Below are 71879 nucleotides of genomic sequence, written 5' to 3' on the forward strand. Positions count from 1 at the left end.
CTCAAAGTACACTGTCACTTAGACTGACTAAATTCTTCTTCTATACCATCCAACAGGCTGTCTAACCTACAATCCTGTTGGGAATACTTTGCGGCTAATTTCACCTGGTCATACACCAAGCTGACGGGGATCTCTTTTCCGTCAGGCCCTACAGGTCCGACCTCGGCCATATGGTTCGGGTCAGCCTTGGTATATCGAGTCTTCACCATGGCCCAGGCTTCCCTTGCACCTTGTCGACAGGCAGATATCTTCCATAATCAGAAGCGCCGCCGCGCTCCCTTGAGTATCTCTACAAGCTCCCCCATGCCTCCTGGCAGGGAGGCGGATGGCCACAAGGCCTGGGCAAGGTCCTACATCACCTGTCGAACTTGTTCGTGCAGTTGTGAGAGCTCTGGCAGAAGATCTCCCGCAGACCCAGGCATCTCCTCTCCGGGACGGCCCGTCAGCATACCTACAGATATAGCTCTGTTAGCTGGTTTCTTTGCCGAACTCTATAGAAGTTCACTCAAGCACTTACTGAAAATGCCGCGTCGAAGCCTTTTATTCTCCTTTACGGAGTCAGCCAGCTGGGACCGAACATCTTTCAGTTCAACATCTAGCCGGGTATTGGCATCTTGGAGATCGTTTTTCTCCCGCCTAACTTGTGTAAGCACGCGCTCGCCAGCCTTCAGCTGTCATTGAGCATGTTGCTCCTCCGGATTCACTCCGGGATCATCTGCAGAATCTATCGATTAGATTAGCATGCAAGCCAAATATTAACTAGTATATCTCGTTCTTTTCGATAGGAACAAGTGTTACCAGATGGGGCCTTCTTGGACTCCTCCATTTTGGCAACTGCGGCCCGTAGCTGGGCTTTGCACTCCTCTAGATCTTGAGACAACTAGGTATTCTTCTCAGTAAGAACCTATGCAAATAATGATCCTTAAATCAGTTGTGCCAACTGTTTCAAGTCTCAGGGGCTACTGGTATATATAATTATCAGATTTTCTTACCCGTATATCCTTTACATACTGGTCTGTGGCTCTGGCAAGACCATTTTGGGCAGCTCAGATGTACGCGTCCCCAGAGTTGAAGGCATCAAACGCCTCTTCAGAAAAACCAGGGGCGCGGAGTACGGCCCGACGACGCCTGTGCTTCATGGCACTCTCCACTTCGGAATTTGTAGCGGACAGCCCATCCGCATCCTCGGTAGGAGGAATATCCGGCGTTGTCCCCACGTTAGCATCTGCCTCCAAGTCCGGCTCCGGAGCCCGGCTGGTGGAGGCATGGCCGGCAGGCTCTCCGGATACGGTCCGGCGAGCGTTTTTCCTGGTTTTAACCACAGACGTTATTATATTTTAAAGACAATAACCACGGAGTAGGGTTCTTTTTCATACCTCTGCGACGGCATCTCAATCCTGACCGCCTTCCTTTTAAGCCTACCCAGTTTCGGTGCCCCTTGTTGGTGAGTTACTGCGGGTTCGGCATGGCGTCCCGAGGGCCTTCCCTACAAGACACCATACGTGTGCGGCGGGTGAAGTGCGAAAAAGGGGATCCTTCTCGGAAGTTGGGACTTCGGTTTTACTTACATGCGATGCAGGGAGCAGTCCAGGATAATCGGCGGTGATGGCCACCAAGGCACCGTCGCAGCTTAACTGATAAAACGTCATGTCGATGAGCTCCACGAATATGTCTGGATCTTCTTCGAGTCCGGGATCGAGGGCCCGATCAGGGTCCTCTGGCTGTGGAGATGGGTTGTGAATCTCCCTCACAGCATTTCGTAGTTCCTGCTATGAAATAGCAAGGTAAATATTTATGACAAAGAAAGCGGGAAGGTTTGGAGTAAAAAGCAGCAGCTCACCCAGTTTGGGGGGTTGTACATGGAGAATCCATCCCGCGGCTTAATACGGATGAACTCCTCTTCCTCTCCCTTATATAAATTGGACAGTATTTTCGCCAGAGCGGCGGCGGTGTCCGGACCTTTACGGCCGCAGCGGGTGGCATCGTCTTCTCCATTGAAGTGCCACATGGGTTGTCCCCGATATTGAAGTGGTTGCACCCCCCGCATTATACATATTGACATAACCTCGATTATTGTCAGTCCTGATTCGGCCAGTGTCTTTATCCGGCTCATCAGGTAAAGGACTTTTGTTATCTTCCTCCTGGGGGCTCCGAGGGCGCCGGCTACGATGTTTCTTCAAAGGGGTATTGTTCAACTCAGTAAGGCTGATCCGAATAGGGTCTGGGAGGGGAACGTCCACCATATAAAACCACTCCGAAGGCCAGTCTTCGGATGTCTTCTTTAGAGTACCGGACAGGTATCCGGTCCCGGCGATGCGCCATATTTCGGCTCCGCCCACTTGAAATATTGACCCCTTCTGTGTATGGGGCACGAGGCAGAATAGCCTCTGCCATAGCTCGAAATGAGCTTCGCAGCCCAGAAACAGCTCACAAAGGGCAACGTAGCCTGCGATGTGTAATATGGAGGCGGGAGTAAAGTCATGCAGCTGGAGGCCATAGAACTCCAGGAGCCCATGGAGGAATGGATGGATTGGAAATCCTAGTCCCCTCAATAAATAAGGGACGAGGCATACCCGCTCCCCCGTGGATGGGTCTGGAAAGCTTTCCGCTTGCTCCCCGCCATTATAAGTGGCTAGTCCGGCTCGGACGGGGACCATGTACGCAGGAGGGAGAAACCCCTGGGTCTGCAACTCTACTAGTTGGCTATGGGGAATAGAACACTTCTCCCAACTACCTGGCTTAGGGCTACGAGGGCGAGAGGAGGAGCTGCGGTGGCCGGCCATAATGGGATGGATTTTTCCGGGCACGCTCCGATGGATACTTGCTGTGGGAAGGTGGTGTGATCTAGATCTGAAGATCCCTGACTGTTTAAATAGACGATTCATCTACCTGGTTAGGGTGGTAAATGTAAAAACACCCCAACCTCTCGCATTCGCTCGACACGTGGAAGATAGCCATTATTAAGGCACAGAAGCCGAGGAGTGAAACATTCATGGGAGGCCGGACACAACTCGTTACGACATGTACTCAAGATTTGGAGGAGAACCCGCTTTGCAATGCCGAAGACAACCTGCGTGCCGGACTCATCGTCATTGAAGCCTGGTTCGGGGGCTACTGAGGGAGTCCTAGATTAGGGGGTCCTCGGACAGCCGGACTATATACTTTGGCCGGACTGTTGGACTATGAAGATACAAGATTGAAGACTTCGTCCCGTGTCCGGATGGGACTCTCCTTTGCGTGGAAGGCAAACTTGGCGATTCGGATATGTAGATCTCCTCCCTTGTAACCGACTCTGTGTAACCCTAGCCCCTCTGGTGTCTATATAAACCGGAGGGTTTTAGTCCGTAGGACAAGAACAATCATACCATAGGCTAGCTTCTAGGGTTTAGCCTCTCCGATCTCGTGGTAGATCAACTCTTGTAATACTCATATCATCAAGATCAATCAAGCAAGAAGTAGGGTATTACCTCCATCGAGAGGGCCCGAACCTGGGTAAACATTGTGTCCCCCGCCTCCTGTTACCATCCGCCTTAGACGCATAGTTCGGGACCCCCTACCCGAGATCCGCCGGTTTTGACACCGACAACCACCCCTTGTCGGACTAGGGCATCTCCGTCGGCAGGGTCAAGCGAGGGTGGACACACTTGGCGTCCATCATGACCCACTTGCTCCGGAAGCTGTCGGCCTTCTTCCCAATCTTCGAGATTGAGTTGTCCTTGTCGGCCGCGATGAAATTGGCACACCTGGAGGTATGGCCATCATTGATGCGGAGGAAGAAGAAGTGGCGCGACAGAGCCACAGACGGCATCACACCAAGGTACGCCTCACAGTAGTAGGCAAAGATCGACAAGAGAAGGATAGAGTTGGGATGAAGATGCAGCGCCAGCAGTCCGTAGTGGTCAAGGACCTCGAAGAAGAAGTCAGAGAAGGGGGGAACCATCCCCGCGACGATGCTGTTCGAAAGAAGGGGAAGAAGGTGCTTCCCTCGGGCTCCGGCACGTCGGAGCCTGCCCGGAGCCCGGTCTTCCCCTTCTCGTTGCTTTCCCCCGCCGTCAGCAAGCGCATCGCGGCGAGGTTCTTCCCCGAGACGTTGGGAGTGTCGAGGGCTGGCTCATACCATGCCGGCGGCGAGGCAGACTTGAACTTGCGCGGCGCCATTAGTCGCTGACACGGGAGAAGATGGAAGCAAATCTGGAGATTTCGGAGGCAGGGCGCAAGAAAGGGGATCTGGAGCAAGGCGAAAGGAAGCAGTGAAGGCAAGCGCTATCTGCTCCAGCCTTTTGACAGTCGGGCAGTTGCCGAGGCTGCGTGGGGAAGCGGAGACGCACACGTCTAATCAACCGCCACGCGTCGACCAAGGCCGCAGGCTATTGGGGCCCGTGGCGCTCCACGCTTGACCTTTCTCTTCGCCTCAAAGCCAAGCCCGAGCGCGCCTTGGGCCCGGGGGCTACTATCGGCATTTTGGGAACGGGGGTCTCCAGACTTGCCTGCCTGCGGCCCACGACGTGGCTCTGCGAGCGGGCTCGTACGGCCCATCTTCACCAACAAGCACTCAAGACCCTCGCGAGGGGCCAAGCCTCGCGAGGCGGATGACACAAGACCTCCTCAGGAGCGGCCTCACCAGGCTGGCTCGCGAGGGGCGGAGAGACCAAGGCAAGACAAACCTCGCGAGGTTCGAATGACGTGAGCCATGACGATCGAGACCAGGCGGGCACCAGCGCGCACAGTGTCCTTGTTTCCTCTTTGGTGCTAAGGAAGCAAGCGCAGGCGCAGAGTACCGAGGCGTCAAGCAAAGGTTTCCTTATCAGTGCAATGAGACCAAGACCAGCAGGACGGCAAGACGGAGGTCACGATGGAGCCCAAGGCGGCGTCACCACCAGAGCCTTTTTGCAGGCGAAGACTACTTTTGTCAGGATAAGTTGTACTAGTTGTCCCCTTTAAAATTGGTCGTTGTTGGCTCCCTTCCCGCTCAATATTTGGGGAGGGGACCGGGGCATCTATAAATAGGATTAGCCACCGCAGTAGGAGACAACTCGTCTCGAACGGATCCAGTTCATCCTCACACCCACCAAGCACAAGAACACCTCTCCTCAGGAGGCTGTTCTTCCCTTTGTATTGTTCATCCTCAGCCCAAGAGGCAATCCACCACCACCACACTGGAGTAGGGTATTACACCACAACGGTGGCCCGAACCAGTATAAATCTTGTGTCTTTTGTGTTGCGAGTTCTACGATTTAGCCCTTGAGATCTTAGCGAAGCTAGGACGTGGATCGGTAGGGGGAGATCTTCGCGCGCACCCCAGTGTTTGAACCTTAGGGGTTTTGCCGGAACCCGAGATCCGACAGTATTGTAGTTGATTTATCAGCCATTTGTAAAGATATTTCAATAGGTGTCAAATTATTTAAATCAAGTCTACGATATAAAGAGAGAGGCATAACACTAACACCTGCTCCAAGATCACATAAAGCAGTTTTAACATAGTTTCTTTTAATGGAGCATGGTATAGTTGGTACTCCTGGATCTCCAAGTTTCTTTGGTATTACACCCTTAAAAGTGTAATTAGCAAGCATGGTGGAAATTTCAGCTTCTGATATCTTTCTTTTATTAGTAACTATATATTTCATATATTTAGCATAAGGATTCATTTTAAGCATATCAGTCAAACGCATACGCAAAAAGATAGGTCTAATCATTTCAGAAAAGCGCTCAAAATCCTCATCATCCTTTTTCTTGGATGGTTTAGGAGGAAAAGGCATGGGTTTCTGAACCCATGGTTCTCTTTCTTTACCGTGTTTCCTAGCAACGAAGTCTCTCTTATCATAACGTTGATTCTTTGATTGTGGGTTATCAAGATCAATAGCAGGTTCAATTTCTACATCATTATCATTGCTAGGTTGAGCATCAACATGAACATCATCATTAACATTATCACTAGGTTCATGTTCATTACTAGATTGTGTTTCAGCATCAGAAATAGAAATATCATTGGGATTCTTAGGTGTGTCAACAACAGGTTCACTAGAAGCATGCAAAGTCCTATCATTTTTCTTTTTCTTCCTCTTAGAAGAACTAGGTGCATCAACATTAGTTCTCTGAGAATCTTGCTCAATTGTCTTAGGGTGGCCCTCGGGATACAAAGGTTCCCGAGTCATTTTACCACCTCTAGTCATAACTCTAACAGCATTATCATTCTTCTTATTATTTAATTTGAGCAAATCATTCTGAGCTTTAAGCACTTGTTCTACTTGAGTGGTAACCATAGAAGCATGTTTACTAATAAGTTTAAGTTCACCTTTAACACTAGCCATATAATCACTCAAGTGTTCAAGCATATCAACATTGTGTTTCAATTGTCTACCAACATAAGCATTGAAATTTTCTTGTTTAACCATAAAGTCATCAAACTCATCCAAGCATTGGCTAGCAAACTTAGTAAATGGGATTTCACATTTATCAAATCTATAGAGAGAATTTACCATTACTACCTGTGTCGGGTTATTAAGACCATGTATTTCTTCAATAGGTGGTAAATTCTTAACATCTTCAGCTTTGATACCTTTTTTCATAGATTTATTTGCCTCTTGCATATCTTCAGGACTGAGAAATAGAATACCCCTTTTCTTTGGAGTTGGCTTAGGAGTTGGTTCAGGAAGTGTCCAATTATTTTCATTAGTCAACATATTATTCGATAATAATTCAGCTTGAGCAATAGTTCTTTCCCTGAAAACACAACCAACACAACTATCCATGTAATCTCTGGAAGCATCGGTTAGTCCATTATAAAATATATCAAGTATTTCATTTTTCTTGAGAGGATGATCAGGCAAAGCATTAAGTAATCGGAGAAGCCTCCCCCAAGCTTGTGGGAGACTCTCTTCTTCAATTTGCACAAAATTATATATTTGCCTTAAAGCAGCTTGTTTCTTATGAGCGGGGAAATATTTAGCAGAGAAGTAATAAATCATATCCTGGGGGCTACGCACACAACCAGGATCAAGAGAATTAAACCATGTTTTAGCATCACCCTTTAATGAGAATGGAAACAACTTAAGGATATAATAATAGTGAGTTTTCTCATCATTAGTGAATAGGGTGGCTATATCATTTAATTTAGTAAGATGTGCCACAACAGTTTCAGATTCATAGCCATAAAAAGGATCAGATTCAACCAAAGTAATTAACGCAGGATCAACAGAGAAATCATAATCCTTACTTGTAATAAAGATAGGTGAACTAGCAAAAGCAGGGTCATATTTCATTCTAGCATTCAAAGACTTTTCTTTAAGCTTAGCTAATAATTTCTTAAGATCAGATCTATCATTGGAAGCAAGAAAGTCTCTAGCAGTTTCTTCATCCATAACGTAACCCTCAGGCACAACAGGTAATTCATATCTAGGGGGAGAATCTTCATTATCACTTTCATCAATATTATCAGTTTCAATAATTTCATTCTCTCTAGCCCTAGCAAGTTGTTCATCAAGAAATTCACCTAGTGGCACAGTATTATCAAGCATAGAAGTAGTTTCATCATAAGTATCATGCAAAGAAGAAGTGGCATCATCAATAACATGCGACATATCAAAATGAATGGCATGTATAGGTGTCGCAAGTTTACTCAAAACAGAAGGTGAATCAAGTGCAGAGCTAGATGGCAGTTCCTTACCTCCCCTCGTAGTTGAGGGAAAAATCTTGGTTCTTTGATCTTTCAAGTTCTTCATAGTGATAAGCAGATATAAATCCCAAGTGACTCAAAGAATAGAGCTATGCTCCCCGGCAACGGCGCCAGAAAATAGTCTTGATAACCCACAAGTATAGGGGATCGCAACAGTTTTCGAGGGTAGAGTATTCAACCCAAATTTATTGATTCGACACAAGGGGAGCCAAAGAATATTCTCAAGTATTAGCAGCTGAGTTGTCAATTCAACCACACCTGGAAACTTAATATCTGCAGCAAGGTATTTAGTAGCAAAGTAATATGATAATAATGGTAACGGTAGCAAAAGTAATATTTTTGGGTTTTATAGTGATTGTAACAGTAGCAATGGAAAAGTAAATAAGCGAAGAACAATATATGAAAAGCTCGTAGGCAATGGATCAATGATGGATAATTATGTCGGATGCGATTAATCATGCAACAGTTATAACATAGGGTGACACAAAACTAGCTCCAGTTCATCAATGTAATGTAGGCATGTATTCCGAATATAGTCATACGTGCTTATGGAAAAGAACTTGCATGATATCTTTTGTCCTACCCTCCCGTGGCAGTGGGGTCCTATTGGAAACTAAGGGATATTAAGGCCTCCTTTTAATAGAGTACCGGACCAAAGCATTAACACATAGTGAATAGATGAACTCCTCAAACTACGGTCATCACCAGTAATGGTCCCGATTATTGTCACTTCGGGGCTAACGGATCATAACACATAATAGGTGAGTATAGACTTGCAAGATAGGATCAAGAACTCACATATATTCATGAAAACATAATAGGTTCAGATCTGAAATCATGGCACTCGGGCCCTAGTGACAAGCATTAAGCATAGCAAAGTCGTAGCAACATCAATCTCAGAACATAGTGGATACTAGGGATTAAACCCTAACAAAACTAACTCGATTACATGATAAATCTCATCCAACCCATCACCGTCCAGCAAGCCTATGATGGAATTACTCACGCACGGCGATGAGCATCATGAAATTGGTGATGGAGGAAGGTTGATGATGACGATGGCGACGGTTTCCCCTCTCCGGAGCCCCGAACGGACTCCAGATCAGCCTTCCCGAGAGAGTTTAGGGCTTGGCGGCGGCTCCGTATTGTAAAACGCGATGAATCCTTCTCTATGATTTTTTTTCTCCCTGAAAGTGAATATATGGAGTTGGAGTTGAGGTCGGTGGAGCGTCAGGGGGACCACGAGGCAGGGGGCGCGCCCAGGGGGGTCGACGCGCCCCCACCCTCGTTTACAGGGTGTGGGCCCCCTAACGTGGATTCTTCTTCTAGTATTTTTTATATATTCCAAAAATAATCTCCATTGATTTTTAGGTCATTCCGAGAACTTTTATTTCTGCACAAAAATAACACCATGGCAATTCTGCTGAAACAGCGTCAGTCCGGGTTAGTTCCATTCAAATCATGCAAGTTAGAGTCCAAAACAAGGGCAAAAGTGTTTGGAAAAGTAGATACGGCGGATACGTATCATGGATCCATGTATGAGAACAAAGTGTGGACTTTAGTGGACTTGCCCGATGATCGGCAAGCCATTGAGAATAAATGGATCTTCAAGAGGAAGACGGACGCTAATGGTAGTGTTACTATCTACAAAGCTCGACTTGGCGCAAAAGGTTTTTGACAAGTTCAAGGTGTTGACTATGATGAGATTTTCTCACTCGTAGCGGTGCTTAAGTCTATCTGAACCATGTTAGAAATTGCCACATTTTGTGAAATCTGGCAAACGGATGTCAAAAACTGCATTCCTTAATGGATTTAGAAGAGTTGTATATGATGTAACCAGAAGGTTTTGTCGATCCTAAAGGTGCTAACAAAGTGTGCAAACTCCAGCGATCCATCTATGGAGTGGTGCAAGCATCTCGGGGTTGGAATATATGCTTTGATGAGGTGATCAAAGCATATGTTTTTTATACAGACTTATGGTGAAGCCTGTATTTACAAGAAAGTGAGTGGGAGCCCTGTAGCATTTCTGATATTATATGTGGATGCCATATTGTTGATCTGAAATGATATAGAATTTCTGGATAGCATAAAAAGGATACTTGAATAAGAATTTTTCAATAAAGACTTCGGTGAAGCTACTTATATATTGGGCATCAAGATCTATAGATATAGATCAAGACGCTTGATAGGACTTCCACAAAGCACATACCTTGATAAAGTTTTGAAGTAGTTCAAAATGGATCAGCCAAAGAAAGGGTACTTGCCTGTGTTACAAGGTGTGAAGTTGAGTAAGACTCAAAACCCGACCACGGCGGAATATATAGAGAGAATGAAAGTCATTCCCTATGCCTCAGTCATAGGTTCTATAAAGTATGCCATGTTGTGTACCAGACCTGTTGTGTGCTGATGTCGCTTGAAGCTACGTCGGTATTTCCCGAGAGAGGAAGGGATGATGCAGCACAGCGGCGGTAGGTATTTTTTCCCTTAGATATGAAACCAAGGTTATCGAACCAGTAGGAGAACCAAGCAACACAACGTAAACAGCACCTGCACACAAATAACAACTTCTCGCAACCCGACGTGTTAAAGGGGTTGTCAATCCCTTCTGGGGTACGACACCTCAAGATAGGCAAATGGATGTGAGGTAAATTTGTAGTAGATTGATAGATCGAACGCCAAACAAATAAATAAGAATAAATTGTAGCAAGATATTTTGGGGGTTTTGGATTAATATATCTGAAAATAAAAGCAAAGGAAAATATATCACAAAGGCAAATAATATGAGTAAGAGACCCGGGGGCCGTAGGTTTCACTAGTGGCTTCTCTCGAGAAAAATAACAAACGGTGGGTAAACGAATTACTGTTTGGCAATTGATAAACTTCAAATACTCATGACGATATCCAGGCAATGATCATTATATAGGCATCATGTCCAAGATTAGTAGACCGACTCCTGCCTACATTTATTACTATTACTCCACACATCGACCGTTGTCCAGCATGCATCTAGTGTATTAAGTTCATGGAGAAACGGAGTAATGCAATAAGAATGATGACATGATGTAGACAAGATCTATCTATGTAGAGATAGACCCCATCGTTTTATCCTTAGTAGCAATGACACATACGTGTCGGTTCCCCTTCTATCAGTGGGATCAAGCACCGTAAGATCGAACCCACTACAAAGCACCTCTTCCCATTGCAAGATAAATAGATCCAGTTGGCCAAACAAAACCCAAATATCAAAGAAGAAATACGAGGCTATAAGCAATCATGCATACAAGAGATCAAAGAAACTCAAATACTTTCATGGATATAAAAAGATATGACTGATCATAAACTCAAAGTTCATCAGATCCCAATAAACACACCGCAAAAGAGTTACATCATATGGATCTCCAAGAGACCATTGTATTGAGAATCAAGAGAGAGAGAGAGAGATGAAGCCATCTAGCTACTAACTACGGACCCGAAGGTCTACAAAGAACTACTCACGCATCATCGGAGAGGCACCAATGGAGGTGGTGAACCCCATCCGAGATGGTGTCTAGATTGGATCTGGTGGTTCTGTACTCTGCAGCAGCTGGATGAATATTTCGTCGACTCCCCTAGGGTTTCTAGAATATTGGGGTATTTATAGAGAAAAGAGGCGGTCCGAGGGGCACCCGAGGTGGGCACAACCCACCAGGGCGCGCTTGGGCCTCCTAGCGCGCCCTAGTGGGTTGTGCCCCCCTCAGGGCACCCCCAGGCGCAGCCAGGGCCCGTTGTGTTCCTTCTAGCCCATAAAAATTCTCCGTAAAGTTTCAGGGCATTTGGACTCCGTCTGATATTGATTTTCTGTGATGTAAAAAACATGGAAAAAACAGCAACTGGCACTTATCACTATGTCAATAGGTTAGTACCAAAACATGATATAAAATGACTATAAAATGATTATAAAACATCCAAGATTTATAATATAACATCATGGAACAATCAAAAATTATAGATATGTTGGAGACGTATCAGCATCCCCAAGCTTAACTCCTACTCATCCTCGAGTAGGTAAGTGATAAAGATAGAATTTTTGATGTGGAATGTTGCCTAACATGTCATATCATATTCTTTTCTTTATAGCATGGACATTTGGACTTTTATATTGTTCAAAGCAATAGTCTAGCTTTGACATGATAATTTAAATACTCAAGCATATCAACAAGCAACCATGTCTTTCAAAATATCAACGCTAAAATAAGTTATCCCTAGCCCATCATGCTCAACCATTGATCCATTCATGAAGCACATTCGAATATTAGCTATAGACAATACTTAAGTACGATCATATTGCCTCCTAGTTGGTGATTTTATAAGAGAAGATGGGGACTCAAATTCAAAATAAAAATTTCATAAAGTAAAAGAAAGGCCCTTCGCAGAGGGTAGTAGGGATTTGTAGAGGTGCGAGATCTCAAAGCAAAAAAACTTAGAGATAAAAACATTTTGGGAGGTGTATCCATCCCACCAACGAAAACGACTTGGAGTTTGCATAGATATATCATAGGCATTTTCCAAACAGAAAATAAAGTTTATTCCTTTTTCCACCATACTTTCACTTTCCATGGCTAACCGTATCCACGGGTGCCCTCCATACCAACACTTTCCAAGGAATTTATTATTTGACAACATTAAGTAAATTCATTTTTTTTCATTTCGGGATTGGGCATCCCTAATACCTTTGCCTTACTCTCGTGCAATGACAAGTGAATAAACACTCATCGTGAGAATAACACATCTAGCATGGAAAATATTAGCCACCCCTCACCGCTCCGCGGGCGAAACAAACACACAAAAGAGAAGTTTATTTTAAAAAATTAGAGATGGCACATACAAATTTGCTTAGAACGGCAAAATAATACCGCATATAGGTAGATATAGTGGACTCATGTGGCAAAACTGGTTTAAAGGTTTTTGGATGCAGAAGTAGAGATCATACTTAGTGCAAAATGAAGGCTAGCAAAAGATTGAGAAGCGAGCAACCAAGAAACGGATAATTTCATAAGCAAGCATTAAGCATAAATAACACTGAATAATGCACCACAAGTAGGATGTAATTTCATAGCATGACTATTGACTTTCGTACTTGCATAGGGAATCACAAACCTTAACGCCAATATTCTTACTAAAGCATAATTACTCGTCAGGATGACTCACATATCACATCATCATATCTCAAAACTATTACTAAGAATCAAGTTTATTTTGTCCAATGATCTTCATGAAAGTTTTTATTATATCCTTCTTGGATATCTATCACTTTGGGACTAATTTTCATGTGTTGCTTTTCATAAGCTCAAACAAATATAAGTGAAGATCATGAGCATAATATTTCTTTCTCTCAAATTAATTTAAGTGAAGCAAGAGAGAATTTCTTGAAAATTTTACTAACTCAAATAAATCTAAGTGAAGAAAGAGAGCATTTCTTCAAAAATACTAAAGCACACCGTGCTCAAAAAAGATATAAGTGAAGCACTAGAGCAAGTCCATAGCTCATAAAAAATTTAAGTGAAGCATAGAGAGCAATTCTAACAAGTCACGACATAAATTTGGCTCTCTCAAATAGGTGTGTGCAGCAAGGATTGATGACTCAAGACACAAAATAAAACAAGCAAAGACTCATATCATACAAGACACTCCAAGCAAAACACATATCATGTGACGAATAAAAATATAGTTTCGAGTAAAATACCGATGGTCGTTAGAAGAAAGAGGGGATGCCACTCGGGGGCATCCCCAAGATTAGTTGGTTGCTCATTTTTGTATAATATCTTGGGATGCTGGGGCATCCCCAAGCTCAGTCTCTTCCATCCTTTATTCCTTCATCCATCGTAAGATAACCCAAAACTTGAAAACTTCAATCACACAAAACTCAACAAAACCTTCGTGAGATCCGTTAGTATAAGGATAATAAATCACTACTATAAGTACTATATCAAACCAATTCATATTTTGTTTTTGTATTATATCTACTGTATTCCAACTTTTCTATGGCAAAAACTCATCAAAGAAAACCATAGAGCCATCAAAATAAGCACACAACACAAAGAAAACAGAATATGTCAAAACAGAACAGTCTGTAGCAATCTGACTATTTTGAATACTTCTGTAACTCCAAAAATTCTAAAAAATTAGGATGACCTGAGAAATTTGTATATTGATCTACTGAAAGTGGAATGGGTATTTTATCGCTCTCTGGAAAAAAGTAAAAGTTTCTATTTTCCATCAAGATCAAACAACTATCACCCAAACACTAATTAGAACATAAAAACACAATCATAACAGTAGCATAATTGTGCTAACACTCAAAAACAGGAAGCAAAAAGCAAAAATAAATTTTATTCATTGGGTTGCCTCCCAACAAGTGTTATAGTTTTACGCCCTTAGCTAGACATAAAGCAAGGATCTAAGTTTTGTCTTCCGAAGTTTTGGCAACTTTTGTAAGGGCTTTCTCAAACCCAGGAGGCTCTTTACGCTTCCCTAAATTTTCTGGAAAAGAAACCATCTTTAGATCCAAAATATCCAATCGCTTGTTGCAAAGAGTAATCAAGGTATTCATGTGATTGATACTACCATTGAGATGTTTGAGGGGTTCGCTATATTTTTGTAATTCAACCATGTGTTTATGCAAATCACCAAGTTTGTCCAGCATTTGAACTCCCTCTGGGGTGACAGTAAACCCCTTCTTTTGAGGTGGAATCCCCAAAATTCCTTCTAAAATTTCATAAGCAGCATTTGCATCAAGCTCACTAAAATTCCCTTTAGCGGCAAAATCTAGGAGTTGTCTATGATGCAAAGCTAATCCTATGTAAAATTATGAAGCAAAACCTTAGCGTCCCCCTTTAAATTGGAAATATGATACGATTCCATAAGCCTATACCAAACATCTTTTAAATTTTCTCCTTGTCTTTGCTTGAAGTAAAGCACTTCAAAATCTAGTGACAAAGGAGGAGTAGGCACACTAGCCATTATGACTAGGAAGCAAAACATGGATAGATCTGGCAATAAAACGGCGAGTGGAAAAAGAGAGGCGAATAGAACGATAATTTTTTGTGAAGTGGGGGAGAGGAAAACAAGAGGTAAATGGCAAATAATGTAAATTGCAAGGAGATGAGATTTGCGATAAGGAACCTGGTATATGTTGAAGATCCTCCCCGGCAACGGCGCTAGAAATTCCTTTTGATGTCGCTTGAAGCTACGTCGGTATTTCCCCAAAGAGGAAGGGATGATGCAGCACAGCGGCGGTAGGTATTTCCCTCAGATATGAAACCAAGGTTATCGAACCAGTAGGAGAACCAAGCAACATAACGTAAACAGCACCTGCACACAAATAACAACTTCTCGCAACCCGACGTGTTAAAATGGTTGTCAATCCCTTCCGGGGTACAACGCCTCAAGATAGGCAAACGGTTGTGAGGTAAATTTGTAGTAGATTGATAGATCGAACGCCAAACAAATAAATAAGAATAAATTGTAGCAAGATATTTTTGGGATTTTGGATTAATAGATCTGAAAATAAAAGCAAAGGAAAATAGATCGCAAAGGCAAATAATATGAGTAAGAGACCCGAGGGCCGTAGGTTTCACTAGTGGCTTCTCTTGAGAAAAATAGCAAACAGTGGGTAAAAGGATTACTTTTGGGCAATTGATAAACTTCAAATACTCATGACGATATCCAGGCAATGATCATTATATAGGCATCACGTCCAAGATTAGTAGACCGACTCCTGCTTGCATCTACTACTATTACTCCACACATCGACCGCTATCCATCATGCATCTAGTGTATTAAGTTCATGGAGAAATGGAGTAATGCAATAAGAACGATGACATGATGTAGACAAGATCTATCTATGTAGAGATAGACCCCATCATTTTATTCTTAGTAGCAACGATACATATGTGTCGGTTCCCCTTCTGTCACTAGGATCAAGCACCATAAGATCGAACCCACTACAAAGCACCTCTTCCCATTGCAAGATAAATAGATCAAGTTGGCCAAACAAAACCTGTCATGGAATTGTCACGACAGATGTCCTAGGTGTCAGGACTTAGTCGCGAGGCCAACGCATCTATGTGGTAGCTTGAGAGGGGTTGAGCGGGACGAGAGGCACGATGTTTTACCCAGGTTCGGCCCCTCACCGTGGAGGTAAAAGCCTACATCCTGCTTCATTGATATTGATGATGATGATCACGGTTACAAAAGTGCTCTATCTCGAGAGCTATTGTCTAAAACCTAACTTTTCCAACTTGTGGACCTTGTCCCCTTTGAGGAGCCCTGCCCCTCCTTATATATGTTGAAGGGGCAGTTTACATGTGGAGTCCTCTTAGGATTAGGACTAGTCTATCTCTAATACAAACCGGATACAAGTCTAGGTCTTAACTCCTTGTAAGATAAACGTTCCTCATGCCTTTCCTCTTAAACCGGCCCACCGTTAAACATGAACCGGCCTTCTGGGCCTTGGGCCTTGTCATCTGTCGATCCCGCTCGCCGGATCACCAGTGAGTCATAATGACCAGGTGGGTTGCTTGTAAACCGCCAGGTCAGGGCGGGTCGCCAGTAACTCGCCAAGTGTCAGCGGGGTCTTCAGATAAACCGCCAAGTCCGGCCGGGTTAACTTCCGGCCGGTTTACACTGCAGGGTATATCCCCGACATTAGCCCCCAAGTTTAGCTTGGATTTATTCATGGTAAACTTATGCTGCAAAATAAACACAAGAACAAATTTGACAGGTTATGCCCCGGGTTAAGAATTTTTGTAAACCGGTACCTGATCATCCTTAACTCCTTGTTATTTCCTCCTTTTGGGAAATCCGGGTCAACAAACCAGCTTCATAATCAATTTGCCGACATTGGCTTGTCACCGAGAAATATTGTGAAGAATAACTCCTTTGATTCAGCTCCGCCGGTTTAAGAAATATGGGTCTGAAAATACTTATCTGATATTCAGCCGGTTTGAAGATGTATAAACTTGCCGGTTTAATATTACCAAAATGGCCGGTTTATAAATATTGATGGCACCGGGTCATAATTGTTGTCAACACCGGGTTATGTAATTGATCTTCCTGATTTGCTCAAAACTGATAAAATGAAGATATTCCTCCTTTATATGCATAATACCTGTAGCCCCCAAGTCTTAAGAGGAGAACATAGTGATAACTTAAGACTTGCTCCAATAAGTGTTTCAACCTTGAAGAAATCCGGTTTGTTCATCTCAAAACTAAATACTCCATATATGTAGCCCCCAAGTGCCGGGTTGTCATGCTTGCAGCAACCTGGGACTTGTAATTACTTGATGCTCATAAAAACTTCAACCAGTGTAGCCCCCAAGGGCCGGGTCATTATGCAATAATGAGTAGGGACTTTGTAAGTATAATCTTGTAGACTTTGAACAGCAACGTGTAGCCCCCAAGGGCTGGCTTAGTAAGATAATACTGAACCGGGACTTGATATATATACTTTAATGAAAATAACATATTATAATGTAGCTTCCATCGTAGGGCTTGAACCCACGTCCACAAGGTTAAGAGCTTTGTGCTTTACCAACTGAGCAATGGTTTCTTCAATATTATGGACGAAAACTTGTGTACCTTGAATTGTTGACAGGAGCAATTGGCAGCCCCCAAGGGCCGGCTCATTATAATATGATGAGTCGGGTCTTCAATAAGACTAAAAAATGACTTTGCATTAGCCCCCAAGTGTCATGGTGCATGCTTGCAGCGACATGAGACTTGCATGTAATCTCAATTTGAATAATGTAGCCCCCAAGTGCCGGGTTGTAAGCCTGCAGCGACTCGGGACTATTCCTTCCATTGTAGAATAAATCATATCCTTTGATAAAAGAGTAGACATTGCGCTATAGCGACTTTGAAAACCTTAATAATAAAAATCCAGCCATGTTGGCTATTCAAGATAATATAATCCGGTATGAAAACCTTATTCATTCAACATCATAATGAAATTTCAGCCAAGTTTGGCTATTTGAATAATATAACCCAATGATTTATAAGCGCATGATTCCAATGGCGCAATCCAAATATATACTGGCGACTTGTTGTCCAAAGCCAGGCCGGTTTAACAAACCTGTTTCTGCATACAACAAGTTTAAAGTGTCCTGGCGGTTTACCGCCGGACGGGTCATAATACCCAACATATAACCCGGGTTTATAACCAAGGCTGCACTTAAGAATAATCAAATATGAAATATATCATACCTGTGACATTGAATCACATCGTTGGTTTTACCAACTTTTTGTAGTAAGGGTGATAACCCAAATCTTGAGTACTGATAACTCCTTCCATATTGTGCCGGTTTATAATAAAACCGTGCCGGGTTATGATAAACACCGTGTTACTCCATAAGAGGATGTTAACAACAAGGATCAAACCGGGCAAATAGTCTCCGGATTGACGTAAACTGTGTTCCGTCAATTGATTGGTTAAAAAACTTTGTCGGTTTAAAAAATGCAATAAAAAGCAAAAAAACCCCTTCAAAGAAAAGTGTAAATCAAGTGCAATGACAAAAAGTTGCAAAAAAAAGGTTTATTTGAGCTGATCAGATGGTGTTACCATGGCCGATCACGACCAAGCTCCCGTTAGGTGTAACTATGGTTCTAGTCAGCCAGGTCCCCAAATGAAACCGTGGCATTTATGCCGACCAAGTGGCATGGTCATGGTTCGAGTTCGACCAAGCCCCCAAGTGATTCTGTAAGCAATCATGCATAAAAGAGATCAAAGAAACTCAAATACTTTCATGGATATAAAAAGATATGACTGATCATAAACTCAAAGTTCATCAGATACCAACAAACACACCGCAAAAGAGTTACATCATATGGATCTCCAAGAGACCATTGTATTGAGAATTAAGAGAGAGAGAGATGAAGCCATCTAGCTATTAACTACGGACCCGAAGGTTTACAAAGAACTACTCACGCATCATCGTACAGGAACCAATGGAGGTGGTGAACCCCATTTGAGATGGTGTCTAGATTGGATCTGGTGGTTCTGGACTCTGCGGCAGCTGGATGAATATTTCGTCGACTCCCCTAGGGGTTCTGGAATATTGGGGTATTTGTAGAGCAAAGAGGCGGTCCGGGGGGCACCCGAGGTGGGCACAACCCACCAGGGCGCGCCTGGGCCTCCTGGCGCGCTCTGGTGGGTTGTGCCCCCCTCGAGGCACCCCCCAGGCGTAGCTAGGGCCCGTTGTGTTCCTTCTGGCCCATACAAATTCTCGGTAAAGTTTCGGGCATTTGGACTCTGTCTGATATTGATTTTCTGCGATGTAAAATACATGGAAAAAACAACTACTGGCACTTGGCACTATGTCAATAGGTTAGTACCAAAAAATGATATAAAATGACTATTAAATGATTATAAAAGATCCAAGATTGATAATATAACAGCATGGAACAATCAAAAATTATAGATACGTTGCAGACGTATCATGTGCCTTGCCTTGAGTTTGGCAAGGGGGTACAATAGTGATCCAGGAGTAGATCACTGGACAGCGGTCAAAATTATCCTTAGGTACCTAAAGAGGACTAAGGAAATGTTTCTTGGTTATGGAGGTGATAAAGAGTTACGTCGATGCAAGCTTTGACACCGATCTGGATGACTCTGAGTCTTGATCTGGATACATATTGAAAGTGGGAGCAATTAGCTAGAGTAGCTCCATGCAGAGCATTGTAGACATAGAAATTTGCAAAATACATACGTATCTGAATCTGGCAGACCGGTTGACTAAACTTCTCTCACAATCAAAACATGATCACACCTTAGTGCTCTTTGGGTGTTAATCACATAGCGATGTGAACTAGATTATTGACTCTAGTAAACCCTTTGGGTGTTGGTCACACGGCGATGTGAACTATGGGTGTTAATCACATAAAGATGTGAACTATTGGTGTTAAATCACATGGCGATGTGAACTAGATTATTGACTCTAGTGCAAGTGGGAGACTGAAGGAAATATGCCCTAGAGGCAATAATAAAGTTGTTATTTTATATTTCCTTATATCATGATAAATGTTTATTATTCATGCTAGAATTGTATTAACCGGAAACTTAGTACTTGTGTGAATACATAGACAAAACAGAGTGTCCCTAGTATGCCTCTACTTGACTAGCTCGTTAATCAAAGATGGTTAAGTTTCCTGACCATAGACATGTGTTTTCATTTGATGAACGGGATCACATCATTAGAGAATGATGTGATGGACAAGACCCATCCGTTAGCTTAGCATAATGATCGTTAAGTTTTATTCCTATTGCTTTCGTCATGACTTATACATATTCCTCTGACTATGAGATTATGCAACTCCCGAATACCGGAGGAACACCTTGTGTGCTATCAAACGTCACAATGTAACTGGGTGATTATAAAGATGCTCTACAGGTGTCTCCGAAGGTGTTTGTTGGGTAGGCATAGATCGAGATTAGGATTTGTCACTCCGAGTATCAGAGAGGTATCTTTGGGACCTCTCGGTAATGCACATCATAATAAGCCTTGCAAGCAATGTGACTAATGAGTTAGTTGCGGGATGATGCATTACGGAACGAGTAAAGAGACTTGTCGATAACGAGATTGAACTAGGTATGACGATACCGACGATCGAATCTCGGGCAAGTAACATACCTATGACAAAGGGAATGACGTATGTTGTCATTGCAGTTTGACCGATAAAGATCTTCGTAGAATATGTAGGAACCAATATGAGCATCCAAGTTCCGATGTTGGTTATTGATAGGAGATGTGTCTCGGTCATGTCTACATAGTTCTCGAACCCGTAGGGTCCGCATGCTTAAAGTTCGATGACGATTTGTATTATGAGTTATGTGTTTTAGGTGACCGAAGATTGTTCGGAGTCCCGGATGAGATCACGGACATGATGAGGAGTCTCGAAATGGTCAAGAGGTAAAGATTGATATATTGGATGATAGTATTCGAACACCGAAAGTCTTTCGGAATGTATCGGGTACATATCGGAGTACCCTAGGGGGGTTACCGGAACCCCCGGGGGAAAGATATGGGCCATAGAGGGGAGGCAAGGCAGCCCACAAGGGGGGCCATGGGGAGTCCGAATTGGACAATGGGAGGGGGCGCAGCCCCCCTTTCCCCCTTCCGGTAAAAGGAAAGGCGGGGGGGGGGGATTGGACTAGGGGTCCAAGTGGGACTCCTCCCACTTGGCGCGCCCTAGGCCAGCCTCCTCCCCTCTCCCTCCTTTATATACGGGGGCGGGGGGCACCTCTAGGCACATCAATTGTTTCTTAGCCATGTGCGGTGCCCCCCCTCCACCGTTTACTCCTCCGGTCATATTGTCGTAGTGCTTAGGTTCAAACAAGCATGGCAAAAATGCACTTGGTAAACAGATTTCAGACTTAGTGAAATTAACACTTGTCTGGAATTTCAGATCAGGTAGCACACTTTGGAGCATGAAAACTATATGCTACAGGTACTGAACATGGAAAAGTAAAGAATGGCATGGAGCTACTCAAAGAGCTTAACAAAAGTCCCTTAGTGACCTTGAGCCAATAGGGATCAGAAAATACAATTGCAAGCATGTGAACATGGCAAAAACATAATCAGTTCACAGACTTAGTGAAAACTGGAGCATGCAAAAATCAGATATCAAGTAGGCATGTTTACGAGCTCGATGCACTCACTACAGAGCAAGTCATGACAATCTAAGCATACACCCATCAAGAATACACATTATACAAGCTAGACATGGCAAGAACAATAACATAGCATGCACGGATCAACTACAACATCCTCGGCAAAATCACTAACAAGTAGACAATCTGCCCAGATTCACAAAATAGCAAAAGTAGAGCTCGATTAACTCAAGCTAGGGTGCTCCATAATTGCAAACAAAGACATGGATGGATAGAGCACTACAAGAATAACAAAACATCCTTACTGATCATCCTCAAAAGAGGCACGGATCACTAGGAAACAACATGAACATATGGCATATTGATATAAACAGATCAAGGACTTAGTGGAATTACTAAGTCCCTGAAATCAGCATTAACGAATGCTCCACTTTGCAAGCTTGTGCTAGTCACCACACACATCACAAAAATACATGGGTTGCACCTCTGGAAAGATGGCAAAGCATATAACAAAACTCATGAAGAGCTCAGGGGCACATCATGCACACATTAATCATGGCAAAAATGACAAATAGCTATTTGGAGTAGCAGATCTGACAATTATCTCAAATAGCACTCTTCCAACAGCATTTCGGGAATCAAGATGAACTCAAACAAAAATGATGCAATGGGATGAAATGATGTACTCTCTGAGAAGAACATTTTGATATGCTATATGCCCAAAACGGAGTTACGGATGCGGAGATACAACATGATGAAAAACACAAAATAGTTAGGGTTTCGGGAGGAAAGTCAACCGAGATATTTTCAGATCTGAGATTTGCACGCAATCCGAGGTTCGACGGGGTTCCTGTTCGCCGGAGTGGACGAAGCTCGCCGGAGAGAGGGGGTCGGAGCGAGGGGGTCGTCGCCGGACTTGGGCGGCGGCGCGAACGACGAGGGGGCGGCGGACGGCGGCGGTGGGCGGTGCCGGAGCGAGGCGGTCGGCCGCCGGAGCGGTGAGGCACGGCGGGGTCGCCGGCGAGGTGGCGGTGGACGGCGCGGGCTCCGGGCGCCGGCGTCGAAGGAGAAAGGCGGCGGGGCGAGCCGGGTGGGCGGCGGCGGCGCGCGGGCCTCGGGGGCCCTCCCCGGGCCGAGCGGGCCGGCGGCGGGAGCGGCGATGTGGGGCGCGCGGGCGCCACGTGGCGGCCTGCGGTTCGTCGCGGGCGGCGGCGGACGTGTCCGGCCGCGCGGAGAGAGGTGGATCTAGGGTTTCGGACGAGGGGAACCGCGAATTTCGGGAGGGTGGTGTATTTATAGGCATAGAGGGAGGTAGGAGTGTCCAAATGAGGTGCGGTTTTCGGCCACGCGATCATGATCGAACGCTCTAGATGATGGAGAGGGTTTTGGTGAGTTTTGGGCCAAATTGGAAGGGTGTTGGGCTGCAACACACACGAGGCCTTTTCGGTCCCTCGGTTAACCGTTGGAGCATCAAACGAAGTCCAAATGGTACGAAACTTGACAGGCGGTCTACCGGTAGTAAACCAAGGCCGCATGACAAGTCTCGGTCCAATCCGGAAGTGTTTAATCCCCACACACTAAAGAAAGGTAGAAATGACCACCGGAGGAGAATGGAGCGCCGGAATGCAAAACGGACAACGGGGAAAATGCTCGGATGCATGAGACAAACACGTATGCAAATGCAATGAACATGATGACATGATATGAGATGCATGACAACGACAACAACACACGGAGACAAAAACCTGACCCCGAGAAAATAAAATAACTTAACGCCGGAAACGGCAAGAGTTGGAGAACATATTAGGTAAATCATATCCGGGGTGTTACACGCAGCCCCCCTTTCCCCCTTCCGGTAAAAGGAAAGGAGGGGGGGATTGGACTAGGGGTCCAAGTGGGACTCCTCCCACTTGGCGCGCCCTAGGCCAGCCTCCTCCCCTCTCCCTCCTTTATATACGGGGCGGGGGGCACCTCTAGGCACATCAATTGTTTCTTAGCCATGTGAGGTGCCCTCCCTCCACCGTTTACTCCTCCGGTCATATTGTCGTAGTGCTTAGGCGAAGCCCTGCGCGGATCACTTTACCATCACTGTCAGCACGCCGTCGTGCTGACGAAACTCTGCCTCGACACTTTGCTGGATCAAGAGTTTGAGGGACATGATTGAGCTGAACATGTGCAGAACTCGGAGATGCCGTACATTCGACACTTGATCGGTTGGATCGCGAAGACATTCGACTACATCAACCGCGTTAAACTAACGCTTCCGCTTTCGGTCTACGAGGGTACGTGGACACACTCTCCCCCTCTTGTTGCTATGCATCTCCTAGATAGATCTTGTGTGATCATAGGAATTTTTTTGAAATTGCATGCTACGTTCCCCAACAGAGAGCGGCGAGCGTCTCGGGAGGACAGTTGGCGACGCAAGTCAGCCTCTCGGCGCTGACCCTCCAGGGAAGTGCGGGCAGGGGCCCGGCGGTCGTCCAACACGCGTTTGGGGCAGCCGGCGCCGTCGCCCCAGTCGCGTGGCATGGGAGGCGATGGCGGGGGGACGATGAGGGGGGAGGGGAAGCCGTGGCGTAAGGAGTCGAGAGTAGGGGAGTGGGATCGCAAGGAGCAGACAGGGGAGCGGGGAGGGATGGCGGCTGGAGGGGAAACCCTCGAAGTAGCCATATCCTTCTACCCGCTGCCGGGCGAGGCCGCTGGGCCTCAACTGGGCTGCCGCTCGCCGCGGTCCGCCCCGACCCATCAGTCACAGAAGGCCTAGAGGGGCCTGCAACGGATAGAGGCGCAGGGGGAAGGCCCAGCAGCCGGCCCAGACCAGGATTTGGGGGGGGGGCAACCCAGTGGGGGAGCCACGCACCCAGCTAGAGTTTCCCCAACAGCTGCTGGCGGTGACGGCGCGGCCGTCGGCCGGCGAGGGGAGCAACCAGAGTCTGGAAGAGCCGAAGAACGGGATGAAGGGCCAGAAGGGCGATCATGGAGAGATCACCGGAGTTCCAACGGTCCCAGAAGGCGGCGCGGTGAACAAACCCGCCAGAGCGCGGGCGCCAGGAAGCCTCCACGATGAGCGGGCAGGACCGAGCTCGGCCCGGCTAGCAACTAGTAGTAGTGATGGCAGCAAGACCGACCATGTGGATCGTGACCTGAACCCAATAAGTGATCACATGATCAATAGTGGTACCTTGTATTTTGGCACCAGTAGTTTGAAAGTTTGGCACTTCTGTATTTGGTTTGAATATTTTTGTAATATATATGGTGGTTTGGACCAACTATGTTTCTGTTGTACACTTTGAGGGATGTAAGGTTCATGAGACGGTGTCTTATGTGTGTTATATCAATGACTAACATATTACACCATGTAGTGGTATGCTGGGTCACCGCAGTAGACGGGTGATGATGATGCCTCTTTGATGGAACGACACAACTACAGAGTCCTTCTATATATGAACCCTCCCCCCTGGAATCCATTCGAAGGTCAGGGTTCTTCGCCATGGATGAGTTTCTGGTGGTTGTGTGCGTATCTGATCCCAACTTCGATCGTGTGAAGGTGAAGTAGTTGACCAGGTGGCATCGACGACACATGGTACGAGTGGGTGCGCTCATACCATGCGTCCTCGAGCGCTCTGGACTCCTTCGAGAGTTATGTCTCTTCTCCCGTTTTCTTTACTCTTTTATGATAATAATATTGCATAGTAATTAATGTGATTTTATCAGCATATCTTGATGATCTTTCCTTTAGCTCCTAGATGTTTCTGAAGATGACAACCTGATGAAAACAGATAAAAGAGGTAGGCGGGCGCGGTAAAATATGAAGAATCCTAGCACCAAGAAACAAAAAAAGGGGTAAAGAGTAACACAAAATTTGGACTCATCACTACCCCAGGGGCCCAAATCACAAGGGAGAATGTTCTTTTTTCTGGATCGGATTAACAAGCACACCCTCAAACTGGCATTCGGGATACCCGGAGAAAATGAATGTTTTTCACACTCCGGTATGGAAGTCCCTTCCAGGGCTTGACCAAAAGCTTATCTCTTTCATCTAACTTCATATTTTTTGAAACACGGCTAGAAGGAAGTGGATGTGATAGGATTAGCCCCAATTGAATCACTAGTAGAAGAGATCCACCACATATATAAAGCCTTTCCTTTACTTGACATGAAGGCCCATTTTCCCATGGTAAAACCGAGGCTCTTCCTATTCATAGCGAGAACCTCTGGATTTCTGTGAGACGTATTTACACTTTTTTGGTAACAGTTCTTCCGAACTAAACTGCATAGTATGAACAGTGACTTCACGATGTCTTGAGAGCATGGGTGTCAGCATTTTATTATCGAAATAGTCTCTCGAGGGCACTTTTTCGATCTCGAACAAACTTACTTCTCCGGCTCTAGCTTTTGCCAAAAGAAAGCCGAAACCTCATCCTTGAAGGATATAGTAGAAACTAGAAACCAAATACACGAGTGATTGCTCGTTGGATGAGTATGATACTTTCGGGCAGGATTCTCCTAAATATTTGAATTGGCACATTCCAAAACATCGAATTGGTTGGCTCTCTCAACCTCTCGAAACGAGACAAAACTGGCAACTTTTGACTCAAGATCTCAAATCACTCACCGGTTGTTGTGTACGAAAGCCGACATCAAATAACAACTTATCCATCCTCTAAAATGTGCTAGAAAGGCTTTCCAACTTAGATAATGGTTTCACCCATGTACTCCTTTGACTTCTGGTTTAACTTTCGTGCAATGGAAATCCTTACACTTTTTTTCGTGAATCGGAAATCCTTACATTTGGAGATGCACTGTTTATGAACCGTTCCATATCGAGATCAACCGGCGACCTACTAAGCAAGTTGATCTTTATATATGCTATAAAAATGATTATCTTTAGCAAAGCCAAAACCAAGATCCTTAGATTGCGCTGTGTCCCATTTGTCACCTGCACTTCAAATTTTAAAATCTCATGGGACATACACTCCTGTGCAAAGTCCAGTTCCACGATCGGCACGCTGTGCTAGTAGAGAATCGCATCATCATCTTTCCGCTCACAGGGCCCACACGCTCAGAACCCGTGAGCATTCTGTCCCGTCGCGCTAAAAAAAATGGAGCCCGCGTGGCGTCCTCGTCCGAAATCCAGACGTGGTTCCGTCCTAGCCCACATGCGCCACGTAGGACTAGCACCGCGCGCCGGGCCCGCGATCCAGGGACACGGAGCGGCTGGGTAAAAAGCCTAGAGCAGTGGAGTCCTCGTGTGTCACTCCTCCTGACTTGCTCACTCCCCCGTCCGCTTCCGCTCTGCTCGCCTCTGCTTCGGGCTGGTCGTCGCCGTCGGCGAGCGGGATCACACGCCACTCGCGGGATGTCGCCTTCGTCCTCGGCGGCGAAGACCGTCGCCTTCGTCGGCGCCGACGGGCTGAGCGCCGCGCTCGCCGCTTCTTTCGCCCGCTCCGGCGCGATCGTCCGCTTCTACATCGACCGCAAGGTCGCCTTTGCTCGATCGCCCTTCCCTCGTTTCCCCGTTCCTTCCACCCCCGTTTTGGTTTTGCTTCCTCTCGGAGGTGTTTTCGCGGGACGCTCTGTCCTGACGGTGCGTGTCCGTGCAGGCGGATGGATCGGCGGCGACGGCGCTCGCGGAGCAGGGCGGCGGCGTCCGATGCGTGAGCCCCGCTGAAGCCACGCGAGGTGAGCGTATATAACGGTCTCCTGCACTGGACCGGTTCCAGATATGGCCTTCTTGCGGCGCGCGTGAATGGCATGCGTGCGTACGAGCCGTTTGTTGGAATGCCGAAGAGACCATGCTCCTACGTGCTGAAGAATGCTTCGTGCCGTGTGTGTGTGTGTGTGTGTGTGTGTTGTTTCTATCTGACCTATCAAAAACTCCTGGCGCCTGCAGATTCTGCGCTAGTCGTTGTGCTCAGTGACGCCGATGGTGTAGATGAGTTGTTCTTTGGAGCTCAGGGTATAGTGCAAGGTATGTACCATCTGTGTGCTAGTGTTAGTGTGTTGCCTGCCAGTCTGTCAATCTCATGCACCTGTTTCTGTACAAGTTATATATACACTTGACATTTGATATGATGTTTGCTCGAGCATTTCATAGGATTGTGCAAAGAGGCCGTTGTATTAATTCGGTCGACGTTGGTGCCTAGCCATCTTGAGAAGTTGGGGCAGAAGCTTGCAGGTATAATGCTAATTTGTGCATATATTGTCTTAGCTGGGAACAGTAGCTGCTCTGCTTACAATTTTATGTGCACTTTTAAGAATTAGAAAGTGCACATTTAACAATTGTAAGGCCCTCCTTGGATGACTGGAATTAAAGAACATAGGAATAGGAATAAACATATGATTGGAATTTCATGTACTACTATAGTTTCCTTCAGGATTTTTTGGTTCACAGGATGTTGGTTTTTGCAGATGAGAAGAAGGGTATCTTCCTTCTTGATGCTTACATTTTTAGTGGTTTATCTGATGAACTGAAGCAAAATATTGTCGTAAGTGATACACAGCTGAGAATCTGAAGTGTGTGCTTGTGTGCTTACGTTATTCTGTTATCACAATTTAGCTTTTGAATGTCAGGTTGTTGCATCTGGGAGAAAGGATGTAGCAGAAAGAGCTGGGCAATTCTTCTCCGGTAGTTCCAAATTTGTGTACCTTACTAATATTTTCTTCCTGGTCCTAATCTTATGATGCTGAAATTTTAAGCTATCTGACATTCCAGATCTTGACAAAACCAATTACTTTGTCGAAGGTGAATTTGGCTGCAGCAGGTTGCTTTCTTTCCTGAAAATAGCAAATATAAGCTAGTCGAGATATCAATTTTCACCCCTTCCATATATTTACCGTACTAACTAGTATAACTATTATTGTCACAATTTGAACCGTATGCCATTTATTTTTACAGCAAAATTAGGTTGGTTAATGACTTGCTGGAGAGCATTCATTTTGTTGCTTCTACTGAAGCAATGTTTATTGGTGTTCGAGCTGGGATTCATCCATCAATTATCTACGACATAATATCAAATGCTGCAGGAAGCTCAAGGTTACAAGGATTATTGAATTCTTTGTGTTCTGTCTGAACTCGTGATACTTGTAGGTTTATATTTCAACTTATGATCATACAATTTATTGACAGGATTTTTGTGGAGGTGGTTCCAAAAATTTTGAGTGAAGATCCATTGCTTATTGATTTTCTGAAGTCACTAAAGAAACATGCAGTAAGTTCCTTTGCTTCTCCTTTGGGGCATGGTATGGGATTCTTAGGATACTTTACGCAATATATGAACAGTGCAGATAATTAAGTATGTCCTTTTTCTCCCTTTTATGAAAGAGGGGATTGCACAAACTAGAATGTTATTTTAAGTAAAATATATAAATATGTAGGTGACGTGCACATTTATTGCTACGGAGTTTGTATGGACAATGAATGAAGGCATCCTATGCGTATTGGAGCCATGACCGGTGGTAAGAGCAGGGTAGCTGGGATAACAACAACAACAACAACAACAACAACAAAGCCTTTAGTCCCAAACAAGTTGGGGTAGGCTAGAGGTGAAACCCATAAGATCTCGCAACCAACTCATGGCTCTGGCACATGGATAGCAAGCTTCCACGCACCCCTGTCCATAGCTAGCTCTTTGGTGATACTCCAATCCTTCAGGTCTCTCTTAACGGACTCCTCCCATGTCAAATTCGGTCTACCCCGCCCTCTCTTGACATTCTCCGCACGCTTTAGCCGTCCGCTATGCACTGGAGCTTCTCGAGGTCTGCGCTGAATATGCCCAAACCATCTCAGACGATGTTGGACAAGCTTCTCTTCAATTGGTGCTACCCCAACTCTTATCTCGTATATCATCATTTCGGACTCGATCCTTCCTTGTGTGGCCACACATCCATCTCAAGATACGCATCTCCGCCACACCTAACTATTGAACATGTCGCCTTTTAGTCGGCCAACACTCAGCGCCATACAACATTGTGGGTCGAACCGCCGTCCTATAGAACTTGCCTTTTAGCTTTTGTGGCACTCTCTTGTCACAGAGAATGCCAGAAGCTTGGCGCCACTTCATCCATCCGGCTTTGATTCGATGGTTCACATCTTCATCAATACCCCCATTCTCCTGCAGCATTGACCCCAAATACCGAAAGGTGTCCTTCCGAGGTACCACCTGGCCATCAAGGCTAACCTCTCCTCCTCTCACACCTAGTAGTACTGAAACCGCACATCATGTACTCGGTTTTAGTTCTACTAAGCCTAAACCCTTTCGATTCCAAGGTTTGTCTCCATAACTCTAACTTCCTATTTACCCCCGTCCGACTATCGTCAACTAGCACCACATCATCCGCAAAGAGCATACACCATGGGATATCTCCTTGTATATCCCTTGTGACCTCATCCATCACCAATGCAAAAAGATAAGGGCTCAAAGCTGACCCCTGATGCAGTCCTATCTTAATCGGGAAGTCATCAAGCTGTCGACAACATTATCGTTCATGTCCTTGATGAGGGTAATGTACTTTGCTGGGACTTTGTGTTTCTCCAAGGCCCACCACATGACATTCCGCGGTATCTTATCATAGGCCTTCTCCAAGTCAATGAACACCATATGCAAGTCCTTCTTTTGCTCCCTATATCTCTCCATAAGTTGTCGTACCAAGAAAATGGCTTCCATGGTCGACCTCCCAGGCATGAAACCAAACTGATTTTTGGTCACGCTTGTCATTCTTCTTAAGCGGTGCTCAATGACTCTCTCCCATAGCTTCATTGTATGGCTCATCAGCTTAATTCCACGGTAATTAGTACAACTCTGAACATCCCCCTTGTTCTTGAAGATTGGTACTAATATACTCCGTCTCCATTCTTCTGGCATCTTGTTTGCCCGAAAAATGAGGTTGAAAAGCTTGGTTAGCCATACTATCGCTATGTCCCCGAGACCTTTCCACACCCCAATGGGGATACAATCAGGGCCCATCGCCTTGCCTCCTTTCATCCTTTTTAAAGCCTCCTTGACCTCAGACTCCTGGATTCGCCGCACAAAACGCATGCTGGTCTCATCAAAGGAGTCGTCCAGTTCGAGGGTAGAACTCTCATTCTCCCCATTGAACAGTTTGTCGAAGTACTCCCGCCATCTATGCTTAATCTCCTCGTCCTTCACCAAGAGTTGGCCTGCTCCGTCCTTGATGCATTTGACTTGGCCAATATCCCTCGTCTTCCTCTCTCGGATCTTGGCCATCTTATAGATGTCCCTTTCGCAGGATGTGATATTGAAAATGGAGGGTCCGGCACTAGCAATTGGAAGAGAGGAGATTTCTTGTTTGATCAAGGTATTCAATCCTCTTCCCAAAAATAGGGTAGGTACTGGACAGGAGATTAGATATACATGAGAATGTTGCCGCGGCAAAGGTGGCAGGGTGCTGAAAAACCAGGGGAGGGGAACTGGCAGGGACGAAGCTAGGAAAAAAGTTTGTTGGGGTCATGTCTATGGCAGTGGGGTCATCTTCAATAAATAGATATTGTTTAGTACTAAATTAATGAAGGAGTTCCTAATTTCATTGGGGTCAATTGACCCTATGCCTACAAGGCAGCTTCGTCCCTGGGAAATGGTGAGAAGTGATAAATAGTAGGGGTATCACATTGTACCTTGATAGATAGCAATCAAGTTACTTAAGAAAGCTAGCTAATCCCGTGGACTTACTCATTTAGCAGCATATTTGAGATATTTCAGTGATTTTTTTGCACACTTTCTTTTAACTACAGTTTGTATTTAAGTTTTGTGTCCAATTCCATGCTCTTAATCTTGTAAGTCAACCCCATTTTTGAGAGAGGTTTAAATGGTTAATTAGTAATGTGCCACTCTGATCTTACAAACTGTAAAGGAATATTGCTACTGCATGGCTGATTGCCTAAATGCTTCTGTTTATTGAAACAAAGTTTTCGCTCTTAAACAATATAGAGCTACGTGATGGATACGGCTAAAGCAGCAACGTTCCCTCTGCCACTTCTAGCTGTTGCCTATCAACAATTAATACATGGTATGATGTTAAAGCTTCTTTACTTCCAATACATCTTGAAAGTCTCCTGATAGCCCGAACATGCTAGTACCTTCTTATTCATGCACATTTTTGTACTTATCTTCAGGTTCTTCAGCAGTAATTGGCAATGAATCCGCTTCGCCGTTGAAGGTGTGGAATAACTGTCAGCTTTCTCAAGATGCTTCAATTTATCAAAATTATCTTAATTTAAATCATCATTTTGCAGGTTTGGGAACAACTATTTGGAGTAAACATCGTAGATGCTGCCAGTCAACAAATCTATGACGCAAGCAAATTAGCTGACCAGCTTGTTATGGCCTCGAAAGCAGCAAAGAGGATCGGCTTTATTGGTCTTGGAGCTATGGGCTTTGGAATGGCATCTCATTTGCTAAAATCAGGGTTCTCCGTAACTGCTTATGATGTAGGAACTCTTCTGCTCTTGTTCTTCCCAACTGCATAATTGACCGTTTGATTGCTTCAATTCAAAATACAAAGAATGAAAGGGTCTTCACTTGGTTTCTTCTGCATTAGTGCTTCTGTACATATGTTGCATTTCAAGTACCCTGAACAATCTTATGGATCATAGATTTGACACTGTGGTTTTAAGCCTGTAATTTTCCTAGATGGAACAGTGGATGGCTTAGATTAATCTTAAGGTATCAGAAAGGGCAGCAGTAATTCGAATAATAAACGAATAAATCACAAACTCTTCTCTTTTCAGTAGTCCATTGGGCGCTCTGAATTTACACAAATATACAGTTGAGGAAATAGGATACTGTTCACCCTTTTCAACTTACATATCTTTTGTTTGTAAACGATGTTATAGACCTATAGTGTTATGCATGTTCTTTTGTAAAAAAAAAGTTCTTCCAATCCACACGTGAATAATTTTATACCCTTTACCCATTAGGTCTACAAGCCAACACTGGCCAGGTTTGCTGCTTTAGGTGGATTGACCAAAGATTCTCCTGAGGAAGTATCAAGAGGTACGTTGCAACGTTCTAGTATAAAGTATAATTCTCGCTTCTTAAGTTTACATTTGTTACCTATAAAGTATAATCAGTACTATATGATTTTCTGACTGAATGAAATTAGTTCAGACCTCATTATTCTCTTGTATTTATCTTATTCTTTATTTTTGTGCCATTCATCGAGTCAAAAGGTAAAGGTAAATGACATGTGGGCCCAGCCCCACCTCATCACTACTTAACAGCAATAGCATGGAATGGAAACACCGTTTATGATGTATCAACCGTGATACCCTGTCTGAAGTATTAACCATAAATTGGTTTCAGATGTGGAAATCCTTATCATCATGGTTGCAAATGAAGTTCAAGCTGAAAGTGTCCTATATGGAAATGCTGGTGCTGTCTCAGGTAACATATAGAGCCCCCCCCCCCCCCCCCCTCTGGTTCTGCTGATAATTACGCATCTCCAGTAGAGTTAACTATTTTTTGAGCTGTACTTACATGTTTGTGAATATCCTTTGTCTTTCACTTTCAGTTTTGCCAGCGGGAACATCCATCATTCTGTCATCTACAGTTTCTCCTGGCTTTGTGACTCAACTCAAAGGAAGATTGGAAGGTAGCCGCTCTTTTTTATCTCTCCTGGGCATGTTTGCATTAAAAATAAGAAAGAATTACCACAAACATTACTGGTCAACAAAAGCCACATTGTGTAACTCATAAATCCAACTCATGAAAATCTAAAATCTTCTGTTTGTGATTCCGGGTGAGAGTTGAGTCCTGTAGCTTCAGTGTCTCACAAGTAATGTTCGTTTACCTTTTCTCATTATAAAACACCAGATTTATAATCATTTGCAGAAGAAGTTGCAATGACTGCTGTGACAGCTAGCCTATATTTTGTGTTGGGATGTTGTTATGAAGTTGAAGTTGCATTTTAAGGGAAATGTTCCGGCAGAAGGCCTTTGGGGTGTTACCCAGGTTCCAAAAGTCACAGAAACATCCAAAAAGTAGTACAACGCTAACAGAAGATGAATCTATTACTAAACAAATCAGATCCATATTTGACCTATGATCAAGAAAGCTGTGATAGAAGCTTCAATCATTTTCAGCTATTGTCGAAAGGAATCTGAATTTTGTTTTCTCCATGTGTAGGTTAAATCCGTATCTCGTTGATTTATGTCATGTAAATTGTGTCAAGAGCACTTATTTTTTTGTCACTTTTTATATTGTTTCCCGTAATACACCAAGGCCTTGTAGTACTAGAACCATTCTCTACATTTTAAATATGTCGGCAATGTTGTTTACTGCTTTCACTGATGAATCTTTTGGAATCTTTAACTACTTCTATACAGCTGAATGCCGAGAGATAAAGTTGGTTGATGCTCCGGTATCTGGTGGTGTCAAGAGAGCAGCGGACGGGACACTAACTGTATGATTAGCGAAACATTAATCTAGTAGAAGTGACGATGTAACCTTTATGGATATAAATATTTGCACTTCTTTTGACAGGTAATTGTTTCGGGAACAGATGAAGCTCTGCATTGTACGGGTAGAGTTTTGTCAGGTATGAAAAAGGTTATCTGAACACCATCATATGCTGTATGCAAAGTACGGAAACTGGTCGATAACTATTATCTTATTTTTGCGTAACAGCACTAAGTGAGAAACTATATCTCATCAAAGGAGGATGCGGAGCTGCGAGGTGATACACATATTTTGTAGTCATATACCTTCCTTACAGGGTCTTATTTCTGCATAATGGCTCCTTTTCATTAGTGCTGGCACTTGTGAATCAACATCTCTCTTCTGCTACTTTTCCCAGTTCTGTTAAAATGGTGAACCAACTTCTTGCTGGGGTCCATATAGCCTCAGCAGCTGAAGCAATGGCATTTGGTGCTCGATTAAATTTGCGAACAAGAAGAGTTTTCGAAATTATTCAACATGCAAGAGGTTACTCGTGGTATGTGTCATTGTTTAATCCACTCTAATGAATCTTCCTTTTTTACTCTTCACTGTTTAGACTTGCTAATATTGGCCGAGTGATAAAATGATTATGAGAAAGAAACAAAACAATTATTTCTACTTGTTTTTGCTATCAGCTCCCTGTAGGTTAGTCTTTCAGATATCTAGTGGTGTGTTCTAGCATGAGTGAAGGTGACTATCTGATGATTGATACACTCAATCTTCATATTGCAGGATGTTTGGAAACCGTGTGCCACACATGCTTGATAATGATTATACACCTTTATCTGCGGTGGACATATTCGTCAAGGATCTTGTATGGATAACCGAGCTATTAACTTATTCATTTTATGAACTATTATCTGTGTTCGTAAATGTAAGACGTTTCTGCAGTTCAATTTGAACTGCAAAAACGTCTTACATTTAGGAACAGAGGGAGTACTTGTTATGGAGCTGCTAGAAGGAGGGCGCGAGAGGGCCGGCCGGGGGCCTTTTGCCCACGGCCGGGCAAGATGGAAGGGATTTCCTTCTTAATTCTTGCTTCATTAGATTGATACACCTCCTCTTTTTATATAGAGAGGTTTACTTGACTCCGAAGCAAGCGACCCTTATCTCTAATTAACCCTAAGACTAACGGGCTATAACGCCAGCCTAGGCCATTAGGCCCATTACGTACTCTAACACTACACCCCACCTGGACATGCAGCTTGTCCTTGAGCTGCAGCCTAACCAACTTATAACCATGATTCGACGCAACACAAACCTAACACCTAAAAACAAGCCTTTTACATCTCGGCTTGTTTTATTACTCTCAACCTGAAATGGACTGGGACGATTTATTTTGGACCCCTTAACAAAAAGTGGACACCATCCGCATGTCGGACGTGCATGTGTACAGCCACCTGGATCCCATGTACACCATCTGGACAAAAGGAGTGCATGTGTATGGCCACCTGGAAGTGGTCGCAAGCAGAGGCGCCCTCGCGGCGGCCGGCGGAATGCAGTGGTGCTACGCGGTGCGCTCCTGTCGGTGACACCCTGCCTTCTCCCCGCCGGACGGCTGTTGGTCTGCACCGCACAAGGAAGAGTGGAGGGCTTGCGATGGAGAATGACGAGGAGGGGTGCGCCCCCCCAACCGCCGATGTCGCAGACTTTGAGGTCGCTGCCCTGGGGAAAACAGCATGCCCAAGATCCCCGACGCAGCGGACGAGATCGAGGTCCTTTGCGCAGCGAAGCGCAACTGGGAGGAGCGGCAGCTGCAGACCACGCAACTCCCACACACGCCGACGCGCTAAGGCCGCGCGCAGCCCCACTGTGCTCACCACAGGCTGCCATGCTTAATCCAGTACTCCGCTCGACCACGTCGCGGTGCCGATTCCCAAGCCCCGGAGAACGGTGACGGGCGGACGGCTGGCGGGAACCTTGATTCTGCTGGAGGTGGACGCCCTAGGGAAGCGTGTAATGGCGACGGCGGGAACTTGATCTGGTGGATCGGGACTCCCGCCGGCGCGTCGATGCGGGGCCGGAGCTGACCGGCGTGCTGGCTGCAGCAGGAGCCGGCGCGACGGAGGCCGCCAGGAGCGGCGGCTGCCACTGTAGCCAGGGCGGGGCGGTGGTGGCGGTGGATGGCAGCTGCAGCGGCTGCGCAGCCCTGCGAGCGCGGCGGGGACGCCCTGGGGCAGCGGCAGCGGCTGCTGCGGAGGAGCGCCGGGCGCGGCGGAGGCCGCCAGGAGCGGCGGCTGCCACTGCAGCCAGGGCGGGCGGTGGATGGCAGCTGCAGCGGCTGCTGCAGCGGCCCAGGCGAGCGCGGCGGAGGCCTGGTGCAGCGGCTGCCACGGCAGCCACGGCGGCGCGGTGGCGGCGATGGGCGGCGCAGCCGGGTGCGGCCCGTAGGACCCGGCCAAGAACAGGCGGATCTCCTGGACCGCCTGGGTTAGGTCCCGCAGCGCCCCGGACACCTCCTCCGGGGTGAGGACGGCGAGGCGGGCGCGACGGAGGATCCCGGCGCGGGCAGGAGCGGGGCGACGGTCGTGGTGGTCGCCGGAGGCGACGAGGTGACCGGCAGCGGAAGAGACGGGTTGGGCGGCGGTGAAGACATGATCGAACCGAAGCTAGCTGATACCAAATTGTTATCAGAGCTGCTAGAAGGAGGGCGCGAGAGGGCCGGCCGGGGGCCTTTTGCCCACGGCCGGGCAAGATGGAAGGGATTTCCTTCTTAATTCTTGCTTCATTAGATTGATACACCTCCTCTTTTTATATAGAGAGGTTTACTTGACTCCCAAGCAAGCGACCCTTATCTCTAATTAACCCTAAGACTAACGGGCTATAACGCCAGCCCAGGCCATTAGGCCCATTACGTACTCTAACACTAACAAAAGATAATAATGCATTTATCTCGTCTTGAACTGCAAAAACCTCTTACATTTGGGAACAGAGGGAGTACTAGCAAAAGGTAATAATGCACTTATCTCGTCTATTTCAGGGTATAGTATCTCGTGAAAGCTCCAACTTGAGGATCCCATTGCATGTCTCTAGTGTTGCTCATCAGCTGTTTGTTTCAGGTAATTGTCTGTGATAAATCAAAGATCATTTTCCATCTATGTTTTGGTTCCAATGTTCATCAAGTCGTGCTATATTTCTTATCTTCAATGGAAGTAGTTACCCAAATTAACAGAACGTTGCATGGCCATCCCCTCTGTTTTCTATACTAGTAGTATATTACAGTTAGTTTTAGAAGAAAACAAATCAGCTTACAGTTATTGTTTGGATAACAGTCTTAATTTTTAAATAGGATGGCTATTGTTTTATTCATTTGATGTATTCCAACAGGCTCTGCTTCTGGATGGGGTCGATATGATGATAGTGCTGTTGTAAAGGTGAGCAGCTCACAGCTCTCAGTAGACAGAACTTATGCCAAAATATGATATACTGATAGCCTTAATTTAATTTCTTTTCCTAAACATGCCCGCTGATTGCTCCTGGCACAGGTATATGAGACATTATCTGGAGTAAAAGTAGAAGGAAGACCACCCATGCTTAATAAAGAAGATGTCCTGCGTTCTCTTCCTGTTGAGTGGCCAGAAGTTCCAATGGATGATCTTGTTTCCTCTGCATCTCATGATAGCAAAAAGGTTCTTGTAGTTTTAGATGATGATCCAACTGGAACTCAAACAGTTCATGATATAGAGGTCTTAACTGAATGGTAAACGAAAGCATATTGTCTTTTAGATTACATATGTTTTCTGCTAGCATTTTCGTTTTGCCCATGTTCCGTACATAGTTCCATAAGCTTTGCTTGTAATGCTGAACTGCAGGCCAGTTGAAGCCCTCACAGAGCAGTTTCTGAAACTACCAACCTGCTTTTTTATTTTGACAAACTCCCGTTCAATGATTGCTGATAAGGTAGGAAAGTGCGGTCTTAAACAGTTTATCTTTAGGGTATTTAAATATATATTTAAAGCGTTCTCACTTTCATAGGCCGCACTGTTAGTAAAAGATATCTGCAGAAATCTTGAAGCTGCAGCAAAGACTGTCCCTGGTATTAGTTATACAGTGGTCTTGCGAGGTGATTCCACTCTACGTGGCCATTTCCCAGAGGTTAATATCTGAAATTCTCTCTGTTTTTCTTTTCCATTTCATTTCTCTGATCATATCATACTCTTCTACTTTCCAGGAAGCTGATGCAGTTGTTTCAGTATTAGGCGACATGGATGCTTGGATAATATGCCCATTCTTCCTTCAAGGTGGGCGGTACACTATTGATGATATTCATTATGTTGCAGACTCTGAAAGGTAGTCTGTGCACGATCACTATGCAATGTATTTAAATACAAAAATAACACATAACAATATTGATGTCCAACATTCTCTAACAGATTGATTCCTGCTGGTGAGACTGAGTTTGCCAAGGATGCAGCTTTTGGCTATACATCTTCCAATCTCAAACAGGTACTTGGAATTGTTTGATTGGTAAAGCGAAGAGCGAAGAACAAGACCTTAGTAACTTGCTTTGTCCTTGAATTTACAGTGGGTTGAAGAAAAGACTAAAGGAAGGATTTTGGAGAACCAAGTTTCAACAATTTCCATAAGTCTTTTACGTAAAGAAGGACCAGATGCAGTCTGTCAGCTTCTCTGCAGCTTGGAGAAGGTATATGATAGTAAGCATGGAAAATATGATTGGCGGAGCTTGGAACAAAATGAAGGAGAGGCCAACTATGATTGTTACATGAATTAAGATGTATTTTTGTTGTTTAATTAGCAAAGAAGCTTCACCTATTTAAACAAAGTAGTTACAAGATTAAGGGCAGGCCAAGGCGCACCTTAGTCACCACTACGCCCCTCCAGTGCATATGAACAGTTGTTTTGAGTCAGTTTAAACTTTTTAAGGATATAATTATAAATTATTAGTTTTGTAGATATTTCATATTCTCGTTTCTGTATGCACTCATGGCAGCTATTTACTTGAAATGGCTAATAAATGTTGCAGGTGTTTTAGGGACTCTAGAACTGTACTGGCTGATTCAACCATATAGTATCATGAATCCTGTTATGATTCCCTCTCTACTTGATTTCCCTTGAGAATTTCCTGACAGGCATTTTGACTCTTTCTAGGGCTCTGCGTGTATTGTCAACGCTGCCAGTGAAAGGGACATGAATGTCTTTGCTGCTGGAATGATCCAGGTATGTTATGCCACTCCATTTCTACGAGAAGCATTTGTTCTTAGTGTTAAGCTTCATGCACTAGCCAACGCAACCAAAAGTCCAAACTGATGGTAAGGGCTAGCAATCCACATATACACTTCAACACCCCTTATCACGTGTGATGCGGAAAGTCAACACATGGATAGACTGAGAGATATGGCTCAAGAGGCCTATATGTGGACACAAAGGGGGGAACAACAATTTTAGATTAATTGTGAAAGCCAGGACTTAAACTCAAGACCTTAGGCTCTGATACCATGTTAAGCTTCATGCACTAGTCAACGCAACCAAAAGTCCGAACTGATGGAAAGGGCTAGGCAATCCACATATACACTTAAACACTCGGTACCTATTCCTTTCGAGTTGATATGATAATATGTCTTATTCTAGTATTGATGCTCTGTTTTGATCTCCTATTCTTCTTTTTCTTTTTCCGTTAACTCAACAGGCTGAATTGCAAGGAAAGCGGTTTCTGTGTCGCACAGCTGCAAGTTTTGTGAGTGCTAGAATTGGAATCAAGCCAAAGCCACCTATCCGCCCAAATGACCTTGGATTAAAAAGACATTTAGCGGGAGGCCTCATAGTTGTTGGTTCTTATGTGCCAAAAACTACGAAGCAGGTTAGCCTTGTGTTGCTTTAAGATTTTGTCAATCATATTTATCTCACTTGCATGTTCTTTTGCATTTGTTAGGTCGACGAGCTTCGTTCACAATGCGCACAATCCCTCAGAGTGATAGAGGTAATTTATATCTTGGCTGTCATGCCTAAACATGAACGATCAACCATCGTATACATCTACTTGGATAGAGTTTGTGGATAGTACTGTCTTAAGTCGGATGGTTTTGCTTGAGATCAATTTGTGGTGTTAGTATTGTGTTCTCTTTTTACTCACTGTAGGTATCTGTTGAGATGATCTCACTGAAATCAACTGAGGAGAGAGACCAAGAAATCAGCAGAATTGTTGAATTGGGAAATGCTTATATACAGTCTGGGAGAGACACGCTAATCGTCACCAGCCGCCAACTCATTACCGGAAAAAGTTAGCATCTTTCTGATTATCATATGGCTAAATGTGTTGTTTGTTCCATTAGCAAATACAGTGATCAAATGCTGAGTCAATTTTGATTTCTAGTTTCTTAATGCCAACAATTCCTCAGCCACATCCTACCTGCCGAAGTGTTGAGCAAGTTGTGCTGGTAAAAACTGTTTACTAACAAATGATGTGGAGATCCTCAGGGCTAGCACACAATTGCCTCCAAACTCCACACCGTATCAGAGGCTCTCAGCCTAATTCTATTCCCTGAGCTCAACTCAGATCACTTCTGGGGAGATAGTTTGTTTTCTTTTATCATATTCTAGGCATGAACCGGGAGTCTGGGGCTAACTGTATTGGAAGACAGGTCAAACTGTCAAAACTTTTTAAAAGGGGGGAATTGATGAAATAAAGTTGCTTATTGTTGTCAAAATCATGCCCAAAAACGCATTAGCCACCAGTAGAGCCATTGAATGAATCTCTACACTTAACCACAACCACAATCACAACGTGAGTGCATTGTCCCAATCGTTTGAATAGAACATCTCCAGTTTGCATCATAATCTTTTCTAGTGACCAAAACCAAACTAACTTCAGTATACGTTCCTGAAATTGTGTGCTAGAGTCAGATACCTAACTCAGCTTTTCAAAAGAGTATGTTCAAGAATAGCCGCTGTTATCTTCATGTAAGCATTAGCAGTACAAGACAACTGACCTATTAGTATAGTTTGCTACCTTTTGTGTGCCAGACGAAAGAAGATAATTTCTTTCTTGGATATCTGTACTGAAGTAGTTTGACCACCTAACAAGATTGTACCTTTCATGTTGCAGCTCCTGAAGAAAGCTTAGAAATTAATTACAAAGTGAGCTCAGCACTAGTAGAGATTGTGCGAAGAATTGATAGTCGACCCCGTTACATCCTCGCAAAGGTAAAATTACACAGCCGATTTCTTCCTTCTGAACAAATTGAAATTTAGTTTTTACTTGGTTCCTGGAAATTTGCCAATCTCTGGATCTGTTACTGTTAGGTCAAAATATTTGTTCTGTTTTATTGGACCTATGCCATTAAATACTTAATGAAATATCGAGATAGCATTACACCTACATGGTTACATGTTTCATTCATCAGAACAAAAAAGAAGAAGAAGAAAGAATAGCATCTACAAAAAAAAAACAGTGCCTGCAAATTCAACTGTCCATACCAAACAAAATGATTGATTCCACAAGTTGTGCATGGAATACTTCTGGAGGTACTCCTTACTATATTCTTTATACAGGGAGGAATCACTTCATCTGATCTTGCTACAAAAGCTTTGGAAGCTCGGCGTGCCAAAGTAATGGGACAAGCTTTAGCTGGTGTGCCTTTGTGGCAGCTTGGCCCTGAGAGTAGACATCCTGGTGTCCCCTACATTGTTTTTCCTGGTAATAAACATATCTCATTTCTGTACCAACAGATAAATAACGTTACCTTTTTACTCAAGAAACTATCTTGCCACTCCCCAAATGACAGGTAATGTTGGTGATAACAGTGCTCTTGCAGAAGTGGTCCAGAATTGGGCTTGCCCTTCTAGAAGTTCAACAAAAGAACTTCTCCTTGTAAGTTCTTATCCACCGTCTACTTCTCATCAAGGTTATACATCGTTGTGTATTGCTTTAAATACTTAATCAGCTATTTTCTTCGTATTGTGAAGAACGCGGAGAAGAGTGGCTATGCAGTTGGTGCTTTCAATGTATATAATCTTGAGGGAATTGAAGCTGTAATTGCAGCTGCCGAGGCTGAAGGAAGTCCTGCTATCCTGCAGGTTAGGAATTCTTTGTTAGTATAGGATGTTTTCTTTGGCAGTTTATGGTGAAAATTACTCCCTCCGTCCCATAATATAAGAGCGTTTTTTACACTACACTAGTGTCAAAAACGCTCTTATATTATGGGACAGAGGGAGTATGTAATTTACCATGTTGGGTGTCCTCTGATACCACTCTTTACTGGAGTATGTTATGATAGGACTAGTAAGTAGGTCGCAACAACTAGCTCCAGAGGGATAGAAGCAATACCACACAGATCCTGAAATGGATTTGTACCCGTGTTTTTTCCGTAGAGAGAGTTGCATTGGTTCTCTCAGAGTACTCGTTCTCTCAACTCATGAGCCTTTCTCACTCTCAACACATGAGCTTTTCTCACTCTCAACTCATGAGCTTTTCTGCACCCATGCTCCCTGAACTCATTATCCATATTTTTTGTAGATGATATGTATCGTCTTGATTTCTAACCACGCTTATTGTGGTTGTTATTTAGGTTCATCCCAGTTCCCTGAAGCAAGGTGGAGTTCCGTTGGTAGCATGCTGCATTGCTGCAGCAGAACGAGCCAGCGTAAGACAAACAGAACTTAGCATGCTTAAACAGTAAATGTGGACACCCAGTGATCTGGATAAAAATAGTTCATAAATTTTTATATAACTTGGGTTCCCACATATTACCTACTAGCCATCCTTGTTTTTCAAAACAGATAGCCATCCTTGTTTTATGTTCTTTAAAGGTGATCATTCTGTGATTGTCACTCAGGTACCTATCACTGTCCATTATGATCACGGGGCTGACAAGCATGATTTGCTTGGAGCTCTTGAAATGGTAAGTGAAAAAATGCGTTGTTTTCTCAAATTTGCGGTACCAAAATGTTTTCCTAATCATGAATGATAAATGACTACATCTGAATCTTAATTCTCTGGACCATCTACTATGACCTTTTATTTTTCAGGGATTTGATTCAGTCATGGTGGATGGTTCCCATCTAACTTTAGAAAAGAACATCTTATACACAAAGAACATATCTTCCCTGGCTCATGCTAAAGGCATGCTTGTGGAAGCTGAACTTGGGAGACTATCAGGCACTGAAGATGGCCTGACAGTTGAAGAATATGAAGCGAGATTTACTGATATTGCTCAGGTTATTTTATCTTCCCAACAAATTTCAACTCTATGGCATTCTATCATTACAATCCTGTAATAATGCTTAACTTATATGTTACATATTTTCAGGCTGAGCAGTTTATTGATGAAACTGGTATTGATGCATTAGCAGTATGCATTGGGAATGTTCACGGAAAATATCCTCCCAGTGGACCGAACCTGAGACTTGACTTGCTAAAGGTTTGACAGAACAGCTATGAAAATCTTTGCTTGATCTTTCAGATTATGTGTGTGTTACCAGATCTTTTACCCTGTTTTCTGATTTTCCGTTTTTTCTAAAATTGTTACGATTTTTCCAAAAAAGTATGATCCTGCTCTGATTTTGTGTGTGTTTTACTTAATCTGGTAACATGACAAGGTGCTGCGTATATGTGATGCTACTTGTCTTCCATGTGTTGTTTGAGTCAGCTTGAACCGCTTGGAATAGAACCAAGGGGGTAAACCAGTAAACATATTCAACAGTTCAAGGTTTAAGACAACTGGTTTTCTGGTTTTTGAGTTTAAGATTGAAAAATGAACTTCTACAATGGTTCAGGGTTGTAAAGTGTTTTTTTTTCCGACGGCTTGTGAAGTATTCTGTAAAGAATTACCAAGCAAATTTGTGCTTTTTGCAAGCAACTTCTTTTGAGTAATGGACTCGGTATTTTTTTTCATTGAAACGATGACAGGAACTTCGCGCATTAACTATGAAGAAAGGAGTTAGCTTGGTACTTCATGGAGCATCTGGCCTCCCTCATGAACTTGTAAAGGTTTGATAAACTGTTTCCTTCTGTATTAAGATCAGTGAATCTGTACCTTGCAGTAGTTCTTGTTGAGTTTCCCGCATCAACTTATATCCTGAAAGGTTCAAGTTATAGGAGAATTGGGGGGCAATCGTTGCCCTCCATAAGAAAATCATCAATCATGGTTGCAGTGCATAAAATAATTCAACGACAAGGTTAAAAATGCTGGAGGGCTAGAGTTTCTGTGTCTATATCAGCTTCATAGTTTTGAGAACAATCAGTATAACGCTTCCTTTTGTGAAATAATTATACTAGAGCTTATCAGTTGATGAAATTGGTCTTATTATTAACCAATGTCATATTTGAAATGCTGTTGCGCAAGTGATAATAACCTGTGACCAACTTGTGGAGCAGGAGTGCATAGATTTGGGGGTGAGGAAATTCAACGTGAACACGGAGGTCCGCAACAGCTACCTGCAGTCACTCAAGAAGCCAGAAAAGGACCTGGTTCAGGTCATGGAGTCTGCCAAGGAAGCAATGAAAGCTGTTGTAGCAGAGAAGATGCGCCTCTTCGGATCCGCAGGCAAAGCCTGAATGTAGCGATACAATGAAAACTGGAGCCAGCAACACTCCATCATTAGGTGTTGCATGCCCATTTTAGCGATCCTGCTAGGCTTGTGACAGCGAATTGCCGGAACCAGTTTCTTAATAAAGCACTGATACAGTTGCCTGAAGAAATAAAGTAGCAAAAATTAGTAAATCGCAGCAACTTACCGGTGCTCCCGTTCATGGTTGAGTGATTAGTTTTGCCTTTAATATGATGTTTAATAATGAGTTGTTATTTAGTCGTAATTTGTGACATGTGAAATAAATTCCAAAACGATTTCGTGAGGGTCAAGCGGTCGGCTGAAACCCTAGCCGCCACCCCACCTTCTCTCCCTCTCGCCACTATGGCGGGGGGGTTGCTGTTAATGGGGGGGGGGTGCCGCAACAGCTACCTGCAGTCACTCAAGAAGCCAGAAAAGGACCTGGTTCAGGTCATGGAGTCTGCCAAGGAAGCAATGAAAGCTGTTGTAGCAGAGAAGATGCGCCTCTTCGGATCCGCAGGCAAAGCCTGAATGTAGCGATACAATGAAAACTGGAGCCAGCAACACTCCATCATTAGGTGTTGCATGCCCATTTTAGCGATCCTGCTAGGCTTGTGACAGCGAATTGCCGGAACCAGTTTCTTAATAAAGCACTGATACAGTTGCCTGAAGAAATAAAGTAGCAAAAATTAGTAAATCGCAGCAACTTACCGGTGCTCCCGTTCATGGTTGAGTGATTAGTTTTGCCTTTAATATGATGTTTAATAATGAGTTGTTATTTAGTCGTAATTTGTGACATGTGAAATAAATTCCAAAACGATTTCGTGAGGGTCAAGCGGTCGGCTGAACCCCTAGCCGCCACCCCACCTTCTCTCCCTCTCGCCACTATGGCGGGGAGGTTGCTGATCATGGGGGGCTGTTGTGGAGAAGTTGGTGGGCGTTGTGGGTCCGCGACGGAGATGAGTAGCCGAGGTGTGGTCTGCAACTGATGCTCGACAGCAGCGCCGATGATCCAGCACGATGATCTTCAACGGTGGCCCGGCATGACTAGGCCACCGGAGAAGATGGCGTGGTGCATGGTCCTTGACGGCGCCAATCTTGACATCAAACTCAGATCTGTTGTGTAGCGGCATGGGTGATTTCTTTACAAAGCCTTTGTGTCTGGTTTTGGACGTTGAGACGGTGGCACTTGCCCAGTGTAGGAATAATGTCCTGCCCACCTTTGTCCCGTCCCATTGGTGTGCTTATTTCCGGTAGAGGGCGTGTGAAGTTGTGACTGTCAGGTTTTCCGGGATCTAGTTGGTGTTGTTACCAGTGGATCCGTGTTTTTGTTGTTTTCAGTTTCTACAAGCCCTTTTCTGCATTTATTTTTTCTTCGGGGCGTTGATTTGCTTGCATATCTCAGTCACTCAAGTCACGATCACCGCAAGTAGCCGGTGGATACACGAGGAAAAAATACTTGAGCATCCCAAAATATTTAATGTAATTTTATTCTTCTTGTAAGGATGTGGTTGTAAGGACATGTAATAATTAATATATGACCTTGAACCTTTAAGAAAAGAGACATGTGAAATAAAGAGTTTGGCCTCGTCTATACAAAACGAAATAGATCCAAGAAATACAGGAGCAGCCTTATGAACGATATTAACGAAGTCATCCTATGTGCTTTGTGGTAGTCGATGAAAACATCATCTCTTATTGAACAAAACGTCATCAAAAAACCTGAAATAAATCTAAAAAATGCAAGCAAGCGTTTAAAGTCCAGGACTTGAATCCTAATAGAATGTTTTCACCATAAAAGGCTAATCGTCTGAGCTGCATTTAGTTTGCAAGGTCTTTTGTTAAACTGGATTTTAGCTGGTCAAAGATGCCTAAATTACAGCTACGAAGAACGGAAATCGAGCAAGATGGACAACTGACACCTATCCCCGCCACGTTGCAACCTCCGCGCAATGGATGGGCTCAGCTATCACCCATAGCGCCGTACATGGATGGGCTTGAAGCACCCCGAGACCTATGGCGGAATTATCCCACCTCACAACACGCGAGCCAATGAATAAATCAGTTTCCTAACGATCTGAATCAACATGTAGATAATTTTCTCTATATACTTGATCAAAGCTTATACAAACCATATTATGAAATGAAGGCAGTAGTAACGCAAGTTCCTTCTTCTTTTTTTTCTCTTTTTCGAGGGAATTAACTAGTAAGTTAATTGTTAAGAGCACCAGCCAAGAAAGGGTCGATCGTTGCATTTGTAAGGAAACTCACGCATTTTAATTCCTCTGCATTTCATTTCATGTTACAGTGTAGCATTGTTATATATAATATACACATATCGATCCCTAGGCTCTGCCTGGATGGGGGCAACCTTTACCGTACGCCCTCTCCAGCGATCCCAGTCCAGCCTGATGCGAGCAAAAATAACATACAAAAGGCGCAGATCGATCGACTATTCTAACAAAACCAAAGAAAAAAATAGAAAGAAAACAATGTACCGCTTCCCAGTCGCCATCACCCCATCTTGCACTCGAATAGGCAAATAATAGTAGGCATCAAGTGACGACGATTCAAGGTGACCATTGGTCGGGGACAGTTAGGAAGTACTTTGACATGGCCTTCCTGAACCTCTTCTTGTACTGGTCTGGAGAAATGATGGTGGGCATCCCGTCCTTGGAGCCCCCTAGAATCCCCGACGCCTTCACCCAGGTCTCCAGCTGTTTGTCCCATGTGTACTGCCGGAGATAGTCAATGATCCCCATCACCAGCTCCTTCTTCTCCTCGTCGATGCCAACCAGGAGGGAGTAGTCCATCACACCCACTGACTGCGAACAAGGAAACAGGCAGCGCGAATGAGAATGGATCATGCATGCCAAAGAGCAGCTGGAGACATACAATATTCACTTCATATGCTACAACTCAACAATACTAATCATTCAGATCGATTTTGTCAAACAGATACGGGAAGTATACTAAAGATGCTAAGCCAAGCCCAGGGTGGCCGTTGACTTGACCAAGCCAGATCCGAATAGGCGAATGAACTAATAACTCGACTGATAGTTGCCACGTTGGCCAACCAAAATCATCCACCAGTCTGGCAACAAAAAATGTTTCAACTTTTGGAAACAGAAAACACATCAAAGGGTTGTTCACCTTCACACCAATCCTTTAGCTTCTCACCAGTATTGTTTTATAAGTTTATCTTTATAACCACTTTGGATGTCAGCAACAGGAAGGTAGGAAACATTTAACAGATTTAAGGAAACTTCTACTGTTTCAGTAAAATAAACAAGGGGCCCGTGTGCTGTCTACCTAGAAACATGCAAAATTAAGTCATGTCATGAACTAGAATCAGATGGGGATCTGGAGCGGAGTAGCACGACCATGCTGTGACCGCAGACGCAGCACAGTGGCAGAAAAGGGGACCAGGACTGTGTTGATATATTTCTTATAGCTTCCTTATAATCCATAGAAATAAAACTACAACCCCTTAAATGGTTAACCCTCAAGAAACCCATCTCCAATATCTTATCTCTAGTTAGGCCCCCGTGGCTGCACCAAAAGTTGAGCTACAGGCTCCAAGATTCATAGCTATTTGAACATTATTATTTCAGAAAACAATATTTCAAAGTACTAAGTGTGAAAAGTGGAAACATGTGCATGACTATTTAACCCGTCTAGCTTTCACTGGAACAGCATATAAATTGGTTGAAATCGAGCAGCTTTCAAGATCTTGTCATCTTGGTATCCGAGGCCTTCTAGACATACTAGGTTGGTGCACCCTAGAATGTATTACAAGCATGTAAACAACAGACATACACAACACAGTGAGTAAAGTCACTTACTGCCAGAAAAGAAGTATCGTTCCAGACAGCTCGTTCCAACCTTCTTTTTGCTTTGCTTCCAAGAAAAATGGGTTTTGTATGAAGTGTCTCTAATAGATTGAGATCTAAGAGAACCTTGTTGTTTCCTGATGTATCAGGGTTGTAACGGGAACGCAGGGATCCTTTCAGGTCATATATTCTTGATACCTTCCTCTTGAAAAATATGTTTTCCATGACCATTAATTCCATCTTCAGTTCCTTTCCATCTTTCATGTTCTTGGCAACGACCTAGTGCACAGATGGGTCGCAGTTAAGTTAAAAATAATTTAACCTTACAGGACCCTAGAAACACATGAGAATAAACTTAAAGCGGTACAAACCTGGTAAAGACCAAGAACTTTAGCAAGGCAAATTGGGCTTCCAGAGGATACAGACTCTGTTATATATTTGAAGTACTCAGTTGCGTAGTCCTCAAATGAATCTAATTCCGTCCGTGTCACTTGCTTTATGACAAATCTGTCATCCAGTGTCTTGGCAAAGTATACATTACTCTTGCCACCTTGAGCACTCCATCTCTTGCACCGGCTCAAAGAACGAATGTAATCCAGTTCATCTGCACAACACTTTTTTCTGATTGAATCAAACTGCTTTGCAAAATAACATATGACAGAAAATTTTGCCTTATCCACAGAACATGAGTCTTCATCCTCAAAAGAAACCGTCAAATGAATATCCTTGGAATTCATTTGAGATACATCTGACCAGCTTCTAGAAGTAGAATTCTGATCCAGAGAGTTCAAAACACTAGGTCTGTCCAATTCATTATGCAGATTCAGCACTGGCAACATGAAACTACGATATTCTGGAACAGTCATGGCATGGGCTATCATACTGGACGGCTCATCATCATACACTGGAATAACAACATCTGAAACACTTTGTGATAGAAGGAAACGACCCTCACCATCAACCATACCAGGAAGTGACAGCTTATTTGTGAAGGTCGGGGACAAACCCCTGCCTGTTCTCTCAAGCGCCCTAGGAGGCCTTTGGGAATAAGCTCTTCTTATGCTTACATTTGAATCGTCGACAGGTGATAACCCATTTCTGAAATTGATTCCAGAATCAAATGATTTAATTCTAATTGGAGCCATAACATTCTGGTATGAGGAGCCATTCATCAGAGCAGTAGGTGCAACTAGAAGTGTCTCCACGCCAGAGCCAGTCCATGCCAAGTCAATTCTATCAGAAAGATTTGATGGGGAAGACTCTGACTTCTCCAATGTCTTCTCAAGCTTAAGTTCATCAGCCACCACCCCATTGCTCTGTACTTCACATGGGTGCGGGACAATGTGGAGACCAGTAAAACTAGCAGAGCCTTCAACAGACTGGTGGTATACTTCATCTATGTTGGTCAACCCAGAATGTGACACGGTTGTGTCACCATGTTCTCTTCTGAGCAATGGCTTCCCACTATCTGTGATAAGAGAACTTGACTGAGAATATTCTAGTGACTTCTCCATATTTTCCTGTGTGCTGGAAATCTCAGCCTTTGAATCTTCTAACACGCTTTCAGGAAATTTCTTAGGACACTGTGCATCAGTTGCCGCAGTACAGTTTTTCTTGGTGAGTGAGTGCATCATGTGCAGACGGCGATCCCATACATGTGCATCAAGTACAAGCTCTCGCCTCAGGCGGTTGAGCTCTAGAACATCTACAGGTTCTCCAATTGTTTGTAACTTCTGTATGCTACCAAACCCCAACAAAACCTGAAAAATGGTGTGCAAATACGGGGAAAAAAATCAACCCACCAGCACAGTATGTAGCCTACCACATACTTTGACAGCAGAATAAAACCATGTAACAGTTTAACTTACGTCATATTTCTTCCACTCAACTTTAATCAGATCTTTAAGATCAACAACATGTTTATACAAGCCCGCCTTCATGCTCAGATCTTCTTGGGCTGAAACTGTCTTTTCAATGCAGTCAAGATTGTCAAAAATCACCCTGTAAAAGTTATCCTTCCTATTGGCTACCTGCAAGACAAGTTAACCATTTAAATAGGGCAATAAATTACACAGAAATATGTCAAAAGGGGCATTTCCAACACCCAGCTTAACTTTGCTCCATAAAGCTAGCTTTAGGGCCAAATGGTGAAGCCCACAAAACTAGCTTCTCAGAGTGCATTAGCTTATAACGGAAGTCGGCTAGAGAGAGGTGGGAGATAGGAGGGTGAAAGGCTAAGAAGCAACTCCACCACAACTTATAAGCTTCAGCTTATTAAAAAGCTGGGTGATTTACTCAGCTTCAACTTTAAGCTAGGCCAAACAGGCCGTAAATAATCAAACTTATATTCAAATGAACATACATCACCAGCCTCCTCGATGAGCCAATCTTGTGCTACTGGATAAGCAAAGTCTAATACTGAGGGTGGCAAGTTGACAGATAGGATGTCCACAGGAGAATAACGGAAGACAGCAACCATGCTTCCGAACCTGTTCAAGGAGAATGGCAACAGTTACATTGACCTTAAATTTGAGAAGGTTGAATACAAGAATCCACCACATACCCATAAAAACGAAGACAGTCCCTCTGGAGGGAATGTCCACAGCAGGCAACTCGATTGGCTGTTGTGTGATTCGAAAAGCTAAGTTCAAGAAACTTCCCAAAAGAAAGTCCACATGCCGCATCAGACATCACTACTCTGTGTGTTGCCGGAGGGTTTCCATTTTTTTGTTTGCACCGGAGGCACCTGTGCCACATCCATATCTTCCCATCGTTCCGTCCAGGTAACGGCTTTACAGATTCAAGATTTCTAACACCTATTGAAAGACTGCCTTGTTGATGAGTATAACATTGGACATGAGATTCTGCAGGTTCTTTGCAAGACTCACAGCACGAAGTCTGCAACAGCGATGGAACACATTAATAAGGCAATAGTAGCCTACTAGGTATCTGCTTGCAATCAAACAGGAAAATGGATGACAATGCAGTACCTGATAAAATAAATCTTCACGAAAATACCTCCCAAGTGGCTTATCAAAATTACCGTAGAACTTTATGCGGAAGAGCTGAGATTGCTTGCATACAATTCTTTTCTGAGGGCATGCAACGGACAAGGAAACCAAAATGCTCTGTGCATTCTCGGATGTTGGGAAATACTCGGTGGGGTTCTCGTTATGATCAGGTACGGTTACTCCTGCATGTTCTTCGTCTGATGTATGATGGCAACCATTGTCCAACTCACTTTCAACTCTATAAATCCCACCAACCATCTCATCTCGATGAACGTCGTCAGGGTATTGCAAATCTGTTGGTGTCCCTTTTCCAACTAGAGGTGATTCACAATCATTATCGATAAACAATGTTGGGGGATGAGAAAACGTGTCATCAGTTCCAGGAATGTATTCTTCCTGACCAAGGTTAGGTTTCAAAAGGGATTGGTCAATAGTTAACACTTTTGAAGAACTATCAAGGAAATTTAGAGGCACGATGCAGCCCTTTTCTGAAGTTCTGTCACCAATGATTTGAAAATCATTCAAATTCTGCCGAGAATTACTTGAGGAAATATCTCCACCATTCATATGCTTCTCAAGTGGACGAACTGGAAGATCCGAAGGGGTCTTTGGTAGTGTTGCACCCTCATCTGCAAGATATGAAGTCTCCAGTGATAGTTGATATGCTGCAAATACAGCAAATTGCAGAGCGAGTTTGACCTTCCTTAACTCTTCATAGGATGTGCCCCTTAGGAGGACCTACGAAAAAAAATTGTTGGTTGTATTAGATATGTCTTGCACAATTAAACCGCCACAATAGATAGGCACAAAGCGGAGCTCAGGATTGCCATCCTCAGCAGAGAGTAAAATAATGCCAAAAAATAGTATTGAAGAATACGTGTATAAAATTAGGACCAAAGTAACAATACGATGAGAATTGACCCTTCATTTTTTTTTATGAAATGGAGCAAGATCGTTAAAGGTAGCAAACAGTTCTATGTGCATTACCGTGCAGCCCAAGCGTCTTGGACAACCATCAAAGAACATCAGTGTCTTGATAGATTTTCTGTTAGAGTCCTTCGGAGCTAAAGATTCTGCAACTCTTTCAATCCAGAAAGCTTGGCATTGTCCAAGTCTTGCTGAAGTGATATTGTCAATGGATGAAGCAATTTTAGCACCTGTGCAGCGTGATATCCGTTCTAGAAGTGATCTCTTGACATTCAGTACTAAAGATATATCTTTTGCAAGAAGCTGTTGAGCATACATCGGCACACTCTTTTCAACCAACAAGACATGAGGCCGTTGGGCCTCTATCTTTGCAACAGCATTCTTAAGATATTCCTTTTCCTGTACATATCACACTTTCAATGTTAACTACGGACATACTGAGAGCTATTAGGATAAATACACTTCAGCTGACAAAGAATGTAGGCATTACCTGTTCAAGAATGCTGTTTATCGATGCTAGTTTGTTTGTAACCTTTTGATGTTCCAGTGCTCCTCCCAAAAGAAGAATTCTAGGATTCTCGTGCTTTGACACCATGCGTTTATGTTTTACATTCTTAGAACAAACAACGCCTTTAATGAAAGTACTGCAAATAAACAGATGAATAATCCTTTAGCTCCAAAAATACCATGAAAAATATCATATAATCACTCAGCACAGCTGAATCATTATAGGGCATACCTATCGTTGGGAGTCCCTGATGCTACGCATTTAACTTTGACATAGTTGGTGGGATCCATGCTACCACCTTTGCTTGTATCTGGCTGCACAAAGGTAGCTGCCTGCCATGCTAATAAGGATACTATGTCCGACCATCCATCCACGAGGTCAACTCCATGACCTTGGAGCAATTGGGACACAAGAGCCCTGAAATGCCCATGTAAAGCATTCCTTAAGAACTCTTTATGAGCTATATTCTGTTTTCCTTTGGTCCCTGGTAAATCCTCACTACCACCGCACTCATGGTTAACACGTTCAAAGGTCTTCCCATCACCAATAGCACTGTCATCATCGTCGTCATCATATTGAAAGAAACCGTTTTCGGAGTCATCACCCTCATCTTGAGGCGGCGGAGGATGCCATATGAGTCCATTATTACTCTCAAAATCAATTGGCTGTATAATATTGTCATGATGTTCATCATCGCAATTCGGTGAATCCATCAAATAGTCACCATCATCATAGCCATGGCCAGAATTCAACGAGTATATAGGAGAATTTTGGCTGGCATGACCATTTATCCCGGAGGGAGGACTTGTGCCTACTTGTCCCGATCGTCTCATAGGACTATATAACGGGCTCGAATTTCCCAACCTGAATGTGTACAGCCTACTAATATTTGTGCTCACGGAATCCGTATCAGAAGTATCTTGAGAAAACTCACTGCCCGGGGAGAAATACCGGTCTCGGTCTGAGTCCTCACCGTCTTCATAACCAATACTCCTACATCCAACAAATTTTATTCAGTCAACATATCAAGTTATGCCCTCCAAGGAATGTAAGGAAGTCAAATACTCACCCTGGCGTTGAGCATCGGAGAGGACCAGGTGAGGAGAAACGCCGCCACCCAGCAGACCTCGACGAAGACGGTGTAGGGACACGCTCCGGTGGGGACATGGTAGCCCCATCCAACCCGTCACCGCGCTGTTCCATGGCGGCACCTCGGCCACCGTTAATAGGCCGGACGCCGAGGTCGGAGCGGTCGCCGGCGCCGCAGTCCGTCATCGCAAGGTCGGTAACCCAAGAATCGGACTTCCGCGCGACGGGAACTCCCATAAAAGCAGCAAAAACCACAAAAACCAACTGCCGGGGAGGCCCAAACCTAGCAACTTCTTGATTTCTCAGTAGACCCTGTACCAAATTACACACCACAAATCACGGGAAAACAAGCACGCCAAAACGAGGAGCCACAAACCGTTAGAGGGGAGCTAAAAGGGACCCCGCAGAGCGCCTAATCCTAGCGTTTCTTGGGATCTGCACATCCAAGGCATTTCCTCGAGCATGTAGCGGGCAGGAGGGCAGCAGCATCGCTCGAGGCTCCACGGTTCAGTGGCTGCTGCGGGAGGGAGGCGTCGGCGGCGGAGTCGAAGGGCGAGCGGAGTCCGGGGTAGGGGGAGGCGGAGGAGGGTGAGGGGAAGGCGAAGGTGCCCATGGAGGGGAAGCTTTTGCGTGTGAGGGGAATGGAGGAAGATATAGAGTAGAGAAAAAGGTAAGCGCGGTAGGAGAAAGGAGGAAAAAAAAAAGAGTTCGGTGGGTGCCGTTGGTTTTGGTTTTATTGTTTTTCCTGCCTTTTATAATTCGATTATCTTCTTTCATTTTGCCTTTCTTTTGACTTCTGTCTTTTTTTTATAGTAGGAAAACAATTAGGACTTGTATTTCTTGATAGGAAAAAAATCCGAGAAAAAATATATTGCGTTTCTTTTCTTTTATGAATTTCCCTTTCTTTTGACTTATGTCTTTTTTATAGCAGGAAAAAAAATCAGGACTTGTATTTCTTGATAGGAAAAAAAATCTGAGAAAAGATATATTGCGTTTCTTTCCTTTTATGAATTAATTATGATGGAGCTGGGCAGTATGTTATGTGGTGAAGCAAAATCCGGATTGTGGGTTTGAGTTGCCTTTTCTCTATGTTCAAAAGTTATTTTCTTCCATTTGACAAAAGGTGTTCCCTATTGAGACTTTGCAACATGTGCGTTGTGCTCTGTTTTGATTGCACGAGGTCTTTGATGTCATTTTCGTGTTGAGAAACCTTGAGCGCCATTTCACCTCATATTTCGTGATTTTGTCAGATAGGGACATGTTGTCCCCCAAAGACCCAATGGAGAATATACTAAAGTCGTCACAATTTTAATAAAATATATTTTGCACAAAATAATCAAGAAAATATATGAAACTGTGTCACAAGTTGTACACAAAATTGTGGTACCCGCTAATTTTTTATGAGGAATCAGGGGGGGGGGGGGGGGGGGGGGGGTCTCCCATTTGAATATATTGCTCAAAAGCGGCAAAAATCAAGGGTCATCCCCTAGACTTTTGCTGATTCAGTTTATAAGAAAAAACGGATCAAAAACCTTCACAAGTTGACCCCTTTATGAGGAAAACCGAGCCGAAAACCGTATAGGAAACAAAGTTAAAAGGAAGAGATGGATGCCTAGGAGAAGCACGACCTAGCTAGCAGATAGGAAGACAATCAGCACGGAACAAGTAGAAGAGGGGTGTAATCAAGGGATCACAATACCAAGACTCTACAAACAGCCCAACGCACCGCACCGGTGTGCGTATCAAACCCCAACGACACAACAGAGGAGCCACCACAGTCAACGAGTGCCAAAGCTAAACACGAACCTTGACTAGGAGCTCCGCCACAGGAGTTTGAGATGATTAGCAGAAGAGAGATGTCATTGCCGTTCGTCATTGAGTAAAGATGAACCAAGATGACACCAAGAGCCCGAAGCTCGCCTCAACACAACAACCACCAAGGGAGGGTCTTGAGCATGCAGAGCAACAGGGCGAAGACCACACGAAGGACAGCCGAAGAGAAACACATGAAGAACACCACCATCGGTCTCAAGCAGGCCACACCACCACCAAACGCATCACCCACAACTACAAGCAGCAACAGGAGCCATCATTTGGGTCTGCAAGACAACACCTCCAAGGAGGTAGTGTTGTCGAGACACAATACCGTCATTCGATCCGGCAAGCCCGATCTTAGGTTTTCACCCGCAGACCACAAAGCAAAGTATTGTAGGTGCTGGAGCTCCACAATGACACCTCCTGCGAGGAAACGAGCATGTAGCGGGCAGGAGGGCGGCAACATCGCTCGAGGCTCCACAGTCCAATGGCTGGCGCGGGGGGGGGGGGACGGCGGGGGGGCGCAAGGGCGGGTGGAGGCGTCGGCGGCGGAGTCGAAGGGCGAGCGGAGTCCGGGGTAGGGGGAGGCGGAGGAGGGTGAGGGGAAGGCGAAGGTGCCCATGGAGGGGAAGCTTTTGCGTGTGAGGGGAATGGAGGAAGATATAGAGTAGAGAAAAAGGTAAGCGCGGTAGGAGAAAGGAGGGAAAAAAAGAGTTCGGTGGGTGCCATTGGTTTTAGTTTTATTGTTTTTCCTGCCTTTTATAATTCGATTATCTTCTTTACTTTTGCCTTTCTTTTGACTTCTGTCTTTTTTTATAGTAGGAAAAAAATTAGGACTTGTATTTCTTGATAGGAAAAAAATCTGAGAAAAAATATATTGCGTTTCTTTCCTTTTATGAATTTGCCTTTCTTTTGACTTCAGGGAAAAAATCGGGACTTGTATTTCTTGATAGGAAAAAATATCTGAGAAAAGATATATTGCGTTTCTTTCCTTTTATAAATTAATTATGATGGGGCTGGGCAGTATGTTATGTGGTGAAGCAAAATCCGGATTGTGGGTTTGAGTTGCCTTTTCTCTATGTTTAAAAGTTATTTTCTTCCATTTGACAAAAGGTGTTCCCTATTGAGACTTTGCAACATGTGCGTTGTGCTCTGTTTTGATTGCACGAGGTCTTTGATGCCATTTTTGTGTTGAGAAACCTTGAGCGCCATTTCACCTCATATTTCGTGATTTTGTCAAATAGGGACATGTTGTCCCCCAAAGACCCAACGGAGAATATACTAAAGTCGTCACAATTTTAATAAAATATATTTTGCACAAAATAATCAAGAAAATATATGAAACACAAAATATGAAACTGTGACACAAGTTGCAGACAAAATTGTGGTGCCCGCTATTTTTCTTTTGAGGAATCACCGGGGGGAGGGGGAGGAGTTCTTCCACCTGAATATATTGCTCAAAAGCGACAAAAATCAAGGGTCATTCTGACCTAGACTTTTGCTGATTCAGTTTATAAGGAAAATCGGATAAAAAATCTGGAGTGCACTAATTAATGTTTATATATGAATTGCAAAAGCATCCATTGCCTGTATTTCAAACCGCTCTCACTCTATGGATCGATAACGATAATATGAAATAAACACATGCACATGCTAGAATTCAATAGAGTATGGGTGTCTGATAGACCGATTTTCGTCCATACGCAATTTGCAAAATTCATGATCTCATCCAAAAATAATAATGCCATTTATATCTTAATTTAATGCGTAGAACCGCCTTTTACACGTAGATGCACTATGCCTCGGCCCGTTCTCACAAACACGCTATATATCTCTCTATCTACCGCATAAGCGCACACACTTTATATGCACCGTCCACACATGCTCACAATCTCTTTCGGGGTGTCGGGAGTCTCACGCACATGCTCTCTCTGTATCTCTCTCTCTCTTTCTGACTACCATGTACCACTTTTTTCACTAATCTCAGTTGGAAAACACTATTTCTCTCACATGCATATATACACACACGCACGGTCTCTAATAGCCCTCTATACGCACATATATGTGCCTACGTGTCTCCCGCACGCACATTATCTTTAGGCCTCTCTCGCACATGTACATTGCCCCCCTCCCCCGACACACCTCTCTCTTAGTAGTTGGCAGATATGATTCCATCATATCATTCGGTAGGATATCCATGACTGTTAGGCTGGATGGTAATACGAGGCAAAGTTTTACCTTAGTTCGGACCCTTGTAGTTGAGTAAAAAGCCTACTCCTGGTACTATATATTAGTGATAGGGGTGTGTACAAAGTACACGTGAGTCGACGAACTAGCCCCCAAGCTTTTATAACATACTGGGGGCTAGGGTTACAAATCATATATATGTCGGCTTATCACCAGTGGGGATAGAGTCCCTCTGCGACTCTGGTAGCTAGCTTCGTGTTGTACGCCGAGTCCTCCACATGGGTCTTCGTATAACGCGTCTTGGTCCAACCTATGTGGCGTAGGATGGAACGACCCACGAGTCCTCATGTTGACCCATCACAACTAGAAATGATGTGCCCACCACACCACACACACAATCGGCCACTAAGAAAATAAGCATATACAATAGTACAATGTTATACATGAAAGTTAATTGCATGGTGCATCCAAAAATATTTGTTCTGCATTGTGAATGTTTATATATTCTCCTAAAATATTAGTCACGGGAAAGAGAAACGAAGGGCATATCTCTCCTTGTCTCCACCGGACACCCCCTCTTTCTACACCACTTTCACGTACGCACACAAACTATCTCTCGGCCCTCTAAAAGTATGCATGCCCATGACACATTCACGCGTGACGGTCACTGTATTTCAAGCTAAAGCACTATACGGTCACTGGACTTCAGAATATGCTCATTACGGTCACCGTATACATTCTCGTGGTGATCATACGGTATCTAGCTCACGATACGTCTCGTATTTTCTTGATGACACTGACGGACTTTGCATTTGATGTGTGCTCCGTATTTTGTTGACGACACTTACGGTCATTGTATTTGAAGCGAAAGCACGATATGGTCACTGGACTTCAGAATAAGCTCATCACGGTCACCACATACATTATGTCGTGCTAACCAACATGTGGTTGGATGGTTAGGAGGACAGTGGTTTCTCGAGCCCACCAGGGTTAAAGTCCCGGTGCTCGCATTTATCCTGGGTTAATTTCAGTATTTTCCGGCGATGTGCGTTCAGTGGGAGGAGACGTTCCACTCGACTACGAGGCACCTATGGTGACTGTAAAATCTCAAGATCATATGCTGGCTCACTCTCTCGAAGGTGCTCATAGGGGTAGGGTCTGCGTGTGTGCGCTTATAGCGGTGAGTGCTTGCGCGTATATATGAGCCCTTGCGTCTGTACCGTGTTAAAAAAATACATGTCATGATTATACGGTCACTGGCTCACCCGTACAACTCCGTATTTTGTTGATGACACAATCAATTGACCAGTCAAACGTTCCACGTGGCGCAACTAGTGTTGCACCATCGGGGCGTAACCGTGGGGCCCACCTGTCAGCCCATATATGAAAGAAAGAAATGGTAGTTTGAGTCTGTACTGTGTTAATAAAATACATTTTAGGGTGATCATACGGTCACTGGCTCACCATACAACTCCGTAATTTGTTGATGGCACGATCAATTGACCAGTCAAACGGTCCACATTCAGCAGCGGACACTACCATATGGCCCACCCGTCAGCGCATATATGAACGATAGAAATGGTAATAAATTAGTGGTCGGTGGGTACTCAAAGTCGTGAGACCTCTGGTTGGTAGTCGCAGCGGTGGGGGCGCGTTGATTGGGCGGTGGGGTGGGGATCGCCGAAGAAAAAGCTCGGCAGGGGGGGGCTAGAGGGATGGCCGGTGCGGCGGCGGACCGGCGGTGGGGAGTGGTTTCAGGGCGGGCGGCACGGGCCGGCCCGGGGGCGGCGGTTCGGCTGGTGGTGGCTGGCGGCTCAGGGGGTGGAGTTTGATGATAAACTGCAGGCCCTTGATTTCGTATCCAACGGCTGGAAAATCTAATGACCAGAGATGAAAAAGTCAGTCGACTGACGTGTAGCCTCACCCCGCACGTACACATGCACGCACGCAAGACACGCACGCATGCAGGCGTGCAACACTGACACATACACATAACGAACACACGCACGCATGCAGGCGTGCAACACTGACACGTACACATGCACTCACGAACACACGCACGTACACACATGCATGCAACACTGAAACGTACCCTTGCACGCACGCAACACTCGCACGCCTGCATGCACACAGCACACGACGCAAGACACATGCTCAACCTATACGTGCATGCACCCTTTGTTAAGGACATGGATTGTTACGGGTATTAATCAATCTTATCTGTGATAAGCAGAACATTGATGTTTGCAGCGGTCTTTATGAATCACAACGTATCGAACGGGCTATCAACATAGTAGGCTTATCTACATGAAAAGGATGACATCACACTCAATGAACAATCATCGGTTTATGAAATGCCCGCTTCTGACCGCCCTGGCCCACCAAAGGTTCCTCTGATGTGTGCTGCCTGCGTTGGGTCACTGACATGCAGGCCATGTACCCAAAGAGCCCACACGTCAGTGGAAGAACGGCGTGGTGTCCTACGTCAGAGTCGAGGGCGCCACTCGCTGCACGCCCGGCTGAACACGCCTCCTTGCCGCATTCAACGCTCCATGAAACCCGCCCGTGTGGAAGCCGAGAAACCCACTCTGGACACACGTCCGTTCATGACCGGCCGGCATTAAACGCAACGCCGGCCGAGCTCCTCCCGTCCGCCGTCTATTTAATCTCCTATTTAAACGAGGCCAAACGCCGGCCAAGAATCGCACACCTCCGCCGCTCCCCTATCTCCTCCTTCACCATTTTGTCCACTCTTACAATGGCTTACGAAGAGTAGTTATTCCGCACAAGCATTGTCTAGGTTGTATCTCTCACACACACCACAGTAGGTGGGGGAACGTTCGAAGAGAAGAGGTGCACGCACGGCGCACGTACTCCGTCTCTTTCCCAACCACACCCGCGCGGGTACAACGATGAAGCTCATTTCTGATGAAAAGGCAACCCACGTGGTATTTTTGAACACGCGTGTACTGGTTTGTCCCTTGTGGAGGGAGGATCATCTACCACGGTGGAACAAAAATTGCGACTTGACGCGTTATGTTAAAAAAGAGGCAAACATGTGGGGCCTACCTAGAGGCAAGCTCCTATACACTGGAGTAACTTTTGATGTGTCCCGTCAACTCGTAGAACGAGGAGAAGCTTGCTTAGTATGCCGTCTTCCCTGCCCACCGGCATGGTGGCTCGCAGGATGAGGTGAATCTTGCTTAATAGTAGTAGTACTGTACGCCTTATGCCCTCTCCCTCGCCCACGCGCGCGGTGGCTCGCAGGACGAGGGGAAAATTTTACTACTCTCTCCGTTTACTCCTCGTCCCTACTACCTTGGTTAGAGAGATTATCATATTGTTTGGAATATATATGTCCTTTAGTACTCCCTCCATTTACTTATACAAGGCCACTATAATAAATACATTTTGCATCTATATAAGGCCACAAATAGTAATCGAGACAAAAGTTACTAACTCTCTCTGAGGGAGTCCTGGATTAGGGGGTGTCCGGATGGCCGGACTATACCTTCAGCGGACTCCTGGACTATGAAGGTACAAGATTGAAGACTTCGTCCCGTGTCCGGAAGGGACTTTCCTTGGCGTGGAAGGCAAGCTTGGCGATACGGATATGTAGATCTCCTACCATTGTAACCGACTTTGTGTAACCCTAACCCTCTCCGGTGTCTATATAAACCGGAGGGTTTTAGTCCGTAGGACAACATACAACACAATCATACCATAGGCTAGCTTCTAGGGTTTAGCCTCTCTGATCTCGTGGTAGATCTACTCTTGTACTACCCATATCATCAATATTAATCAAGCAGGACGTAGGGTTTTACCTCCATCAAGAGGGCCCGAACCTGGGTAAAACTTCGTGTCCCTTGCCTCCTGTTACCATCCGGCCTAGACGCACAGTTCGGGACCCCCTACCCGAGATCCGCCGGTTTTGACACCGACATTGGTGCTTTCATTGAGAGTTCCTCTGTGTCGTCGCCATCAGGAAGGATGCCTCGCCCCGTCTTTAAAGACGGCACCATTGCTAAGGGAGCTTTGGCTGTCGGCCAAACCCTCCGGCTAGGTGGTTTTCTTATGACCGCCTGTTCGGCTTCTACGCCGACGATGACCTCTCGAGCCATCGAAAACAATCTTCATGTCAGCTCGGAACTCGCCGAGCAGTTAGATCCAATGGAGCTCTCCTCCATAAACGAGCTCTTGGATCGCATCGCCGCCCTGGGAGTCGCTACGGATTACGACCAGATTGGGCCTAAACCCGATCTGAGAGAGATTAACTCTCCCCAAGTCACCCATCACGTTGCCGTGGTAGAGGGACAGTGCGGCGACCCTTCATCTATCTTAAGGACTAGCTACGTCCGGATTCCCGATCCCTCCAAGCCGGATACCCGCGGAGGGGAGGATATCACTCAAGACCTGAACTTAGAGTCAGGCGACGGGCTGGATTCATTGGACAACATCCAGGAATCCAAATTTTCGAGTTCGGAAACTCCTCGGCCTCTGAGCCTCAGATTGGGTGAGGCTTCGGATTTAATTCCACCCACCCACCCGAACACAAGCGATCTATCCCAAATCAGGCAAGAGCCCGAAGAAACAGTACATCATTACTGGGCCAGATTCCTCCTGGTTAGGAACAGGATAAGGGACTGCCGCGAGGAAGACGCAATCTCAATCTTCTGCAATAATTGCACGGACAAGGGAATCCTCAACGCCATAAGTCGCCGTGATATTACACGCTTCGCTGACTTGGTCCATGTACGAAAGTACTGTGCGATGGAAAGCGCCTGGAAAACCGAAATAAAATTTTGGGACATCCGGCCCTGAATACAAACCCAGTCCGAAATAAAAGGGTGCATCCAATAGACACCCGGGTCAAACACCAAAAAGCAAAAACCCTCTACAGGGCATGGAACCATACTGGAAGGATGGCTCAATGGACCCTGTAAAATTCACAGTACAGAGGACGCCACACCAACTCACAGCCTTAGAGCATGTTGGATACTCCGGCAGGTGGCCAAAATTGGCGAAGATCTCCTAATTCCGGAGGCCACAGAAAGCCACCCCAGAGACACCAATACGGTATTAACAGTCTTCGAGACTTTTCGCATCAAATAATATGCGAAAAAGGACACTCCGCAGCCTTGCCGAAGTCTACCAAGTAGCAACAATAAACCCATGGAGTGACACGGCTATTACCTTTAACGCCAGTGATGAACCTAAATTCCGAACAGCCCGAGCACCAGCCGCATTGGTCCTCAGTCCAATAGTGGACGGCTTTCGTCTTACCAAGGTACTCATGGACGGCGGCAGCGGATTGAACCTCATTTATGAGGAAACCCTTCAAAAAATGGAAATAGACTGGAACCGCATTGAGCGAAGCAGCACAACCTTTAGAGGAATAATCCCCAGTCGGGAAGCGCGCTGTACAGGAAAAATCACACTAGATGTGGTGTTCGGCACGCCGGATAATTACAGGTCCGAAGAGGTCACGTTCCAGTGGCTCCGTTCAGCGGTTATCACGCTCTGCTAGGGCGGGAAGCGTTTACAATCTTCCAAGCAATACCCCATTACGGGTACATGAAGCTCAAGATGCCCGGGCCTAACGGGATCATCACTCTCGCTAGTGATCCGGACATAGCACTCCGCGCCGAAAACAAGACAGCCGCACTGGCCCTCGAGGCACTATCCGAAGCCCTAGCGGCTGAGGAACTGACTGCGCTGCGCTCCACGGTGAATAGGGACGATGTGGTACTCGACAAAAGATCCAAGTCCACCTCCTTTAAACCGGCGGACGAAATAGTCAAATTCCAGGTCCATCCAACGGACCCCAATAAAACAGCTTCCATCGGGGCACAGTTAAACCCTGATGTAGACGCCGCACTGCGAGAGTTCCTACGAGAGAACTGGGACATTTTCGCCTGGCACCCTTCAGACATGCCAGGAATCCCACGCAGGCTGGCCGAGCACAGCTTAAATATCCTAAAAGGATTCAAACCTGTCAAACAAGCTCTTCGGCGTTTTTCCGAACCTAAGAGACAGGCCATGGGAGAGGAGCTAGCAAAGCTATTGGAGGCCGGATTCATCAGAGATATAAAACATCCGGACTGGCTAGCAAACCTGGTGATGGTACCAAAGAAGGACAAATCCTGGCGCCTGTGCTTGATTTTAAAGACCTTAACAAGGCTTGCCCAAAGGATCCCTTCCCCCTCCCCCGCATCGATCAAATTATCGACGCTACCGCAGGACACGATTCGTTGTGTTTCCTCGACGCATATTCCGGCTACCATCAAATCAAGATGGCAGAATCAGACCAAGCCGCAACGACATTTATTACACCATACGGCCCATTCCGCTTCAACACAATGCCCTTCGGCTCAAAAACGCCGGCGCAACATATCAGCGCATGATTCAGACATGTCTGGCAAACCAGATCGGCAAAACAGTGGAGGCATATGTAGATGATGTGGTCGTCAAAACAAGACATGTCGAATCTCTAGTAGACGACTTGAGGCTCACATTTGATAACCTCCGAACATACGACATCAAGCTCAACCCGGAAAAATGCGTTTTCGGCGTTCCAGCCGGAAAGCTCTTGGGCTTCATTGTATCCGGTAGAGGAATTGAAGCAAATCCAGCCAAGATCCGAGCTCTGTCACAATTGGATATCCCAAAGGACCTCAAACAAATACAAAAGTTAACCGGATGTGTGGCGGCTCTAAGCCGCTTTATCTCCCGCTTGGGAGAAAAGGCCCTACCCCTTTACCGCCTCCTTCGGCGCACCGAACACTTCGAATGGACGGATGCAGCCACGGCCGGACTCGACGAAATAAAAGCCATATTGGCAACAAACCCAGTCCTGGCCGCGCCAAACATTGGCGAACCAATGCTATTGTACATTGCAGCAACACATCAGGTTGTAAGCGCAGTGCTCGTTCGAACGAGAAGCGGACGGACACAAATTCCCCCTTCAAAAGCCGGTCTATTATGTGTCCACTGTCCTCACTCCCTGCAAATCACGGTACCCGCATTATCAAAAGATTGCGTACGCGGTATTCATGGCATCCCGGAAGCTACGACACTACTTTCAAGAGTGTTCAATAACAGTAGCCTCGGAAGTACCACTTAACGATATTATAAACAACCGTGACGCAATGGGCCGGATTGCAAAATGGGCCATTGAGCTCCTCCCGTTCGACATAACTTATAAGCCACGGCGAGCCATCAAGTCGCAAGTTTTGGCCGACTTCGTCGCAGAATGGACGGAGGCCGAACTCCCTAAAGAGTACGGACATATTCAAATTGGATCATGCATTTCGACGGCTCCAAGATGTTGGCCGGACTAGGGGCTGGCGTCGTTTTGACGTCCCCCACAGGAGACACAGTTCAATACGTACTCCAGATTATGTACACAGACTCCAACAATGCAGCCGAATATGAGGCCCTTTTACATGGTCTCCGGATGGCAGTATCCATGGGCATTCAACGCCTAGAGGTGCGCGGGGACTCGAACCTCGCAATATCCCAAATAAATGGAGATTTGATGCCAAGGATCCAAAAATGGCAGCTTACCGCAACGCCGTCCTAAAAATGTCAGCTCGGTTCGAAGGGCTTGAATTTCACCATATAGCCCGGGAAAATAATCAGGCGGCAGATGTCCTGGCACGCATCGGCGCAAAACGCGATGTAGTCCCCCCCAACATCTTCTTGGAAAGGCTGTTCAAGCCATCCGTAGTATGGGAAGGGGAGCCGAACAATAACAGCCCGGACCCAACCGCACTGCCCGACACCGAACATTCTGACACAATCGGAGGCTCTGCCAATGAAATAACACCTTCAGCCCACGTAATAATGGCCGTCATCGCCCCGTGGACAGAACCATTCCTCGCCTACCTTACTAGGCAGGAACTCCCCGAGGACCAAAATGAGGCACGCTGCATAGTGCGGCGATCCAAAGCCTACAAAGTCCACGAGGGAGAGCTTTATAAGAAAAGCACTACCGGAGTCCTTCAAAGGTGCATCTCCGAAGAGGAAGGGCGGAACCTCCTGGCTGAAATTCATGCCGGACTCGGCGGTCATCACGCTGCAGCTCGGTCCCTTGTAAGCAAGGCCTTCCGTACAGGCTTTTATTGGCCGACGGCCGGGCAGACGCCCAGGACTTAGTCCAACGATGCGTCGGTTGCCAGCTCTTTGCAAACCAAAGCCATATGCCACCCACCGCCCTCCAAACTATCCCCATCACTTGGCCCTTCGCGGTCTGGGGGCTTGACATGGTTGGACCCCTTAAAGGCGGAACCCACAAGCAAAAATACTTACTGGTCATGGTGGATAAGTTCACCAAATGGATAGAAGCCAAGCCTGTTAAGACGGCCGAATCCGGACCAGTGATAGACTTTATATCCGGGGTTGTACACCGTTACGGCGTCCCCCACAGCATCATCACTGATAACGGCACGAACTTTACGGCCGACGAGGTAAAACTCTGGTGCAAAAACATGGGCATCAAGCTCGATTATGCTTCCGTCTATCACCCACAAACTAACGGCCAGGTCGAACGTGCAAATGGTCTTATCATGAGCGGCATCAAACCCAGATTAGTGCGGTCCCTCAAGGAATCTAACACGCACTGGGTAGAGGAGCTCGACTCCGTACTCTGGGGGCTGCGGACCACGCCGAATCGCACCACCGGATACACACCATTCTTTATGGTGTACGGCGCAGAGGCAGTTTTGCCTTGCGACATAATTCATGACTCACCTCGAGTGCGCATGTACGAAGAAAGAGAAGCCGAGCTCGATCGGCAGGACAGTTTGGACGCATTGGAGGAGGAGCGTGACGTGGCAAAAGCCCGTTCCGCATTCTATCAACAGCAGGCTCGAAGATACCAAAGCAGAGAAGTACGGGCCAAAAATTACAACGTTGGCGAATTAGTTCTACCTGCGGACAAGAAAAAGGACAAACTCAAGCCCAAGTGGGAAGGTCCCTTCATAATTGACCAAGTCCTGACTGGTGGAGCGTACCGCCTGCGAGATGCATCGGATAACCGACTCGAGCCGAACCCATGGAACGCAGCCCGTCTCCGAAGATTCTATGCCTAGCGCCGGACTCTGTGTTCGTCTCCTTCCTCTGTCCATTTTTTATATACTGTCTGTCTTACATTTCTCTCCTTCTCCCCTTCCTTTCTCTTATAGCCTTTAAAGGCTCATCAAATGACGTGCTATTCGCACTCATTAAACCTGGGGGCTTCTTTTAACAGAAGCTTATTTATACGGGCTTCATGCCCAACACATGTGTTACACTTCCGCATGTACCTTTATTTCACCATTATATGCATCGATATGACTTAAGTTTTGGCCAAGCTGGGTTGCCTGGCTCCTGTGCTTACCCCTACGTTCCCGATTGTTCGGCTAGGTGGTAAAGGGAGCACCTCTGCGATTGTTACTGCCGGGTCAGCCGGATGTGTACCTCAGACTGGGTGAAGCCGAAAGCTAGCGTTCTTAAGGGAATATTCGGTCGGTGACTAAAAGATGATCTTTTTACTTTTTATCTATACGCCCCCAGATGTTTTTCCTACGTTTCTTTTCGCAGCATGGACATGCACTTTAGGGCATGCCTCCCAGGGAAAGGAACCCCTAACGGAACTATTCTCCCTGGAAGATGTTTCTTACTAACCATGTAATATAACATAACTAGTCGGCACTTGTCTGTTCACGCACTAATGACCCCTACGCCTGGTCTCCATGCATTCCCCGGTTCTTATATAACCGCATGGGAATTCGGACACACTCCGGACCGTCAGGTCCCGAGGCTGAAGCGAAAAGGTCGGCCATGACAAACGATCTACAATCCGGCTAGAAGGCATTATAAATGTCAATTAAATTACATAGTCATTTCTGACTGATTGTATTCCTCTTCAATACCATCTAACAGGCTGTCTAATTTACAGTCCTGCTGGGAATACTTTGCGGCCAATTCTACTTGGCCGTATACTAAGCTTACAGGGATCTCCTTCCCATCGGGCCCCACAGGACCGACCTCGGCCATGTGGTTGGGGTCAGCCTTTGTGTACCGCGTCTTCACCATGGCCCAGGCCTCCCTAGCGCCTTGACGGCAGGCCGATATCTTCCACAATCGGAAGCGCCGCCGTGCTCCCTTTAGCTTCTCCGCAAGCTCTCCAAGACCTTCGGGCATGGAGATGGATGGCCACAAGGCCTGGGCGACGCCTTGCATCGCCTGCCGAACTCGCTCGAGCAGTTGCGAGAGCTCGGGAAGAAGGTCACCCGTAGAACCGGGCATCTCCTCTGCAGGACGACCTGTTAGCACACCTACAGACATTACTCTGTTAGTCGACTTCCCCGCCGAACTTTTTTTCTCCAAAGGTTCGTTCAAGCACTTACTAAATATGCCGCGCCGAAGCCGCTGATTCTCCTTAACGGAGTCTGACAGCTGGGCACGAACATCTTTCAGCTCGACGCCCAGCTTGGTGTTGGCATCTTGGAGATCGTTCTTCTCCCGCCTCACCTTTGTCAGCACCTTCTCACCAGCCTTCAGCTGGCGTAGGAGGTGTTGCCTTTCCGGATTCAATCCGGCGCCATCTGCAATTTCATTTGTCAGATTCGCACCCATGCCGTGCTTCGCAAAATACTTATCTTTCGAAGTGTATATTACCAGAGGGGGTCTCCTTGGGCTCCCCTGCCGCGGCTAGTGCAGGCCTCAAGTTGGGCTTTGCACTCTTCCAGCTCCTTGGACAGTAGGGAATTCTTTTCTGTAAGAACCTGCATAACAAATGATCCTTAAATCAGTTATTCTAACTGTTTCAAGTCTCGGGGGCTACTGGTATATATATATAATTACCAAAATTTTCTTACCCGTATGTCTTTTACATATTGCTCGTGGCTCTGGCTAGACCATTTTGAGCGGCACGGAGGTACGCATCTCCCGAATTAAAGGCATCTAATGCCTCTTGGGAGAAACAAGCGTCGCGAAGAATTGTCCGGCGACGCCTGTGGTTCATGGCACTCTCCACCTCAGAGTTGGTGGCAGACAACCTGTCCACATCCTCCGTCGAGGAGCGTCCGGTGCGCGCCTTGTGTTCGCCTCCGCCTCCGGACCAGGCTTTGGAGCCTGGCTGGTGGAGGCGCGATTGGCAGCCTCTCCGGATATAGTCCGGCGAGGTCTCTTTGTCCTGAAGAGAGCATGAGTGTTAATATGCCTTGAAGGTATAACACCTGGGATAAGGGGGCGCCATACCTTTGCGCTGACTCGGATCCGGACTGCACCTCTTTTCTGCCCACGGGGCCCTGCGGCCCCTCGTTGGCTTGTCGCCGCAGGTTCGGCCTCCCGTCTCAAAAACCTCCCCTGCAAAGCTCGGTTGTAATCAGGAAACTGAAAACACGAGAGGGCGGACCCCTATTCGGGGTACTGGGACTTCGATCTCAGTTACCTGGGAGGCCGGGATTAGCCCTGGGTAATCGGCCGTAATGGCCACCAAGGCGTTGTCCTTGCTCAATTGATGGAACACTCCATCAATCAGCTCCACAGATAAGTCCGATCCTCTTGAGAGGCCGGGTCGAGGGACCGTCCTGGGTCCTTGGGTTGTGGAGGAGGGCTGTTTATTTCTTTAACAGCCTGGCGCAGTTCCTGCGTTGAAGTCGCTAGACTGAATATTTAACGATGGGGATATAAAACGGATGGGCAAGACGGACCACTTACCCAGCTTGGAGGATTGTACATAGAAAATCCACCCTTGGTCGACGCGGAGAAATCCTCCTCTTCTCCCTTGTACAAAGCGGACAAGGTCTTTGTTAGAGCCGCAGCCGAATCCGGCCCCTTACGACCGTAGCGGGTGGCGTCATCCTCCCCGTTGAAGTCCCACATGGGGTGGCCTCTATACTGTAGCGGCTGCACCCCTCGCATGATGCATGCGGCCATGACCCCGATCATGGTCAGTCCGGAATGAGCTAACAATCTTATCCGGCCCATCAGGTAATAATGTCCTTGTCACTTTCCCTCTGAGGGCTCCGTGGACGCCAACTTAGGCGCTTCTTTAGTGGAGCACTGTCGAACTCAGGGAGGCCGATCCGGACAGGATCCGGCAGCGGGACGTCCTCTATGTAAAACCATTCCGAAGGCCAGTCCTCGGACGCCTTCTTTGGGGTTCCGGATAGATATCCGGTCCCGGCGATGCGCCACACTTCGGCTCCGCCCACTTGATATATTGACCCCTTCTTAGAACGGGGCACGAGACAGAATAGCTCTTTCCACAGCCCGAAATGAGCCTCAACACCCAAACAGCTCGCAGAGGGCTACGAAGCCCGCGATATGCAATACGGAGGCATGCGTAAGATTGTGTAGCTGGAGGCCATAGAACTCCAGGAGCCCCCAGATAAACGGATGGATTGGAAATCCGAGCCCTCTTATTAAATAAGGGACAAGGCATACCCGCTCTCCTTTGGAGGGATTAGGGGCACTCTCCGCTTGCTCTCCGCCATTATAGATGGCAAGACCGGCTCGAACCGGGACCATATAGGCCGGGGGGAGAAATCCCTTGGTCTGGAGCGTCACTAGCTCGCTATGCGGGATGTAGCATCTCTCCCAATATCCAGGCTTAGGGCTGGAAGGGCGAAGGGAGGAGTTGCGACGGCTGGCCATGGTGGAATGGACCTTTGTCGGATGCGCTCTGATGAACACTCGCGAAGGGGAGAAGGTGTGGTATGGATCTAAATCCTCGTCCCCTTAAATGGGCGGCTCATTTACGCAGCTAGGGGTGTGGATGTAAAAAACTCAGACTTTTCATATTCGTTTGACACGTGGGAGATGGCCATTATTGGGCAGAAGCCGAGGAGCGCAACATTTACAAGAAACCGGACTTTATTCGACAGGTACACGGAATTTGAAGGAGAAACCCGCCTTGCAATGCCGAAGACAATCTGCGCACGCCGGACTCATCGTCATTGAAGCCTGGTTCGGGGGCTACTGAGGGAGTCCTGGATTAGGGGGTGTCCGGATGCGGACTATACCTTCAGCCGGACTCCCTGGATTATGAAGATACAAGATTGAAGACTTCGTCCCGTGTCCGGAAGGGACTTTCCTTGGCGTGGAAGGCAAGCTTGGAGATACTGATATATAGATCTCCTACCATTGTAACCGACTTGGTGTAACCCTAACCCTCTCCGCTGTCTACATAAACCGGAGGGTTTTAGTCCGTAGGACAACATACAGAACAACAATCATACCATAGGCTAGCTTCTAGGGTTTAGCCTCTCCAATCTCGTAGTAGATCTACTCTTGTACTACCCATATCATCAATATTAATCATACAGGACATAGGGTTTTACCTCCATCAAGAGGGCCTGAACCTGGGTAAAACTTCATGTCCCTTGCCTCCTGTTACCATCCGGCCTAGACGCATAGTTCGGGACCCCTACCCGAGATCCACTGGTTTTGACACCGACACCCTCCTTTCCAGTTTATGGCTCAATTTCAAAATCTCTCCAACCAAGTAGACGGTGAGTGGTCGAATTAATTTTCGTACTCCTAGTTTGCACAAGTAATTAGTATGCTCGTTTTTCTCAAGAAGTTATGTTTACCGAGGCATTAATTAGAATGAATGCATGAATGACCACTAAATTTCCATGAACTTCTACATGCATTGGTGAGTTTTCTCTTGACACTGCTTGCATCGGGTGATCTAACGCACCTCGAAATCCAACATGTGATGGTACTACTACTAGTAGTAGAATTGAGACTTATAAAACGGAAAAAAGAATGTTTTTTAGATGAGCCCTATAAACCCTAGTGGGTACGTACTCCGTAAAATCAGATTTTCCCAAAACTAAGTCGCTCAACCTTTATTTGCTTGTTTCCCTTCCTGCCTCCTTGCCTCGAACAGACTATGCCAAACTCCCCTGCCTGCCGCGGGAAAAGACCCGCCCTCGCCTTTTTTTAGTCCGGGTTTGTATCGATGGATCGCGCGAAGCAGCAAAAACCCAAGCCGTGTCTTGTACTCCTCCGTCGACGCTCGCTTTCATGAATTATGTACTTCCTGTCGCCGACATGTGGGACATATAGCAACCGGGTCGACGTGTCAAGCACCAAATAACAGTGCAGAACAGCAGGGGGGACGCACCCCAGTCGTACCGCCCTAGTAGTAGTAATGAGCAATGAGACGTCAAATCACAATGCCGCACCTTCCCAGACGGACGAAGCAACCATTATTTCACACTTCGGTTCGCCAT

The 71879-nt window shown here is 45.5% G+C and overlaps 2 protein-coding genes across 4 annotated transcripts; one reads left to right on the forward strand and one right to left on the reverse strand.

Moving 5' to 3' along the window:
* Positions 1-26562: 26562 nt before the first annotated feature.
* LOC125525375 lies at positions 26563-44975 on the forward strand. 3 transcript variants are annotated; one of them, XM_048690375.1, is made up of 43 exons: positions 26563-26799; positions 26921-26999; positions 27211-27288; positions 27415-27495; positions 27729-27805; positions 27891-27945; positions 28033-28081; positions 28216-28353; positions 28447-28528; positions 31265-31343; positions 31450-31493; positions 31570-31764; positions 32254-32329; positions 32639-32719; positions 32847-32927; positions 33661-33737; positions 33818-33872; positions 33962-34010; positions 34131-34268; positions 34505-34586; positions 36753-36831; positions 37100-37146; positions 37258-37472; positions 37585-37672; positions 37748-37867; positions 37944-38062; positions 38146-38218; positions 38298-38417; positions 38882-38950; positions 39420-39590; positions 39663-39710; positions 39869-40010; positions 40836-40933; positions 41282-41426; positions 41515-41600; positions 41696-41806; positions 42298-42372; positions 42565-42630; positions 42758-42946; positions 43039-43149; positions 43638-43718; positions 44106-44204; positions 44729-44975. In XM_048690375.1, the coding sequence occupies exons 1-43, from the start codon at positions 26677-26679 to the stop codon at positions 44807-44809; spliced, it is 4152 nt and encodes a 1383-aa protein (XP_048546332.1). In that variant the 5' UTR covers positions 26563-26676; the 3' UTR covers positions 44810-44975. The 3 variants fall into 3 exon arrangements, with proteins under 3 accessions (XP_048546332.1, XP_048546331.1, XP_048546333.1); XM_048690374.1 differs by lacking the exon at positions 44729-44975 and having other exon boundaries at positions 44106-44451; XM_048690376.1 differs by lacking the exons at positions 26563-26799; positions 26921-26999; positions 27211-27288; ... (5 more) ...; positions 28447-28528; positions 44729-44975 and adding an exon at positions 30567-30635 and having other exon boundaries at positions 44106-44451.
* A 1557-nt stretch (positions 44976-46532) lies between these two features.
* Positions 46533-54299, reverse strand: LOC125525374 (putative 1-phosphatidylinositol-3-phosphate 5-kinase FAB1C). The gene is made up of 11 exons (XM_048690373.1): positions 53627-54299; positions 52789-53550; positions 52540-52693; positions 52110-52448; positions 51102-51860; positions 50675-51009; positions 50474-50600; positions 49980-50141; positions 48483-49871; positions 48124-48390; positions 46533-47103 (listed from the first exon to the last, which is right to left on the reverse strand). The coding sequence occupies exons 1-11, from the start codon at positions 53881-53883 to the stop codon at positions 46849-46851; spliced, it is 4806 nt and encodes a 1601-aa protein (XP_048546330.1). The 5' UTR covers positions 53884-54299; the 3' UTR covers positions 46533-46848.
* Between the last annotated feature and the right edge of the window lie 17580 nt (positions 54300-71879).

Source organism: Triticum urartu, chromosome 7 (genome assembly GCF_003073215.2).
Source record: "Triticum urartu cultivar G1812 chromosome 7, Tu2.1, whole genome shotgun sequence".
In the NCBI taxonomy this organism is placed as follows: Eukaryota; Viridiplantae; Streptophyta; class Magnoliopsida; order Poales; family Poaceae; genus Triticum; species Triticum urartu.

Excerpts from the sequence above, each read along its gene's own strand:
- LOC125525374 (XM_048690373.1), bottom strand. The coding sequence starts at position 53,883 with ATGGGAGTTCCCGTCGCGCGGAAGTCCGATTCTTGGGTTACCGACCTT. Across the intron at positions 52,449-52,539 it reads TAAACAGCATTCTTGAACAG|GAAAAGGAATATCTTAAGAA; the intron begins GTAATGCCTACA and ends TGATATGTACAG. Across the intron at positions 47,104-48,123 it reads ACGATACTTCTTTTCTGGCA|TCAGTGGGTGTGATGGACTA; the intron begins GTAAGTGACTTT and ends CCTTGTTCGCAG.
- LOC125525375 (XM_048690375.1), top strand. The coding sequence starts at position 26,677 with ATGTCGCCTTCGTCCTCGGCGGCGAAGACCGTCGCCTTCGTCGGCGCC. Across the intron at positions 40,011-40,835 it reads CCAACTCATTACCGGAAAAA|CTCCTGAAGAAAGCTTAGAA; the intron begins GTTAGCATCTTT and ends TTCATGTTGCAG. Across the intron at positions 42,373-42,564 it reads CTGCAGCAGAACGAGCCAGC|GTACCTATCACTGTCCATTA; the intron begins GTAAGACAAACA and ends ATTGTCACTCAG.